At 39.2% G+C, this 72,089-nt stretch overlaps 2 protein-coding genes across 4 annotated transcripts; one reads left to right on the top strand and one right to left on the bottom strand.

Annotated features, from left to right (window-relative positions):
- Positions 1-18,681: 18,681 nt before the first annotated feature.
- Positions 18,682-38,514, bottom strand: KBTBD3 (kelch repeat and BTB domain containing 3). 2 transcript variants are annotated; one of them, XM_087822188.1, is made up of 4 exons: positions 38,428-38,514; positions 23,764-24,010; positions 20,429-21,980; positions 18,682-19,442 (listed from the first exon to the last, which is right to left on the bottom strand). In XM_087822188.1, exons 2-4 carry the CDS (start codon positions 23,982-23,984, stop codon positions 19,431-19,433), a joined length of 1,785 nt encoding a protein of 594 aa, XP_087678314.1. In that variant the 5' UTR covers positions 23,985-24,010; positions 38,428-38,514; the 3' UTR covers positions 18,682-19,430. The 2 variants fall into 2 exon arrangements, with proteins under 2 accessions (XP_087678314.1, XP_087678313.1); XM_087822187.1 differs by having other exon boundaries at positions 18,682-21,980.
- Positions 38,515-38,826: 312 nt separating this feature from the next.
- On the top strand, positions 38,827-62,427 carry AASDHPPT (aminoadipate-semialdehyde dehydrogenase-phosphopantetheinyl transferase). Of its 2 annotated transcripts, XM_016207453.2 has the most exons (6): positions 38,827-39,024; positions 40,859-41,084; positions 52,636-52,757; positions 53,386-53,547; positions 58,434-58,505; positions 60,295-62,427. In XM_016207453.2, the coding sequence occupies exons 1-6, from the start codon at positions 38,842-38,844 to the stop codon at positions 60,457-60,459; spliced, it is 930 nt and encodes a 309-aa protein (XP_016062939.2). In that variant the 5' UTR covers positions 38,827-38,841; the 3' UTR covers positions 60,460-62,427. The 2 variants fall into 2 exon arrangements, with proteins under 2 accessions (XP_016062939.2, XP_087677693.1); XM_087821567.1 differs by lacking the exons at positions 58,434-58,505; positions 60,295-62,427 and adding an exon at positions 55,556-55,639.
- Positions 62,428-72,089: the final 9,662 nt, after the last annotated feature.

Here is a 72,089-nt window from a genome sequence, read left to right as displayed (position 1 = left end):
CAAAAAAAAGCAAAAGTAGAAATTTTATAAGTATATTTAATAAGTTAATAGCAATCAAAAACCACAACACAGATGACTTAATAATAATTTTCCTACTAGAAAATTTTGTGGATTCCAATGACTGCATACACCTGTACACAAAAAGAAAGTTGGTAGTATTGATAAGCATTATGTGAAATCTCAACTCATGAAGTGCTAGTTTTAGTTTATGAGCATCAAATTTTATTAATCCTTAATAACTTACTAGGTAGATTACTCTGAATTAGCCCTTATGTATATGAAAAAGTTAAGCCTTTGAAATGGACCCCTAGGAGCCAAAAAAACAGCCCTTGGTTTTGAAACACCTCTAGGACAAAGTAGGAGACTAAACTTTGAGAAACAGTGCATAATCATTCTTCCTGCAAGTTTTGTATATTGAATTGGAGAGGAAATGCCTACATTGTGTATAAGATGAACTGTGAAGAGGGGTTGAAGGGAGGTGAAAGGACAGAATTTGAAATTTTGATTCCCAAGAGCTGACCCCATTCATTATGTAGGTCATTATAAATTGATTCTTTTTCTTGGAACTCTTTGTTTTGAACTTTTGTTTTTCATTCATCTATAAATATATGAAAATGTATCTCTAGAAGATATAGAATACAATATTATAACAATTTACATGATTAACAATTGGTACAATCTAATCTAGGTATTAGAGTTACCCTGCCAGATAAAAAGTGTGGTTGGGATGTTGCATTTTTTAAAAGCTCCATGGGAACTGATAATAGATGTTCCAAATATTAAGATGGGAGCCATGGAACCACAGGAGTGAAAAGTTATCTACAGGTGATCTAGTTCAAATATTTGAATGTTTTAATCCAATCTCCCCAGCACCACTGGGAATTTTCTACCTAAATTTCCCTATTTCTACCTAAATTTCCTCATTTCCTTTAATTCTCATAACAGTATTTCAAAGCATCATCACACTTTGGTCCTTTAGAATATTTCTAGTGTTCTCCTTTAAAATGTAATACGCAATAACCTGGATACGAAATGGGATCTCCCCATAGCAGAATAATCGAATCATCATTTTTCATATTCTATTAATGAATTCTAAGATTACATCAATACATTGTTTATCTTTTTTGATTGCCACATTTGTTCATTCAACAAAAATTTATTAAGGTTCTACTATGAGGACAAAACAAACAAAAATCCTTGCTGTCACTGGAGTATATATTTCTTGACCTATATCACTGACATATAAATGTGTGGTCCTACATTTATTTTGAAATCTACTCAGCCAGGTTCTTGTCAGCTTTGTCACTTACCATGTGTAAGGATGGCCATTCTTTCAAAATAAACATCTTTAAATGAAAATATTTTATCCACTTTTTACACTTGTCATTTAACTCAAAATTATTAACTGTCTATTTCCTTTCCTTCCTGAAAACAGTAACATCAAATGAAAGTCTGCAGAACTTCAGTGAGCTATTTTAGAAAACAAACCAACAACAAAACAAAAGACACAACCTCAGCACGTTGAGAACAATGAGAAGAAATGAGGCACAAATACAAGCCCTAAGCATTGCTTCGTGCTTAGTTGTCAAAACAACCACAGCAGCCACTACCGAGGACCATTATTAGGAAGCACGTCACCCAGCCCTGTCTGTGTTGGCCATTTGATTACACTTGTTTCCATTCATGCATGTGGACTTCAGACATTATTTTAAATTATGTCATAAAGAGAGCCAAACATGATTTTTGTTTTCTGCAGAAAACAAAATGGTTTTGCGGCATCACTGACTAAAGTAATAACTGTTATTTCAAGGCACTTTTTAAAAGCGTGAGGCCCTACATTTGCTGAGAAAAAAATGACACCTAAGATCATTTGATTCAACATAAACTAATCCACAGGGGGTTTCACAGCTAAGCAAGGAAGGGCCGGCCCTGTTCAACATTCTAATGAGACCGGTGGTTTTTTTCCCCTCTCCTCAAATCTAATCTTTTGATTTTCTTTCTTCAGTTCTTTTTTTCAACTCTTATCCCATCTCCTCTGTGTTCTGGTTCTCAACACCTTTTTCCTATAGAAAGGAATGGTTCCCAAATAATCGCCCTGCGCCAAACCACCCTGTTCACTGCCCCCGAGATTCTCATGAGAAGCATGCTTGTTCCTCTGCCTCTCACCGCGCTTCCTACTGTTTTTTTCCAAAACAGCATCTCATTTACAACTCCTGAGTCTTTACAAGGTAATTTTCATTTTCTTTTCTTACCACTAACTAAGCTCTTTTCCCCTTCCTGTTCCTTTATCTGGGATTTTATACATGTGGGGATTTAGGCTGTACTACGTTCTAATGAACGCGTGGGGCCCTGTCTCTTCGGCAGGAAGGGGGATTATGCTGTCTTGGCAAGCGCTGAAAGCTGGTGAGAGGAGTGGACAACACAGTAGAGTCTGGTTGACAGAAATAAAACAACTCTTGGGCATTATAGGAGGAGAGGTTTAAGTGAGAAAGGATGAAGGGACAGCAGGCAGAGTTGGAAGTCTGGCGAGTAGTGCGCCGGACCTGGTTAGACAAATGGGTGCAGCCATCACAGCAACGCAAGGATTTATAGTAGAGGCTGTGCAAAAACAGGATTGGGGCCATTTCTCTAACCATAATTAAATCAGCTGGGTTAGGAAAAGCAGTACAAGATACTCTACAAACCGTGGTTGGAAGAAATTGAATGGCATATGTGTTAGCCATTAGTATGCAAGTTTTAAATCATATGCATTTATTAATTCACTTTTGTTGTTCCTATAGAGCCATTTGGTGTGGTGGAGATATCACTGGATATATATTAAAAGAGATTTGAGTTTGTGGAAGATATATTTTCCAACAATGGCCACAGCGGTATCTCCCATCCCCCTCGATCTTCTGCAATGTGGCCTTGCCCTTTGCCCATTAAGAGAAGGAGCCTATTTCCCCTCCTCCTTGGATCTGGGCAGGTCCTGTGGCTACCCTGACAAAACACAAATGAAAAAAACAATGACGACAACAAAGCCAGAATCATATTATGCTAGATCCAGACATAGCCCTTAACTGGCTCGATAGCTTCCATTTCTGCCTTTTGCAAAGCAACCACCACCCTGATGCTAGCAAGCATGTGAGAAGTCCACAGGCTGTGGAGAGGTCCCGGAGGTAAAATGTGACGTGGAGATGGACAGACACCAAGAGGCTCTGACATGGCAGACGTGGGGGAAGAAACAAGCCATCTTGGAAGTTGAATACTTACCCTCTACCCCAGCTGATGCTTTATGGATCAGAAACAACCCCAAAATCCAAACCATTCTGGAATTTCTGATCCACAAAAGTGGGGGAGGGGGAGAGATGGTGGTTCTATACCACTAAATTTTGATGCGTATTGTTACATAGCAATAGATAACCAAAATAGGGTTCTTGTTCCATTTCTGTCACTTAGTAATACAGTGACAAAAGTTCTTCATTAGCCTCTGTGAGATGCTGACACTCGTCTTTGGCTATTTACCTCATGTACTTGATGTGATGGTCAAAGAAAGTAAACAGGTGAAAGTGTTGTGGAGGCAAGGTATTATTAATGGACCTTGAAAATGCCTATGTGTCTATAATACTTATTTCTGTGTCTACGTGTTATGTATAGTTTTTCATTACTTCATGCTTGGTCTTTCCAATTATCAGCATAGATACTTGAGATTAGGGCACTCTATTCCTTTTGCAGCCTTTGTGGTAGCTTTCAATTTATGGGGAATGTCTTTTTATTAAACATAGAAATTACCCTATTATGTTATTTTAATAACAATCTTTCAATTACTAGCATTTTTCCTTGAAAATATATTTTACAGTTCAGTCCAATATGATTAGAATGCACCCCTACATTATTTAAGTCATTGAAATGATTTTCCAATCATTTGAACGAATCACAAAGCCTTAAAGGAATTCTATGGCTTATCATTTCATGACTAAGGTAATTTGAAAGAGAAAATAAAAATCAATTGTTCTTCTCTAAATAATAGAAAAGCAAAGGAGAAATCAAGAAAGCAGTAAAATTGTATTGGCTGTTTGTTTTTATTTCCAGAGAGCAAGCATATTTTTAATTTACAGTCAGCTGAGTGGCTCTTAATCTGCAGAGCTGATCGATAATGCAGTTCAATTATTCTCAAACTTTGAGGTATTCTAGTTAATGAAAGAAGGGCTCACTTTTCAATAATAATTCCCATGAATAATAACCTTATAATGTTGAACAAAGGCTACATTTCTTCTAGTAATAAAGTAGAAAAACATTGACCAAATAGTTTCAAAACTGTGCTACTTCCTACTTTGGTTTCCTGGAATTATGCGTTCTTTTCAATTTAATAATCTGGTTAATAAAAAACTTCATAGGCAGTGTGGTTTCAAGAAAATAGTTCTAGGTTCCATCCTGAGCTGATCTCCTTACTAGTTACGTGTCTTCAGGCGACGTATATAACCATCTAGACCTCAGTCTATTCATCTCAACTCATAAAATGGAGATTATTATATCTATGCAATTGGGGTTATGATGGTTAAAAAGAAATGCGTGTAAAGCACCTATTATTGTGCTTTACATCTCAGAGCTTTAATTGGAGCGTGCTGTTTTGATATCTACCTTGGAGGCAGGAGTGGCCATTTTGCTGCCTGTATCACCATTATCAGCCTTGTCACTTCTACAACCACTGTTACCAGCTGGATTCCCACCCCTTGTTATTGTTCCTGGTGAGGCAGAGGCAGAGGCTCCTGAAAGGATAGCCACAAATTTTAACATTATTTATAGTCCCCTTTATCTAGATGAGCTTCCCTTGGGGTTGGTTAGTGGAAACTTGAACCCTGCCCCAATCCATCCCCACGCCTGTACACAGAGTGCCAGGAGAGCTCCCAGGGGCTGGGCAGCCAATACCGCTTCCCTCTACCCCGCCCAACAACACACAACACAGTTCTTTGAGACTCTCATCATTAGTGTCTCTTATTTGACAGTCCCAAGTCTGTAGGTGCATGTGAGCAGGACTCATAGTGACTCACGCCTCACTGTGTTGGACTTCCCAGTAGGTAAAATCTCTCTCCTAAAGCCTTAGGGACATCACAGCTGAAGATTCCCGGTAGCGTGTAGATGATCTTCTATGTGGCAGTTCTTCTTTGGGCACCTGCTAGTCTTTACTATGAAATCACCTACTGTGTCAAGCCAGAGGTCAGATCTTGGGCTCGGTTTGCCTTGGAGTATCATATGACTGTGAAGATAGAGTAGGTAGAAGATGCTTTTTCTTTGATTTGTCTTTCTCATATGGTTAAAAAGAAACCAGGACAGAAAAAGAAAGAAAGAAAACAGTGCTCTGAATTTTATTCCACTTAAGAAAAAACATTTCAGCAAGTAGGCCACACATACCTGCATCTTTAAAAATTCAAATCAATACTATAATCAAGCAAAAATCCATTAAGCTATGAAATAGCTGAGCTACTGATCTGTTGTCTATAATGAATGCATTTAGTCAAGGGATAAAATGTTCAGAGGAAAGGCTGAGTCCTTGGTTTTAAATATATTTAACCTGGCAAATACCACTGGCACATGCAGCCTCTACTACTAAGAAGACATGTTGGCCAAAACTGCAATTTACTTTACCAAAAGATACCAAACAAAACATTAAACACTGTTTTAGAAAATGCCTAAATATTTACAGAGCGTCCACAGAATGGAGTGTACTCATTAGGTACTTTGGGACCACTGTAATTTTAGTTAGAGCAGTTCTTGCCCTCAGAAAATGTAGAATAAAAGAAGGAAAGAAGCAGGTAAACATTTGGTATTATATATTAATTTATTTAATGTTAAGTAAAAAATTATTTCTTAGATCATTGAGCAAAGCTACTACTTAGAAATTAGGTTACTTTATGCTGCTCTCTTTATTTTTAAAATCTGTATCCTAAGTTAAAAAGCCATAGAATTATATTTGAAAAGAAATAGATAAGTAAATATTTCAAAATTAGAGAAGATTAATAATAAAACCTAATCCTTACATGATGCTATTTTGGGCCTGGCACTGTTCAAAGATTCTTATCTGTTAACACACTGAATTCTCACAATGCTCCTATGAGGAGGACACTTCTATTCCCATTTTTTCAGAAAAGAAACTGAGCCACTAAGATGCTAAGTAGCTTAGTGATAGAGCCCTCTTGCTCCCTACACCAAATTCCTAGTGGAGGGAATTAAGAGTGAAAGAGGACTGGCTTGTCCAAATAAAAATAATTTCACATCGCAAAACTGATTTTTCAATTTCTCAAATAGTCACAAATATAGGACAACTGGAAGTATAATACAAAAAACACTGATTTAAGAAAACTGAGTTTTGAAAATAAAACTTTTGCTATAAGCTTTTTCCTGATGAAGTACCTACTTTAAGCTATTATGGATTAATACATTAGCAGGAACTAGCTTATGTAGCAGATTTTTGGGGGTGGGGGACATAGGATATAGAAAAGAAAAATAAGATTTCACTTTGGGTGGTGTGCACACAATGCAATACATAAATAATGTATCACAGAATTGTGCACTTGAAACCTATGTAATTGTATTAACCAATGTCATCCCAATAAATTTAATTGAAAAAAAAAAAAAGCAGATGCCCAGCCGGCATGACTCAGTGGTTGAGCCTATTACTCAGGTGATCACAGTTCAATTCCTGGTCGGGGCACATGCCTGGGTTGTGGGCTCGATCCCCAGTGGGGGGCATGCAGGAGGCAGCCGATCAATGACTCACTCTCATCATTGATGTTTCTATCCTCTCCCCCTCTCTCTCTCTGAAATCAATAAAGATATATTTAAAAAGAAAATAAAGGAAAAAAAAAAAAAGAGAAAAAGCTAGCAGAGAAAAAAGGGTAGTTAAGGTGGGGAGAGATTCAGTCATGCGATAGCTGGTGAAAGAGCATTCTAAGCAAAGAAAGCAGCCAGCGTAAAAGCCCTTAGGAGGAACTACCTGTGCTGGGTGCGTGAAGGGGAGAGAAATAAGAAAGGAGGTCAGAGAGATAAAAGGAAATGGATCCACTGCATGGGCTTTGGTTTTCTTAGAGGGCTTTGGAGCCATTGGAAGGTTTTGAGCAGAAGACTGGAAAAATCTGATCTATGGATATCTTAATGCTATCGCTCTGGCTGTTGTGCTGAGGACAGACTACAGGTAGTAGTGGAAGCAGAGACTAGTCAAGAGCCTGTTACACTAATCATGTAAGAAATGATGTTAGGACAGTTGGGGCCGATGAATTGGTGATTCTAGTTACTTTCTGAGGGGGAGGCCTACAGGAATTCCTGACAGATCGCATGCAGGGGCGAACAAGAAAAGTTGAAGCTTGCTACACAACCTTTGTCATTAGGACATGGAAGAAGAGAAATGCCATGGAAGCTGCCTGCAAACGGATGGTATTTAAGTCCTTGACTTGGATGAGCTCACCCAGGGAGTTAGTGTAGATGGAGAAGATAGAAGTTGTCTCAAGAGCTGATTCCTGGCGCACTCTAACATCAGAAACTCAGGAACAACACAGGGACTGAGATGGAGTGAGGCAGAAGGAAAGAGAGAAGAGGGTGTATATAGTTCTAGAAGCCCCTTGAAGAAAGTGTATCAAGAAGGAGGGAAAATATATGATGAATTAGGTAAAAAACTGCTGACAGGTCAGATAAGAGAAGTTTTAAGAGGCTACTGGTGGTCTTGACAAAAGCAGTTTTGTTGAAATGATTGACAAAAACCTGAGTGAAAACGATGGTGAGTGAAGAGAGACCAGGCTGAAAAGAGGCCAGACTGTGACATGTGAGTTCCCTAGAGAGAACTCACAGATGAATTTGATATGGTGGTAGGTTATTAAAAATGGCACCCAATGAATCCTCCCTCCCTGTTTCTGCATCCTTTACAGTATGTCTTCGCTGTTTGCTATGGAGTCTATTTCCCGCCTCTTGAATCTCTGTTGTTTTGTGAATTGTTTTGACCAACAGAACTTAGAAGTGGTATCTGGGACATCCAAGGCCAGGTCCTGAGGCCCTGTAGCTCTGCTGTCAGAAGCCAGGCACCATGAGAAGCAGCCCAGGTTACCCTGCTGGAGAGGGCCACAGGGAGACAAGAGCCTGAGAGCAGTGCTTCCCAAGAGAAACTTCTGCTATGATGGAAATGCTATACATCACCCAGCGTGTCAGCCACCAGCCACACATAACTATTGAGTACTTGAAATGTGACTTGGAAACCAAATTGTTAATTTTTTAAATTTTCAGATAATATAATTTCTATATAAATAGCCACGTGTGGATAGTGCTAACCATATTGGACAGTACAGCCATAGAGGAAAGAGGCCACATGAAGAGAACTGAGGAGTCCCACTGACGGCCAGCATCATGACACCAGCCGTGTGGGGCCGCCAGCCCTCGGTGAATCTCTCCAGTCGACACCATGTGGTGCAAAGACAAGCTGTCCCTGGTGAGCACTGCCCAAATCCCTGACCTACAGAATCATGAGCAGTAAGACTGTGTTAAGCCATTAAATTTGATGTAGTTTGTTGTGTAGAAATATATAATTAATATTGGCATGGGAGCTACAAGCTCCTGCCATCATATGAGGACCCACCTGGGCTAGCCCTCTGGCCTTTTCTAGGTGACACCTAATGCCAGGTGCCTTTTCATTCAAACTGTGACACTGTTAATCCACAGAAATTTTGACTGCACCTAGGCCCCAGCTTAAGAAAGTAAGGTGCTTCCTTTTACTCCTCTGATGCTGCATTAGAGTTGCAGGATCTAGCAGATAGCGGTTGAGTTCTAGGTCAGGACACATGCCTGGGTTGCGGTCTCGATCCCCAGTCGGGGGCGTGCAGGAGGCAGCCGATCAATGACTCTCATCATTGATGTTTCTCTCTCTCCCTCTCCCTTCCTCTCTCTGAAAAATGGAAGGAAGGAAGGAAGGAGGGAGGGAGGGAGGGAGGGAGGGAGGGAGGGAGGGAGGGAGGGAGGGAGGGAGGGAGGGAGGGAGGGAGGGAGGGAGGGAGGGAGGAGAAAGAAAGAGAGGAGAGAGAGAGAGAGAAAGAGAAGAAAGAAAGAAAGAAAGAAAGAAAGAAAGAAAGAAAGAAAGAAAGAAAGAAAGAAAGAAAGAAAGAAAGAAAGAAAGAAGAAAGAAAAGAAGGAAAGAAAGAAGAAAGGGAAAGGTGCTTGAAGTAGAATGTGCGAGAAGAAACCATCTTCATTTATTAAGCGTCAGGATCTTCATGAGCAGGCTTCTCCCTCCTGCGCGGAGAGATTACTATGATACAATGGAAGTTTATAACAAGGAGGTCGGGGCCCAGCCACTCGGATTGAGTGTCTCTTCTTTGGACTCAACAGAACCCTCCTGTTCTCCATAAGATACCCTACAGTCATTTTCCCCCTCAAACACACAGATTGTCATAATTCCTGGCCATATGTAAGTATAGCCCACTTAAGGCCAGAGAAGTTGGCTGAGCCGAGCAGGGTTGAGAAATGGCAGTTTACAGCAGCTATTGATGTAGCTCCTCACAGAATCACTGGTTTCCACCCCTCAGCCCTCCCCTCCCCACCGTGGCCCTGACTCAGCATCGTATAGATCCCCTCGATAGTCCCGGTCACGTGGAATTTATACTACTTGCCTCTGCTTCCTTTTACTCCCCTGCTGCTGCATTAAGTAGAGCTGCAGGATCCAGGAGGGCTCTTAAATCATTGATGAGAGGGGTCATTATACATAAGTGGAATTTTTCACGACTGACCATCTCCATTTTTATTTCTAAATATAATTAAACTGACATCTGCACATTTTCTTAAGTCTGTTCTCTTTTGGCGAGGATGTATGCTTGGGGAACTGATGAGAAATGGTAACTGCACCCAACTTACCAGGTGAAAAAAATATTAGAGTACTGGTCTGCATGATATCAGAGTTTGCCTACATGGGACATTATATAGAGCTGGACACATATACCAGGGTGGGAGATTATTGAGAAAAAAAATTTTAAGTTTTGTTCAAAGATTTACCCATTTTTCTGTATTGTGGTTTGTGAAATAAAATATTCAATAGATTTGAAGTTCCTTGTAGACTGCTCAGAGTGCTCACCCATTTTATGGCCACTCTAGGGTTCTCCCATCTGGTTATCTGACCCCTCCATTCGTGTGTGCGGATCTGGGCCTTGGTGTCTGTCTGGCATCAGCCACAGGAGGGAGCCACGGTTGAACCTGAGAGCTGTGGGTCAGGGAGCAAAAGGGGATTCTCCTCTGGGCAGGGCAGATGTAGAAGCCATGGAACTTAGCAAGTCTCAAGGCCCTAAGAGAGAGTGGGAAACAAAAATGGGGCCAAACTGAAAGTGGTAGCAACAGAGATCAGGCAAAATCAAATCTGGAGAGACTCGGAAAAGCAGCCAGGTGCTCTGCGAGTTGAAGAACAGGGAACACATCTGATTTTCTCACCCTATATCCTCAATCATAGGAAAGCAATGACACAAAGGGGGAGCTCATGAAATGGCTGTTGAATGAATAAATGAGAAACTCATGGTTGAGCCTACAGTGAATGTTAGGGCCACGTCAAAGCTAAACTGTGTATTAGGCAAAATTTTACTTTGCCCCATCAAGCCCCTCTGTCAAGGTAAAATGGGGTACTTTTCAGATTTAACATTTTATCTCTATCTGTAGACGGTGAGCCTGCGGTAGGATGTTGGAGAGTTAGGAGAAGATGGCTTCTGATGAAACTGAACAGGAGAAAAAAGGCGGCGGAGACTGATATTTACTGAACGTTTTCCAGTGCCAAGTACTGTACCAAGCACATCACATACATTATTTAATTTAATGCTCACAATGAGATTTTGTGGGAAGTACGACTAGGATCCCAATAAAGAAACTGGAGCTGAGAATGGTTGAGTAACTTGCACAAGCTTACGTGGCTTTTAAACCACCCTCTACGGAAGAACAAAGATTCCAGGCCAGGCCTGTGGGACTTCACAGCTGGGGTCTCAGCGATTACCCCAGGATGCTTCCTAACTTTAAATTTTAAACTCATTTTAGAGCATACATTCTGGTCAGAGATGAAAGGTCTTTTCAGTGCTTGCTAAAAATGAGTTCCCAGGGCCTGACTCTAGAACTAACTAAATCAAAATCTCCAAAAGTAAGGTCCTAGATTTTTTTTTTTAAATCCTCACCTGAGGATATTTTCTTCCATTGCTTTTCAGAGACAATGGGGGGGGGGGGGGGGTTGGAGAGAAATGTTGGGGCCAGGGATTGAGCCTGCAACCGAAGTATGTGCCCTTGGTCAGATTTAAACCTGGGACCCTTCAGTCCTGGGAGAGGCCGACACTCTAACCGCTGAGCCAAACCAACTAGGGCTAGATTTGGTATTTTTAACAGGTACCACAGATGACTTGTTTCCTGAAGCAAGTTTGGGGGACGCTGCCTGACACCATATGTGGCTGGCAGACATATCATTATAAAAAGTATTTGTTAGAACATCAACATTTTACTTGTCAGTGAAGAAATTTAGATGCTTTAAACTATTAAATTTTCTTTAGAGAAATTCTTAGAAACAATAGTGCATATTAATTTTGGCTTGTAGGAGAAATGTGACTGTATTTAAAGGGAAGAATATTGTAGCAATATTCACTCCTTCGGGAAGAGATAAAAGGTGAACACTATTTGTGGAAGAAACAAAAATTTACTGATTTGCTAAAAGGCAGTTTAAAAAAGAGCTATAAATAGTTTGAATTCCAATTAATGTTTCATAACATAAAAGAGTGGTTAATCTGTAAAAGAAAAACATTAAGGCTAATTGGATTTCTTAAATCTGAAAAGCCTATAGGGAAAGGCTTTCCTTGATTAAAAAATTTTAAACTCATTTTAGAGCATACATTCTGGTCAGGGTTAGGGAAGGGTAATTAACTTCCCATGGAAGATTCACTAATTACCCCTAGAGCAAAATCAGGTTCAACAAGCCTTGAACTTGGAAGAAATGGAAAAATATTTACCAGGTGCAGTGAAATCAAACACTCTAAATGCTGGGAAGACCTGTTGAACATGCCTGCCTAAACTCCACTTTGCGACTGGTCCCACAGATTGAGGCTTTCATGAATAATTAGCTTGCTCTCTTGAGTTTAGTTTCATTAAGCCTATGGAAGTCTTTAAAATTACAAAAATCAGTAAGTGCAAAGAAACTTTATCCTGGAAACATGGATTTTATAAAAGAGTATTAAAATAGAATCTATAGTTTTAATTAATTATTGCTCATTAGGTCCATTGATTTAGTGCTGCATTGCTGAAAATTTCAGTGTTTTGTAGTTTCAAAAACCTCAAAACACATTATAAACACGATTTCAAAACTCTATATTCATAGTGAAAAGAGTATTACTTTTTAAGGATTTTTTTCTCTGGAAAACACACATATAAATCAATTAAAATCTGTGTATTGGCTAATTGCTACAAAGAGCTTTTGACAAAACATGTTTTGTAACCTATTTTAAATTCATAAGAGTCTGCAGCACAGTAATATGTAAATCTTAGAAAGGATGGGAAAGGCACAAACCGCTGGTTTATATGCTCTTTGCAATTTATTTTCTGTAAGCGTGGAGATTAAATTTTGAAAAGAGGGGCTTTTCCCTTTTTTTCTCTTGTAGTGGGGGAAAGGGGAAAATTCAGGCAGGTTCAGAATTTAGGGAAAGCAGCCAGCTGAGATGATTAACCATCCTGTTTAATGACTCAAGAGGAAAGCTCCACTGAGACCTGGGAGTATGAACGTTCCCTGAGAGAGGAAGGGGATCTCCGATTTGAGGGGAGCATCCCCAACGACCTGGTAACAGGCCAGGTCTTATGTTTTCAGTAAATTTTGTTAAAGGCTTCTGCCTGTGGGGATTAACGGGAAAGGGGTGAGTCAATGTTTGAGGGCAAAGTGCACTGGAGAAGTCTGGAGGCACATGGAGAATTGGAGGTAATAAGCAGCCTGGAGCAGGTAAGTTTGGATCAAGTATTAGCAAGAGAGCATCGGAGACCCTCAGAAATCCAGAGAAGAGCCCAGCCGGGTGTGGCTCAGCGGTTGAGCATCGACTTAGGATCCAGGAGATCGCAGTTCGACTCCCGGTCAGGGCACATGCCCGGGTTGGGGGCTCGATCCCCAGTCGGGGGCGTGCAGGAGGCAGCCGATCAATGACTCTCTCATCATTGATGTTTCAACTCTCTCTCCCCTTCTTCCTTCCTCTCTCTCTGAAATCAATAAAATAAAATTAAAAAAAAAAAAAAAAAGAAATCCAGAGAAGGAAACTGGCCTTATACAGTCATGTGGGATAAAAACAGCTAGGTTTTCAAGGGGTGGGTTTCTAAAGAGGAACTCTGTTTCCACCAGGGCGGTAGTCTCCAGAGAAGAACTTGGGAGCCAAGGTCATTCAGTAAATCGCAACTCATCACATAGGAAAACCAGGAACATGACAGAAAATGGGCCTGTCCAGGAACTGCAACTGACAGCATCTGATCCATGTAAACATTTAAAGTCTTTTCACAGTGCCGAGTCTCTCAGGCTTCGACCCCACTCACCAGCTCTACCCCACGAGCAGCTGGGGAGGTGAGGAAGGGGGGAGGCTTGCCCGCCGGCAGCCGCCTGGTGCAGGGCTGGCCAGCACCCTCAGCCAGCTGCTGCCATCTGCGGCTCACAGGTATCTGGTCTGTCTTTCTGAGCTGTCAGGGCTGGAGGCGTCTCCCTACCTGTGCCTCATCTCAAGTCTAGCTGTATTCCATTCTTTCAGACCAGGGTATCCACCCTGAAGTCAACATTACAGGTCCTGTCACCAGAGCTACAGGAGCCCCCCACCTCGACCACTGCAAACTCCGTAATCCTGAGGCTCCTCAGAGCCACGCGGGGCATTTGGGGAAGGGGGTGTCAAGAAAAGAAGAGCCTTAGCATCCACCTTCACTTACCTCTTTTATTTCTAATAACAATAAATACAAACAGGATGCATTCTTTTCTGAGATACATTTTAATAAATAATTATTTTATAGAATTGAAATGTTTTATTACATGTTAATCTGGTTAACATGTACCTGCAAAAATGCTGATTTTATTTCTCACAGCCGATGACAAAAGCCCACATTCCACTGATAGAGAAAGAAAGCACGTAGCTTATATGTGCAACGTGAGTAGCTTTCAGCACTATCCCCCAAAGGGGAAAAGGTCACTAAAACTCGATGCTCTTATAGGAGAAATGTCGACTAATGAAACTTGCAGTCACTGTCTTATCTATCATTGCCTTCGAAAGGAAACGGAGAATTAAATATTATAAATAAAATTCATTGAGAATAATTTCTTAGACTTTAAATGAGAAAGATATCAAATATTAAAAAAAGAATTAACACATACATTAATAACAAGTACAATGTGATAGCATTCTAAAATGTAAAGCAAAATTAGGTGGATACATGACTTTGAATCTATAATTTCACTTCCAACAACCAACTTGGCAAATACTATACAATTACACCATCACCTATACAGGCTCCCCAAAGGTGAGACGTGCCCTACATACTGCACTCTCAAATAAAAAATGCTTCATTGTTAACTTTTCCATATCCTAGCAACAAATGAAGTCGTATAAATGACCTACCCTAATTTCTTAGACTTTAAATGAGAAAGATATCAAATATTAAAAAAAGAATTAACACATACATTAATAACGAGTACAATGTGATGGCATTCTAAAATGTAAAATCCTAATGTAAATCCAAATAATTTCCTTCGTAGATGAAAAAAAGGTTGCAAAATGTACAATTATATCAAATCCATTCAGTAACAATATAACTGTAATAAATATATTTTGCTTCACATACTGGCTCAGCAGAATACCACTTTATTGAATGCCTTATCATATGCAGGCACTGTGCTAATTGCTAGGTCCAGAAACGATGCATATATGTCCCTGTTCCTAAGCACTTCCAATTAAATGAGGAAGACAGGCATGTAAAGAAATATTTACACAACAGTGTGATGCTCAGAGAGCTGTACTACTCTCGTGATTCCAGCAACCGTGTTACCCATGGAACCAAATTCATCATTTGATGAGCTAGTTAGAGTTATGGTTGCAAATGTGGTCAAAGTTATTGAAATGAATAAAGCTACCTGACCTATAAAGTTTTTATAATAATGGAATTGTTTTATGGAAATATCGTATTCTGTCCAACTGGTTAACAGCACAGGATGAATCTCCAAACTTGGACTGCTATTACCACAAGGGTGGTCTTTATTGATTTGTGAGTAAATTGTCCTCATTAACTTCCAAGGATGTGACTGCTTTGGTTTCTATTTTATGTACACTTTTTAGGGTCTTTTTAAAAAAGTGTTTTAAAAATTCTGAAAACTATATCCGATGACAAATGATGGAGACATTAAAATTTGGCTTTAAAATTCCTCTCCCAGAAAATATGTTTGTGATTATGTTGATAGTAGAAGGACAGAGAGAGTAAGGCTCCAGCCGAAACTGGATTTCTAGGAGCTGGAGAGCTGGTTAAGGGAATGAGATGCCTGAATTATCAAAAGGTTCTGCAATGCTGGCCAGGTGCAACCCACCAAAAAGGTGAGAGAGACAGAAGAGGCAATTACATAGAAGCATGTCACCGGGCCTTTGTGGCGGGTTTTAAAGTGCTAAGCATTTAACAAGGGAAACGAGGCTCTGCCCTGAGAGAAGTGGGACACTGGCAGAGACAGCAACCTAGGACCAAGGGCTGGAAATTATTACAAAGAGGCAGAACTGCTTTTAATGTCAGGAAGAACTTGCTAATAGAACTGCTCAAAAATGGAGGTGGGGAGCTCTTTCTCCCTGAAAGCCCTGAATTAGAAATTTTAAAAAAATCATCGTTCAAGGATGTTTTAGAATTTAGAGGTGCTTTCTATACCAGGTTGAAAGCTGTATTAGATGCTCGGGTTATTTTGGTTATTTTAAGTTTCAGCATGATTTATGTAGTGTTATCTTTTGATGTGTGTAATAGTATCATCCTCTGATTATATCCCCTACTTAGATATTAAATTTAAGCATCACAGTGTCATCAATAATTTATTTATAAATACAGATATAAAGACATTCTTTCAAATCACACAACCTTTAACTAGAATCACTACATTTAGCTATATAGCTACATTTGGAGTGAAATGAGAACAACTCAGAAGAAAATTTTAGGTACTGGACTTTCAGTTTCTACTTACTGGATGACAAATGTGTGCCTATGGTAGACAGAAGGAAAAATCCTCATTAGCAGCTCACCATGAATGTAGCACCATTTACAGACTTTTTCCTGAGTAATTTAAAATAAAAAAGAACAAGTTTCCTTCAATAAGAATGCCCCTCCAAATGATGCAGTTTTAAGACTCAAATCCTATTTAAGTCGTAAGTATGCAGAAGCATTGAAATCAAGTGACGAAAATGCTGAATGAACTGAAGGAGGAAGCGATGAGTCACATATCACAAAACTATTAAGATAAAAATGAACATGTAAATAGAATGCAGAAATCTTTGGTTGTGCATTCCTGGGTAGGAATTTATTGGATTAATTATCTGCCACATGCCACAGCCTTTGATAATTTGTCTTACTCTAAATATGGCTTTATAAAGTGAAGTAAAGTTGTTTCTTATGTTGAACAGAAATCTGCTTTCCTACAAATTCTAGCCTTTGTTGAGAGGCTGCCCTCTAGAGCTGCCTGTTAGAAGACATTTTTGAGTCTCATAAATTTGATTCTAAAGGGAAGAAAAGATCTTCCAAACACTGGATCCAATTAAACTAAGAACAGTGATCTAAAAGTATCATTATATGGTCAACAATACATCGAATCACTACATCGCATTTATTGCGTCCAAATCTCAAAATGCACACAAATGCTTCCCTCTATACTTGATTCCGGATTACAAATCGTGTAACTTGAGCTCGGCACACTGAACACATATTCAGCCGCTCCTCCTGGTATCTGGGAAAAATGGAATTATGTGCCAGGGCCTCCTTCCATTCCCACACCAGAGCTGAATGCTATGGGAACGCAGTTACTTTGGATGACTCAAATACTCGTCCCATGCTCAGTCTCCCGGACAACACATGGACAAGAGGTGCTCCCCTTTTAAATCAAGTTTGAAGACCGCTCAGGGAATGTCCATTTGCTTTGAATTTATTCCATAAAAATGTTAAATGTAATCTTTTTTATATTTAATAATGCCACATGCCTACTTTCTATTTTAGATGATATTACAACACTAGAAATGTTTTGCGTGCATAATCCCAATGTAGTGGAGCGAGACAAATGATAAAGGAGGAGGAACGTGAGACAGCCTTTCCCCTCGAGGTTGAAAGCGACGTGGATAATGGCACAACCACTTTCTTCCACTGCGGCAGTGGCCGAAGGATGGTAATGAGAGGAAATCAGACTTGGGGGGAAAATGCTTCAGGTACAAGCCACTGGTAAAAGAATATTATGCCCTCTTCCCTGACAGGCAGGAAAACAGCTCCTTCTGGGGGTGCTGAGAACAGACGCGAGATCAGTGAACCTGCACGTCAGAGATCCAGAAGGGAGGGCAAGGCCAGAATGGTACACATGGTTCTTGGACAGTGAAGCCATGGGGATTGACAAGATCAGAAAGATGTAACCAGCTGGCCAGTGTGGCTCAGCGGTTGGGCATCGACCGAGGATCCCAGAGATTGGGTTCGATTCCCGGTCAGGGCACATGCCCAGGTTGCGGGCTCCATCCCCAGCAGGAGGCATGCAGGAGGCAGCTGATCAGTGATTCTCTCATCACTGATGTTTCTCTCTCTCTCTCTCCCTCTCGGAAATCAATAAAATATATTATGAAAAAAAAAAAGAAAGATTGTAACCAATTCAATCATTGACCATGTGTCTGCGTGGTTGGGTCCTTGAGGATTTTTGAACACACAGAGCCAGAGCAGACAGATCAAATGAAAGTGCTATCTCCTAAGAAGATGCAAAATTAGAGAGATCAAGATCAACGACTCCCAGAGCCCAGCCCAGCGCAGGTGGCTGTGGTGCCAGGGAAAAAGGCCGGTAACTAAAGGAAGCATCTGGGGACTCGTGGCTGGACAGATATAACTGATGAAGAGCACTCGGGTGCAGATGTGCAGGGATGGCAGGAAGAAAAAGTGATTAACAAGTGCCTGCAGCAACTGTAGAAGCTAAGGCAGAAAGCCTTGTTCCTTAGAAAATATACTAGACCAAATGCAGAGGGAGCAACCCAGGCCTTGACTACAGGATGTTTCATTACTAGAAACATTACCATTAATCGATGGGCAAAGAGAAGGATGGTAGAAATCAAGATGACACAATAATAAAACAAGATCAGGAAAGGATCTTGAGTCAGTGATCAAAACATTTTAAATATAATTTTTTATATATACATATGCTTAAACAGTTCAGTAAGTCCACATATGCATAGGTCACCCACTGTTATGGTCTTAATTTGTTTTCAAAGCCACACACACACACATGCCAGAGATAGAGACAGAGATAGATAGATGATAGATAGATAGATAGATAGATAGATAGATAGATAGATAGATAGATAGATAGATAGATAGATAGATGATAGATAGATAGATGATAGATAGATGATAGATAGATAGATAGATAGATAGATAGATAGATAGATAGATAGATGATAGATAGATAGATAGATAGATAGATAGATAGATGATAGATAGATAAGAAGAGGAAAGGGCAGGACCAAATAAGGTAGGCAGGGAGGAAGGCCACCAATTCTACAGAATACTTTTTATGCAACTGACTAGAGACATTCCCTGATTTTGAAATTACATGATAATATGGTCTAATATCCTATTTTATTTTGAAAAATATATTTGAAACTTATGACTGCATACATTTACATGGTAAAATAAAAGAACCTTCACTTAGGTATATTTCCACTTTGGAACATACTTCTAAAGAATATGTATGTTTACATCAGATTAACATTTACTACAGAGTGTGGGAAGCTACATTTGATTCCAGAGAAATCTGCTCTGCACATTACCTGAGCTATAAATAGGGGGTCTTAAAAGCTAAAGTGCTTATGTCTTTTAAACTGATTAAAGAAACATATCTTTCTGCAAAGCAGAATCATCCTAGCTTAGAACTAGATGATTAATTCTTCCCTTGTTTGAGTTAAAGGTGGCTAAACGTCTAAACAGAGGTTGGTTGTGAATACTACTATCAATACCAAAAGCCCAGTCATTTGTTTTAAACTTAGAAAATAATTCACTATGAATAATTTACTAAAGTAGTAAACCAACACGGTGATTTACAGTTGGTACATACCATCATAGGAAACTGATATGGCGCTAATTTAAATGCTGAAATTCCTAATTGCAACACAAATTTGAACATTTAATAGTTCAAGAAATGAAAAAATAATGATCCACTTGTCTAGAGCTCAGATTTTCTATATCCTCAATTATGTTGGAACCTGGCAATGATAGAGAAAAAGTATTTTAGTATTTCCATTCAAGAATCCAAGAACTTCAAATGGGTTACATGTTAAGATAAACTCAGGTCAGTGTAACTTAGAACTAATGATTAAATCAAGAATGTTAATTTACTGAGCTTGAACCAGAAAATAAGGGAGATATGATATTGCTAGACATCGAAGCCAACTACCGCTGAGTACTAATAGCAACAGCAATTTTAAAAGCATTTCAGTAACTGCTGGTAGCATTATGAAAGTATCACATGGTACATTATGCTCTTAATGAGGAGCTGAATCATAAAAGTAGTTGAATTATTTAAAAAAGTTAAACCATGTTTAGTGTGCAGTTTAGAAGGCTGGGGAAACACATGGCGTTTTAGAAAAATTTCTGACCAAAATAATGGTGAAAGAAAAACAGTATTTAAGAGAAGCTAACCATGATCAGAAAGGAAAGGAATTCAACAACTCTTATACCTGTAGTAACCAGGTAGGATTCTCACCTTCCTAATTTATAATTTCACTTCATATAATATAGAGTGCACACAATTCATTTTTATTTCCTAAAGAGATTTCTCCCATCTACTTAGTACAAATCTGTGGACTTTGATTTGCTTTTACTAGTTTATCATGGATAAAGCACTTTAAAAATTAAAACATTAAAGCCTATGAGTTTTATTTACATATGAAAATACTAAGTATTCTGGATTCCCCAAGATTACATTATATTTAGTATTTTTTGGTAAAATGTATTTTGTATCGTAAGTTTATGGAAACTGCTAATTCTTACATAGTGTACATTCATAGTAATTCTCTAACAGAAGGTACATTTTAATTTACTTAAGGTGTAAAGACCTTTTTCACCAACTGTTACTGTTAACAAATTTACCGTAGGTTTCTAGAACCTACATAGTTTTACAACAACTGAGCACACACTGCTTTTAGAAATTAGAAAACCACGGGTCCCTATATTTATTAAACTGAATCACCTGGCAGTAGAATTCGGTTAAGGCTCTTGGCATCGGTGACACTTCCTCCCACTCTGACCTGCTGCTGTGGTAGACCTGCACCTCGTCTGTGATCTCATCGGGTGCATAATCACCACCCAATATGTAGATTTTATCTTCAATTCCAACCGCACCCGCATTAAAGCCTGCGCATTCAAAAGACCCCTCGCCCTTCCACACACAAGTATCTGGACAAAAACTGTACACCTTATAGGTAGAAAGGTCACATATATACAGCGTACAGTTGACCGGCACAGCTTTAATTAGTGTGGCATGAAAAAATTGCCCAAACTCTGCTACTAACTCAGACCACTGATCAGTTTTGGCGTCGTATTTAAAAAAGCAATCAAGGGATGGGTTGAAGGCATCGGTGATCTCCACCTCCGACCCCAGCACATAAATCACACTTTGGCACGCGCTCGCTTCGGGGTAGTAGATGCCCCTGGGTAGCGGGCTGACGGACACCCATTCTTTGGAGAGAGGGTTGTAAGACTCAACATCTAAGAGACTTTTAATGGCCTGAGATCCTGTGGTCTTTCCTCCGATGACAAACAGCCTGTGGAGGGCCATGACGGACGCGTGCATGGTTCTCGGCGTCTTCATGGCCGCGGCGGGGCAGAAGTCGTTCCGGGCGGGGCAGTAGCACCAGGCCTGGTCGGTGGCGTCGTGGTGGGCCCCGGCGATGTGCAGCCGCACGGTTCTGCAGCACGGCCCCTTGCAGCCGCCCGTCAGGAACAGCTTCTCTCCGTAGCTCACCAGGCTAGAGCCCGGCAGGTCCCGCAGGCGCGACTGCGGCAGGACCTTCCACGAGTCGGCTTTGATGTTGTAGCAAAACGTGTGCTGGTGGTCTCCGTTTTCCTCCGTTTTGTGGACGAAGATGTATTTCTCGGTGGTGGCCGGGCGGGCGTCGGGGAAGAGGCCGCCGGCGCCCCGCACGCGCCCCACCGCGTCGGCCAGGGCGCCCAGGCAGCCGGCGGCCTGCAGCAGGCCCTCCTCGCGCAGCAGGCAGCCGCGCAGCGCCGCCTCGGGCAGCTGGTGCAGCCGCACCTGGCGCAGCAGGCGCGGCAGGTGCTCCCGCCTCGCCTCCAGGTCATGCTTGGTCCAGGCGAGGGCGGCCTGCAGCACGGTTTCTTCTTCGGGAACATCCAGTTCGTCCGACCCCAGGCACTTCTGCAGCACTCCCAAGCTCATCTCCAGGAAGTCGCTGGACTTCAGCAGCAAGGAGAAGTGACGCTGTGCGAAGGACAAGGCGTGATCAAACAGACGGGCGGAGCCGTAGCTATCCGAGAGGGACAGTAGCTGCAAACAATTGGCAACATTAATACTCTTTATTAAAAAGTCGCTGCAAGCTTTGGATAGGAAGGAGACCTGAAGGAAGGACGACAGCTGGAAGAACATTTCCACGTTGTCGTCTGTTATCTTTGTTTTTCCAGTATAGGCGTAATCGAGAAACGCTTTCACTGCTTTGGAAGACAAGTTAGTAATAGTAACACTCCCACCGTCTCTCTCTTTCATGTTGACTTCGAACATGGCCCTGCAAAAAAAAGGAACAGAGGAGTAAACAGGAGCATCCCAGTCCGCGATAATTTTCAACACTGCCTTAAAGAGGTTTCCTTTACCCTGAAGTTGATTTAAAAGATATTTATAAAATGTATTTCAAGGCATTCTAATAAATTATTTAAATATCTAGAATGGTTATATCCGATACTATTTATCTGTAAAACATATGTATTACACAACTCCCATGTTGCAAAATATATCTGTTATACCTGGGGTATAGCAACTAATTCAAAGGAGGCTATAAAAAGACTCAAATTTTGTACACTGATTTGATGTTCTTATATATTATTCATAAAATCAGGGTAAAATCTCTCCACTGGCTGAATTTATTTATTTATGGGTTACTCAGTATCAGCTCTGCGGGTGATAACTTAAACTGCTTAAGATCTATAAGGCTTTTGTGTTTAGTATTTAAAAGTCTCTTTCAAATGAGTTTTCAATTTGGCAGCAGGGAGGCCTGTGAAAGGTGTAATGCAGTGAGATATCAGATGTCCCCAATGCATCTGTCTGTGTGAGGACATCCACCAAGTTAGACGAACATACATCTAAAACGAAACATTTCATACAGCACTTCAGGAAAGAGGGAACATAATTTCATAAAACTAAATAACAGTGTCCCACACCTACGGTCACATATCTAATAAGTGGTGGAGCTGGGATTTAGATTTAGGGCGTGTGTATTAAGAGGCCAAGCCCTTCACCATTATACTACATCGCTTCCTCTGAGAAAGAGGTGACATGAGGAGAAGGGAGCGCAAAGAACCACCTGGAAGGAAACCTGGAAGGAACATGAAACCTGAGAGTGACAGTGTATAAAAGCAGTTAGGGCTCCAGTGAGGTATGAAGAATAACTGAAGTTACCTGAGAGAAAACATGAAAAAAATAGATGAAAACATCCAGTGGAGTCAGCAAACAGCTAATAAAAGCTGTATTTTTATCTTAAATCTTCCTCTGTTTTTTTAAGTTTGTTTATTAGAGATTTAAACCCTGTTTATTGCAAATAAAAATAGCTTCCAAAATTGAACATAATGCAAAAGATTGCAACGAGGACTTTTTACTGCAGTATGACTAGGAGGGCTGAAGACCAGGATGCCACAGAGAGGCCTCACAGGGCGGGTCACGAGTCTGACTCTTAACCTTGCAGGATCAAAAACCCAATGTAAACAGTGGGTTCTTACAGTGTCGTGACTAGGACACTTCGTAAGATGATCTACATGGGGAACCCACTTATATTCAGAGGGTTGCCTAGAATGGAAACGAGCTGGGTGCTCTCCAAAAATGCTCTGGAGGTACTTTTCCCTAGTATAGAAACGTCTCTGCCAGAGAGGAGAAATCTTGAAATCCTCTGGGTTCAGGTCCGTCTCCTCTGAATAATCCACTGATACAACAGACGACTGAAATGTGTTTTCCTGTCAGACTTTTCGTTTTCTTTCAACTTTGCTTCCATTTTGGATCAATCTGTCCTTTCTTCTTTTTCTAAGGGATACAGTGCAAGGATCCCCTAAATAAAATGACCCCCGATGAAAACAATTTTTCCCTTGAACACTTTAAGGGACTAATGTTCCATAAAACTTCACAAAAGACAGTCCTAAATTTTCACACTCAAAAATCATTAGTTAATCTAGGTTCTAATTAGCTCTTTTTAATAATTAAAAATTACTGTTGCATGTTCCTGTGGGTGGAAAATTGAGTAGAGTTAAAAAAAATAACTTAATTATCCATATCATAAAATCTGAGACATAAACAAGGTAAAGTACCTGAAAAAGTCACTGCATGCTGCTAACACACAACGATGACATGGGATCACTTCATCTTTCATGATTATTTTGAAATCATAAAAGACATCTTGTTCTCTAAAATTCTGCAGTACACTTAAGATTTTCTGTCCATGATCTTCTGACACAAGGAAGTTGTTTATCTTCTCCGATGGAATTCCATTACATGCGCTGCGTTCACTGAAATCATATGAGTTATCCATAGCTGATTTCTATCTTGTTCTTAGGACTGAAATGAAAAGAAAATCACTGAAGTCGAGTCCTAATACAATTTTCACATCAAACTTTGCCCTCTTTGTTTATCAATTACAAAAAGTGTTCACTGAGAACAATCATAAGATAGTAAACCTTGTTCTAAATATTTGTTTCCCATGACACTTAAAAATAAATTCCTTTTAAATTTTTATAAAGATTGTGCTCACTGGAATACAAAGTATATTATTATGGAATAAAGTTCAAGACTACATAAATGTGTTAAGTAGCACAATTTATAAATTGTGTAAATAGCTTCTATAGGATCTCACTACACTACTAATCTTGTTATATAGAAGAACTATTATTTATATAGCAGTTATCATTTGGGTATATACCCAATACATCCCTGTTCCTGCCCATTCATTGTCTTTTGGTAACGAAGCAGATGTTAAAATATTGAATTTGAAGCAGAACAATATGCCTTTGGGGGTCATGCTTTTAAAAGACAACTGACTGGGGTGGGGGGGCGGTGGGAGTGTTAAATTGTATTAACTATTTATGGCCTTTAAAAAGGCAAGCATTGGTCCACTTTGGCCTATTTGAAAGCAGAAAGAAACAGCAAACAACTTTATTTTAAAGGCCTTTTAAACGTGAGATCAGAAATCCCAGATAGTTGAAGGCCAGGTGACTGTGCCTTTCCCAAACTGCAAATTCAGTTCTAAGCATGAAAGTTTACACCACCAAAAGCAAGGAAGTGGGAAACAGGAAGGAAAAGAAGAGAGGAACTAGAAGAGCCAGAGAAATAGAGAACCTTGATTTCTTAAGATATTTCTGTGTTGGCTATCTTGCTTTGTAAATCGCCCCAAAATTTAGTGGCTTAAGATAACAATTTATAATCTCTTATGGTTCTGTGGGATTAGCTGAAGCTTCTTGCTAGGGGGTTTTCGTGTGGTTAGCATTAGATGGCAGCTCTGGCTGAAGTCATCTGAAGGCCTGACTGGGTCAGAGGTCCAATATGGTTTCTTTATTCACATTTCCGATGCTTCATACGGATTGCTACAACACATGGGACCTCTCTCTCCCTCAGTGACTCCATGTGGCTTATATTTCCTCACATGCAGCAATCTCATGGTACATGGACTTCTTACATGGTAGCTGGTTCGCCCAGAGGGGGTGTTCCAAGCCTAGGTGGAAACCAGACACTGGAGAAGTAGTCTGAATTGTCCTACAGCATCGATCAAAGCTCTATCCTAGGACGGAGACAATTTACTGCTGCGGACAGTAACCATGAACCCTGTATAGCTATTTAAATTTAATTTACCCAAATAAAATTTAAAAATTAGTTTCTTAGTTGCTCTAGACATATTTCAAGTGATCAGTAGCCATATATAGTGTGAGGGTTACTTTTATGTGTCAACTTCACTGCGCCACAGAGGATCTATATGCTATTTGCCTAACTTTTGTAGGAGTGTCCAAGAGGGTATTTCGGGATGAGATTAACATTTTAATCAGTAGACTGAGTAAAGCAGATTGTCTTCCTTAACATGAAGGGGACTCACCCAATCCACTGAAGGCCTGAAGAAAACAACAGGCTGAATAAGAAAAAGTTCTTTCTCTCTACCTGTTTTTGAGTTGGGATACCAGGCTTCTCCCACCTTTGAACGAAGACTGAGACCAACTTTACTACCAGCTCTCCCGGGGCTCCAGCTTGCTGACTGCAGACCTTGGGACTTCTCCACAAACATGCAAACTCCTTATAGTAAATCAACCTTTCTTTCTTTCTTATAGTAAACCAACCTTCCTTCCTTCCTTCCTTCCTTCCTTCCTTCCTTCCTTCCTTCCTTCCTTCCTTCCTTCCTTCCTTCCTTCCTTCCTTCTTTCCTTCCTTCCTCTCTCTTTATTATCTATCATCTATCTATCATCTATCTATCTATCTATCTATCTATCTATCTATCTATCTACCTACCTACCTACCTACCTACCTATCTATCTATCATCTATCTATCTATCTATCTATCTATCTATCTATCTATCTATCTATCATCTATCTATCTATCTATCATCTATCCATCTATCTATCATCTATCTATCTATCATCTATCTATCATCTGTCATCTTTCTATCTATCCCTCCCTCCCTCCAATTAGTTTGTTTCTCTGGAGAGCCCCCAACTAATACATGTGTCTAGTGCCTACTGTATTTTATAGCATGAATACAGAAAGCCCCACTGGATAGGTGATGTACTATATTAACAACAGTATACCCATATAGGAGTGTCTATATGTGATGTGTGTGTATGTGTGAGTACGTTTGTGTGCATGCATACTAGGATGTAACTGGCAGAATTACTGGAAAAATAAGTTACCTGCAATAATTTTGTAAGCATTATTCTGAGTAGCTGTAAGTAGGGAGACATATTAAATTGTTTGCGGGTAGTTTTTATCGCACGCTCTACTACCAGTCAACGTAAAAGGTATAAATACGTTTCCCGCATACACTGTGTTAAGAATGAGAGTGGCTGTCATGGAAGGAAAAAGATGAGAGGCTTGGGGACAGTACTAAACCTGAAGCCGGACACAATGGGTCCAGGCTGCCAGTCACTACTTGAGCCAATTAAGCAGAGACGAGGCTGAATTGTATATGAACATTTATTCTAATAATGCCAGCAATATGGGAGAACAGTATATTCATCAACATAAAATCCGCTCTACTCCCCCCCCCCCAAAATAAGCCAACTGCTTACATTGGGGACAAAGATTACATGGGGAAGTGGGCAAAGGGAATAAGAATGGGTATTACAGGAAATGGGGGCTGGGGGTTGCAAAAGGGAGGGGCACCTGCGGGACCCTTTGTTTCAGCAACAAGGTTGTTAATCTTTCCATGACAGGCAGTTAAGAAGAATGGCTCACATTCTGAATGTCCTGGGGCGTACAACTCTCAGCCAGGTTATAATGTGCTTTCTCTAACTCAGAACAGAACAATCACAGTTAACAGAGCATGATTAATATTTCCACCCCTAACAACCAGGGTGTTAGACCTGGTCTATTTCTCAAGACTAGCAATGGGCTGGAGCATTAATGTGTTACAGCAATGTAGAGTTTTCTCTCCATGGCCTGCCTCAGAGAACCACAGAACTGGTTGGGAGATTCGGTCTCTACGCCCACCCAAGTCAGCAAAAATGGAATGGAGAGCCTAGAATTCTACCTTGCCAAGGTGTAATGAGGTGCCGCAACTCTCTTCCCATCCTCCCACTACAGTAATATCAGAGAAGGTTGAGTAGACAGCCAGGACATTAATATCTACAGAGTGATAACAGTGTCCATCAATCAACTCCCCCTCACCGTAAGTCAAGATCATGTGGCACATGGGGAGCCTGAACTTCTCCTCCCACCTGGCATTAACATGGCATTCCTCCCTTCCTTGCTGGAGTCGAGTCAAAGGCATAGTGTAGAGTCAAGAATTTCACTATCACTCAGCAGCAGCAAGCCACCTTCCCAGAATGTCAGTGGCGACCACATGAGGAGCAGTAGCAAGGTGCCCCTTCTTCTCCCAGCCACAGTGGTATCAGAGGATGCAGAGAGGGGAGCCTGAACTCCCAACTCTATCCAGTAGTAAAAAGGAGTCTCTCCTATCACAGGAGTCAACAAAGGTGAGGCAGATAATCTGAACTTCTACCTCGACCTGGAAGTAATGAGGTGGGGACCTTAAGTGAAGAGAGCAGTCGCAGAAAAACCTGCTAACATGCAAAGTTTAAATAAAGTCTAGAGTCTTAAAACATAATATTCTATATATTCAAGAACCAGAAATATATCAAATTGAATGAGAAAAAATAATGAACAGATACCAACACTGAAATGATACAGATGTTAGAATTATCTGCCAAGAATTAAAATTTTTTTTTTTAATCCTCACCTGAGGATATTTTTTCCATTGCTTTTCAGAGAGAGTGGAAGGGAGAGAGAGAGAGAAACATCAGTGTGAGAGAGACACACTGACTGGTTGCCTCCCATATGAGCCCTAACAGGGGGCCGGGGATAGAGCCTGCAACTGAGGTATGTGCCCTTGACCGGAATTGAACCCATGACCCTCTGGTGTGCAGGCCGATGCTCTAACTACTTGGCCAGGCTGGCCAGGGCTGCCAAGAATTTTAAAATAGTCATCACAGAAATGCTTCAATGAGCAATTATAAACATGAGGCAAATGAAAAAATATAAAATCTCAGTAAAGAAGAAGAAAATATAAAGAAGCAAATGAAAATTTTAGAGCAAATGCAAGAACAAAATATAATAGGGAGGGGAGGAGAATCAATGAGCTTGAAGAGAAAATAACAGAAACCACACAATCTAAACATTGTGTAACACAATGAAAAAAACAGACTGAAAACTGAAAAATCAGATTGAAAAACAAATGAACAACCTGAAGAACCTACGGGACTATAATAAAAAAAAACACAACTAACACTCATATCATCAAAGTACCGTAAGGAAAGGAAAAAGAGATTGGGACTAAAAAACGACTTAAAGAAATAATGACTGAAAATGTCCAAAATTTAGCAAAAGACATAAACCTACAGATTCAAGAACCTGAGTGAAGCCCAAACAACATAAATCTAAAGAAATCTATGCTACGGAAGATCACAAACTTCTAAAAACTAAAGACAAAAAAAAAATCTTGTACATAGTGAGAGAGAAACACTTCATCTATAAGAGAAAATCAATTTGAATGACTGAATTTATCATGAAAAAATATGGACGCCGGAGGAAGTGGAATAATATTTTCTAGTGCTGAGAGATAAGAATTGTCAATCCAGAATTCTATATCCATCAAAAATATCCTTTGGGAATGTAAGAGAAATCAAGACATTCCGAGATGAGGGGAAAATAAGAGAATTTCTCATGAGCACACCTACTCTAAAAAGGTGGATAAGAAAGTTCTCTAACCAGTAGTTTAACAATAAAAAGAAACTTGTAATAACAAGAAGGAAAGAAAAAAATAGAGTAAGAGCAATAATATGGTTAAATACAACACTTTGTATCTCTTCTTGCTTTTTCTAAATTACGCTTGATGATTGAAGCAAAAATCATAGCACTGCCTAATGTGCATATCAATGTATATAAAGAAATTATTTAAAACAACTATATAATGGGGATATAAGAGAGAGTAAAGGGAAGTAAAAGAGCATAAAATTTCTACACTATACTCAAACTGGTAAAATGTTTACACTAGTATTGTCATAAAATATGTTATATACACACACACATTATATATTTTATGTGGACGATTTAATACCTAGAACTACTAAAAAGTCTATATAAAATGATACATGCATAGTCACTATAGCTGAATCAAAATGGAATTCTAGAAATGGTTCATCGAACCCATCGGAAAACAGAAAAAAATAAAAGGAATTAAAAACAGAGATTAAACAGAAAACAAGCAACCAAATGGCAGACTTAAGTACTAACGCATCAATAATTCCAATACATGTAAATCAGTAAGTGTAAATGCTTTACATACACCAATTAAAAGAGAGAGATTTTTTAAAAAGACCCAACTTTATAGTTCCTGCAAGCAACTCACTTCAAATAGAATTACGTAAGTAGGCTGAAAGTAAAAGGCCAGAAAAAGACAGACTATGCAAGCATTAATTAAAAGAAAACAGGTATGTAGCGCGTACTTACATAAATCTAAGATGGTATAGCCTACTACACACCTAGGCTATATGGTATGCTACTGTCATATATGTGGTCCATTGTTGACTGAGACGTCATACTTTGGTGCACGACCATAAAAGCATTTAAAAGCCTAACAACTATTCATGAGAAAAACTCTCAGCAAACAAGGAACAGAGAACTTCCTTAACTTGATAAAGGACATTTATAAAAAAGCTATAGTTAACATTATACTAAATGGTAAGAGACCAAATGCTTTTGCTCTAAGATGAGGAAAATGGTAAGGACGTCCACTCTTACCACTGCTATTTATTACAGTATTAGAAGTTTAGTCAACACTCCAAGGCAAGAAAATTCTATAAAAAAGTATATACATTAGAAAGGAAGAAACAAAATGTCTCTATTTACTGATCACAACTGTCTACGTAGATAATCCCAAGTACTCTACCAAAAAATTCATAAAACTAACTAGTTCAGCAATACCTAGGATAGAAAATTAACATTAAATAAAAAAAATGGTTTTTCTATAAACTAGCCATGAACATATGGAAACCAAAATTAAAAATGCAATACCACTTAGATAAAAAAGAGAGACATACTTATGTATAAATCTAACAAAATGTATTCCTCTCTTGTACGTTGAAAACTTGTACAATATACTGACCAAAAAAAAAATCAAAGAAACCTAAATAAATGGAGCAATAAGCCATGTTCATAAATTAGAAAAATCACCATAGTAAAGATTCCATTTCTCTCCATAGCAGTATAGAGGTTTAATATAATTCATATCAAAATCCCAGCAAGATTTTTTTGAGATAGATAAGATTATTTTAAAACTTATATAGAATGGCAAGGGAACTAGAATAGCTAACACAATTTTGAAAAATAATAATAATGTGGGAAGAATTAGTCTACCTGATTTCAAGACTAATATAACTATAGCAATCAAGACTGTGTGAGACTGGTGGATCACACTGATCAGTGGAACAGAACATATAACTAAGAAGTAGCCCTATTCAAATAAAGCCAACTGATTTTTAACCAAAGCCCAAAAGCAATTCAATGAAATAAAGATACCCATTTAACAAATAATGTTGAAGCAAATGGATGTTCACAGGTAAAAAAATAATAATTAACTCAAAAATGAATCATAGACTTAAATGTAAAACTATAATGTTTTAGAAGAAAATATAGGAGAAAAATCTGTAATCAGAGATTAGTCAATGAGTTCTTAGATATGACATTAAAAGCACAATCCATAAAATACAGGGGAAAAGTTGATAAATTACATTTTATCAAAGCTTAGAACTCTCCCTCTGTGAAGCACACCGTTAAGAGGATGAAAAGAGAAGCTATGGGCTGGAAGAAACTATCTGTAAACAAAATCTGATAAAGGATTCATACTTAGAATACATAAAAAACTCCTAAAACTCACCAGTAAAACACACACACACACACACACACACACACACACACACACACACACACGACAATCCACTTTAAAAATAGGCAAAAGGGGTGAAGAAATATTTCATCAGCGAGAATATAAAGATGGCAAATATGCACATGAAAAGATGTTCAATATCATTAGTCATTACAGAAATGCAAAATTAAGACCACAACGAAATATCACTACACATCTATTAGAACGGCTAATATAAAAAATAGTGATAACACTAAATGCTTAAGAGGATCTAGAGACACTGGGTCACTCATATATTGCTATTGGAAATTACTCGACAGTTTCTTAAAAATCTGAACACAAGACAGTGATCGCATCTGGCAAGGAAACTTCATGCACAGTTTTGCCTGATTCAAGACCCCAAACAATGAGCCTTGCTGGCTTCAGAGCCAGTTATGCTGCCCATTCAGTCAGGGAAGCTAATTCTTAGCCCTGTCTACTGCTGAGTGTAGCCCCAAATCCCACCCCACCAAGAAACCTGGCCAGAGCACCTAGAAAACTAGTCCAACAGTACTTAAGCAGAGCAGCTGGCTAGTGATACTGCCCATCTGCAAGGCCCAGCTGGTGACCCCATATGGCCAGGGAGCTTGGTGCAGTTTTGTCTTATTCAAGTTCCCAGCCAGCAAGCCATATCAGCTGTGGAGTCTGTTACACAGACCCATCCAGGCGTGGGAAGCAGATTCGAAGCCCTGCCTGCCCAGGGCTGAATACAGCCTCCAGGCCTACCAAACCAGGAAGCCTAACTAGAATACCCCAGAAGCTGCATAGCTCAACCTACAGCTCCAGTTACAATAGCACTAGAGCAGAGAGCCCAGCCAACATGACACCACCAAGCAAAGTGATAAAGCTCCAGTCACTAACTCTAAAGAAATGGAGATTTATGAACTGTCTGCAAAGAATTCAGAATAATTCTCTTACAGAAATTTACTGAATTTAAGAACTAAAAACCATTAAAAAATACTTTGGGCCCTGGCCAGTGTGGCTCTTCAATGGTTAGAGTGTCAGCCCATGCACCAAAGGGTCATGGGTTTGATTCTGGTCAAGAGCACGTACCTCTGTTGCAGGTTCAACCCCAGCCCTGGGAGGCAAGAAATCAATGTGTCTCTCTCACATTGATTTCTTTCTCTCTCTCTCTTTCTCTCTCTCCCCTCCCTCTCTTCTCTCTAAAAATCTACTCTTCTTCTACTCTCTCTAAAAATCAATGGAAAAAATATCTTCTGGTGAGGATTAACAAGAACAACACAAAAAAGCACCCAGAAATTTTAAAGTTGAAATACACAATGACTGGCCTGAAGAATTCATTGGAGAGCTTAAACATCAAACTCAATCAAGCAGAAGAAAGAATCAGTGTACTAGAAGGAGCAGAAAGAAAAATAAAGAATGAAAAAGAGTAAAGAAAGCCTGTGGGACTCATGGGACACCATGGAAAGAGAATGCCAGAAGGAAGAGAATGAGGAAGGGACAGGAAGTATTTTTAAAGTAATAATGGCTGCAGACTTTCCAAACCTGGGGAGAGAAATGGACATCCAGAGTCATGAGGCCCAAAGGATCCCAAAGAATTTTAATCCAAAAAGAGCTACACAGAGACATTATAATGACATTGTCAAAAGTCAAAGACAGAATGATATTGAAAGCAGCAGAACAACAACACATCACATACAACAGGACACGACCCCCTCTCCTCCCTATAAGACTATGGGCAGAAACTTTGCAGGCCAGTAGAGACAGGTGATATATTTAAAATATTGAAAGGAAAAAATTATCAGCTAAGAATACTATACCTGGCAAGGCTGTCTTTCAGAAAAAAATGAGAAATAAAGACTTTCCCTAAAAAAACAAAAGCTGAGGAAGTTCATGACACCTATACCTGCCTTACAAAAAATACTAAAGAAAGTTCTTCAAGCAGAAATAGGATACTAAAATCTTGAAAACATCTGAATGTTAAGTGTAACACTAACTGGTAAGGGTAAATACACAGTCAAAGTCAGATTCTCTAATACTGTAATGGTGGTACACAATTCAATGACAACTCTAGTTTAAAACTTAAAAAACAAACATATTAAAAATAACCATAAATACAATAAAATGTTACTGGATACACAATATAAAATTTATATAAACTGAAACATCACTAACCTAAAATATAAAGGGGGGAGCAAAAATGTCCAGTTTATATATGTTATCAAAATTATCAGCTTAAAGGGTGTTGTAAGATATTTTATGTAAGCCTCTTCATAACTAATACGGAAAAACCTGTAGTAATTACACAAAATATTGTAATATAGGAGTCTAAAAATAGTCATCAAAAAGTCATCAAATCATAAAGACAGACAGATAAAAAAACGGGGAACAAAGGATCTACAAAACTGTCAGAACACAATTAACACCATGGATATAGCAAGATTTTACCTACCATTAATTACTTTAAATGTAAATGGATTAAAATCTCCAATCAAAAGACATAACGGCTGAATGGATAAAAAAAATCCAACGATAAGCTGCCAACACGAGATTCACTTTGGCTATAAAGACACACAGATTGAGAGTAAAGTAGGAAAGATATTTTAAGCAAATGGTAACCAAAAGAAAGCATGGGTAGCTGTACTTAAAAACAGATAAAATAGATTTTAAGCTAAAAATGGTCTAAAGAGACAAAGAAGGTCATTATATAATGATAATGGGGTTAATCCATCAAGAAGATATAAAAGTTGTAAATATTTATGCACCCAATATCAGAGAACCAAAACATATAAGGCAAATACTAACAGAACTAACAGGAGGTGTAAACAGCAATACAGTAATAATTGGGGATTTTAATACCCCACTTTCAACAATGGATAGATCATCCAGACAGAAGTAAAAAGGAAACAGAGGGTTTGAACATTATAGGCCAGAGAGAATTAACAGATGTTTACAGAACATTCTGTCCAACAAGAGAAGAATAATGATTCTTCTGAAGCATAAACAGAACATTTCCTAGGACGGAGACATATGTTAGGGCACAAACCAAGTCTCAGCAAATTTAAGATTAAAACCATACCAACTCTGTTTTCCAGGCACAATCATATGAAACTAGACACCAATAACAGGAGGAAAACTAGAAAATTGGCAAATATATGGAAATTAAACAACACACTCTTGATCAACTAGTATATCAAAGAAGCAATTAAATAAGAAATAAAAAATATCTTGAGACACATGAAAATGAAATTACAACATACCAAAACTTATGGAATGAAGCGAAAGCAGTTCTAAGAGGAAAAGTTATAGCAATAAATGCATAAATCAAGAAAAAGACCTCAAATAAACAATTTTACATCTCAAGGAACTAGAAAAAGTAAGGAAATAATAAAGATTAAAGCAGAAATTAATGAAATAGAAAATAGGAAAACAATAAAAACATTGACAAAACTAAGACATGGTTCTTTGAAAAGATAAAGATGACAAATCTTTACTCAGACTAACCAGAGAGAGAGGGAGGGATGGAAAGATCTCAAATAAATAAAATTATAAATGAAAGAGGAGACATTATAACTGATACTACAGAAATACAAAGGATCATAAGAAACTACTATAAACAATTATACACCATCAAACCAGATTACCTAGATGAACTGGATACATTCCTAGAAACAACCTCCCAACTCTGACTCATGAAGAAATAGAAAAATAGACCAATTACTATGAGATTGAATGAGTAATCAAAAACCTTCCAACAAAGAAAAATCCAGGAGCAGAAGGGTTGATGGGTAAAATTTACCAAACATTTAAAAAAGAACTAAGGCCAATCCTTCTCAAACATTTCCAAAACACTGAAGAGGAAGGAACATCTATAAATCAATTTTACAAGGTCATCATTACCGTGATACCAAAGCTAGATAAGGCCACTACATAAAAATAACACTATACGCCAATGTCCCTAATAAATATAGATGCAAAAATTACAAGCAAAATATAAGCAAGCCAAATCCAACAGCACATTATAAAAGGATTATATGCCATGATTCATCCCTGGGATGCAAGGATGGTTCAACTTACAAAAAAATCAATAAATGTGATTCATCACATTAATTATAAAGATAAAAATCATATGATCACCCAATAGACCCAGTAAAAGCATTTGAAAATTCAGCATCCATTCATAAAAATTCTAAACAAATTGCACATAAAAAGAAAGTATCTCAATAATAATAGAAGCAAACTATGACAAGCCCATAGCTAACACGGTATTCAACTGTGACAAGTTGAAGGCTTTTTCTCTAATATTAGGATCAAGATAAGGTTGTCCACTCTCACCAATATTCAACGTAGTGCTGGACATTCTAACCAGAGTAATCAGGCAAGAAAAACAAAGAAAAGGCATCAGGATTAGAAAGGAAGAAGTGACATTTTCTTTTTTTGCAGATGACATGATTTTATACATAGAAAAGCCTAAAGACTCCACCAAAAAAGTGTTAGAACTAATAAATGAACTCAGTAAAGTGACAGGATACAAAATTAACACACGAAAATTAGTAGTACTAACAACAAATTATCTAAAAATAAAATAATGAAGACAATCCCAATTACAATAGCATCAAAATCAATAAAATACATAGGAATAAATTTAACCAAGTAGGTGAAAGATCTATACACTGAAAACTGTAAGACACTAATTAAAGAAGTTAAAGATGACACAGATAAATGGAAAGATAGCCCATATTCATGGATCAGAAGAATTAATACTGTTAAAATGTCCATATTACCCAAAGCCATCTGTATATTCAATGCAGAATATAAAGATTTCTAAGGCATGCCCTGGTCAGGTGACTCAGTTGGTTGGAGCATCATCCCTTACACCAAAAAGGGTTTCAAGTTCCATTCCTAGTCAGGGCATATACCTAGACTGTAGGTTCAATCCATGGACAGGGCGCATACAGGAAGCAGCCAATCAATGTTTCTCTCTCACTTCCATGTTTCTCTCTCCCTCCCTCCCAGTCTCTCTCCTCCTGCAACCTTCCTCTAATAAAAAATTAAAAAAAATCCCATACATAGCTATTCACTTGTATAAAGTTGTTAAAAGATAAAGCCTTTCATATATATTCTAAATGACAATTCCAAAAAGCTGACATTTTCATTTCTTAAGTTTAGTAAGGGTCCTAAATGGCTTGTCAGTTACTAGTGGCTCCTACTGAGGCTCTCTGAGGGTTTGGCTTGCAATTTACCAAGTGGACACACCAATTACACTGTACTGCTTAATGCTTAAATGATATCATGAATATTAAATATCCTCAAGTAGTATGGAAATATTAATGGTTAAAATCGTTAATAGCATATTCTTAGCCAGTAACATTACTTTAATTCTTGGTAAAAGACCTGTAAGGCATTTTTCCCCTGCCAAATATTCTGCAAATTCAGTATTATATTTCACTAATTTTAAGATACATTTTTTCACATTTAACATATCTAAAATTGATAGGTATCTTAAAATCACTTTTGATTAGCTAGCAGTCATGACATATTTGTCATTATGTGCACATGCATCAAAGTGTGGAGAATGGGTATCAGCATCCTGAAAGAAAACCCTGGAGATAGATAATAATAGACACTCATTTAAGAAATATGTCGTTGCCAGGTCGGTGTGGCCCAGTGGTTGAGCATCGACGTAGGATCCAGGTGATCGGGGTTCGATTCCTGGTCAGGGCGCAAGCGCCCAGGTTTTGGGCTCGATCCCCAGTCAGGGGCGTGCAGGAGGCAGCCAAATTAATGACTCATCATTGATGTTTCTATTTCTCTCTCTCCCTTTCGTTTCCTCTCTCTGAAATCAATAAAGATATATTTTTTAAAAAGTTTACAGAGTAGCTATTATTGTGGCAAGCACTATTCCAGATACTGGGCATACAGCAAAAACAAAACAGACAAGTTCCTGCACTCTGGAATACACTTTAGAGTAGTAAACACACACACACTACTCTTTCTGCTACATCAACAATTTCTTTCACTCTACTGGACATTTTCCATCAGTGTACAAACTTCTGTATCTCCCATCTTTAAACAAACAAAAATACATCCTTTGACCTATTATTATTCCCCTCCAGCTATCATCCCATTTTCTACTCCCTAATGCACAAAAACTTTAAAGAACAGCCTATAGTAACTTCACTTTCACGTATCTCAACCCAGCATAGGCAAGGTCCTCTCTTTCACCCTACTAAAAGGAGTATTAGTACGTAGAATGCCTTATACTTTACATATCTTTACATTTTCTCCTATTGTAGCTTTTTCTGTACATGTTTTATCTGCTTTGCCAGACTGTAAACTCTCTGCAGGTGGTAAGCAAACCCTACATAAAACACTTGATGCAGGCTTTTATAGCATTGGCTACACTGATATATCAAGCCAGTAATTCATTTTACAGCCCTCTGCAGATTTGTGCACGTGTGTGTTCAAAATCCCTTTTACCTGCAAAGGACTGAAGGGGGCTAACGGTATCACGAAAACAAGTATAGATACAGGTAACGGAAACGAGTATAGATGAAAACAGAACAGAACCCACGTTAAAGAGTTTGAAGATAATCCCCTGGTAACTGTGTTAATACTACCGCTGGCCTTTAACTGACATTCCTTGCCAGCCAAAGGAAGAAGAGACCCTGGGTCCACAGTGTGTGTAGCATTTAATCAACCACCAAGTTAGGCGTTTACATTCATCCGCAGAGATCAACTTTTCCCTGGACCCAAACCCGGGCGGGGCTTCGATCACTAGGGCTTTCCTATGAAAGTCACCCGCAGTCTACATGCAACACTGTGGAAACAGAGGCACCCATAAAAATAACTAAGCCAACGCACAGGGTAACTGCGGAGGGCTGGGGAAGCTGCTGAAACCTGGTTCTGCCGCCTTTAGAGCGAGGAGCTGCCTGCGGCGCCCCAACAGCAGAAGCCTCGGCGCGCTCCCCGGGGCTTGGGTCCAGGCTTGGCCATCGCAAAGCAGCACTTCGGGCGCTCGGGGATGAGAACAAAGGGCAGCGTCGCGGGCAGCCCCGGCCCCACTGCGCCGCTGGAGGCTGGGAGCGTCCTAGCCGGGCGAAGGGGTTCGACCGAAGGGCCTGCAGGGTGGGGGGAGGAAGGCGGCTGGGGGCCGCCGCCAAGCACAACTGCAGAGGGCACCGCGCAGTCCCTCCCCAGACTCGGAAACCTCTCCGGGTCGCGAACACGAAGGGGCGGCCGAGGCAGCTGCAGCCAAGGGGATCCTCCCTTCTGTGCGTCTACGGGGCCGACCCCAGCCTCCTGGAGCGAGACGCCTTCACCCCACTCCTGCCTCAGACCCCCGACATCACCCACCTGCAGCCGCAGCATCCGAAGTCTCCACCCAGGTGTCGGTGGCTCGGAGGGCTGGCTGCGATTGGCTCGCGCCGCTGTCCCGTCAGCTCCCTTCCAAGTGTGAGTGGCGCAACTATCGGGCTCTCGGCCTCGGTCCCTCCTTTAGATCGCCCCCGAAGCACCGCCCCTCGTGACGTCACACGTGCCGCAGCGCGCAGAGGCGGGTCTCGGTCCCGCCCCCAGCGGCTTTCTCCAAAGCGAAGAGGAAGGGGCGGGGCGGGGGGGCGGGGAAGTGAGCGGTCCCAAGGGGAACGTGCCAGTGGACGTAGAGCGACGCTCCGCCCCCTCCGCGCAGACGCCGGGAAGAAGGGGGTGGGGCCACGTTAGCGTCCGCGCCATCGGGCCCGGGGTGGCGGCGGGGCTCGTCTTCGGTGCATGGTTCTGCTCGCCAGGCGCTTCTGCTTGGTGCCAGCCATGGAGGGCGTACGCTGGGCCTTTTCCTGCGGCACTTGGCTGCCGAGCCGAGCCGAGTGGCTGCTGGCGGTGCGATCGATCCAGCCTGAGGAGAAGGAGCGCATTGGCCAGTTCGTCTTCGCCCGGGACGCTAAGGCAGCCATGGTACTACAGGTCTTGGGTATTCTGACCCGAGGAAGCAAATGTTGGGGGAGGTGGGCCGGGGTGTGGGGCCCCCCGGCGGTCCTGGCGTCGACGCCCGCGTTTTAGCCCACGCGGGGCGGGTCCGGGGCGAGAGTGGTGGGCGCGGCCGAGTCTCTGAGCCCACGGCCTGGTCTCCACGGCCTTTGTGGTCTCACCCGCGGCCTAGCTCGCGGAGAAAGGAGCCCCTCCCACGTTGTAATTGAACTGGAGGCCCCACGAGACCGTAAAATAGGTGTAGGGGGGACTTACGGGGTAACCGGTGTTTTGTGTTTCCCGTAATGAATGCTTTTATGTTTTTATTTATGTTGTCTTTTTTTTTTTTTTTGGCGTGAGCCTATAGCACATGCTTAGTCTGCCTGTTAAATATCCCACCACCCTCCAAAAGTACCCTGTACGTGAGAGGCCCCCCAAAATGTTGACGGTATGACTCCGTTTATCCTTGCACACCACGGAACTGAAGAGGCCTAGGCCAGCCTCCGTTTACCAGTGGAACTGAGGCCCACGGACGGTGCAGCCCCGGGCACACCTTCCCGACTACAATAGCTTGGGAAACAGGATTTTTAAGTAGAATTTTTTATTTTAGTTATGTATTTTTAAGCAACACACGGAAAATTGGATTTCAAAATTACTTCCGTATAGTGCAGTTTGAAACAGCCTGTAATTGCCATCACTTCGAAAGCAGTCATGCCTTGAAATTGTCCCTACATTGAACCTTGAACCACCTTTTCATTTGAAATTTGGGATTATTTTTTATACTTTTCTATCAGTTGTAAGAAATTGTGAAATTCAAAGTGTTGGAGTTTCTAAAAATCAGTGTTAGAATTGAAGGAAAAAAACTTGAAAGATATTTTACAGAATAGTATATACTTTGTTTATCTTGTTCCCGTGGGTATTTTTGTGTGATTGTAGTAATTTCTTAAGTGTTAGGTAGAGGTGGGAGAGAGTGGGTTGGAGTATATGTGACAAAAGATAGGCCATGTGTAGCTGATTGTTGAAACTGAGTGATGGGTGTATAGCAGCGATTTTCAACCTTTTTCATTGTGGTACAAAAAATGTATATATTTTTTGCCGATTTGACAAGAAAATTAGGTGTAATTTTGATTCATTTACACTGACGGCTATTGTTGTGTTGGCTGTCGTCATTTTTTTATTTGACATTCTAAGGGAAAAGAGATTAGTGCCCCTGAATAAATAGCCAGGTATTGCATGTTTTAAAACTTCTTGCAGCACACTAGTTGAAAATCGCTGGTATATAGTATCTAGAAATTCTTGCATATATGCACAAAAATGTACATACAACAGGGTTGCTCACGGGGACTTTTTTGTAATTGCAAAACTAGAGTCAGCCTAAAATGTCCAATAATGGAGCAATCAATCTATTTATACTTTCTTGATGCTGTGAAATACTATGCTACAGTTACAAGTACAAAGACCAGATGGTTATGTACAGATATGAAGTAATCCCCAACACAGGGATTAAAAAGGCTATACATGGTAGAATACTACATATAATAGGATCGTATATATGTAGATAAACAGCAAAGTCCTATCCACATGAATTTATATTTCGGTACTTAGAGAAAAGACTGGAAGGATGCCTACTTGTTAACATTGGTTATCTTTTGAGGAGAGAATTATTGAGAGACTAATTTTCTTCTATCTTCTTAAGCATTGCTTAAATATTAATGCAATGTACTTTTTAAAAACTTAAATATTTTAGGAATCACAAAAAATATACTTTGTTTGTTACAAGCATGGTCTCTATACATACCAAATGTTTATGTTTTATTAACAGGCTGGTCGTCTGATGATAAGGAAATTAATTGCAGAGAAATTGAATATCCCCTGGAATAATATTCGTTTGCAAAGAACTGCAAAAGGAAAACCAGTTCTTGCAAAAGACTCATCGAATCCTTACCCCAATTTCAACTTTAACATATCTCATCAAGGGGACTATGCTGTACTTGCTGCTGAACCTGAGCTACAAGTTGGAATTGATATAATGAAAACTAGTTTTCCAGGTAATGTTGCATTTTTGTAGTACAAGAGTTAAGTATTTCTTTGTCTCCATACCTGTTGAGTAATCTCAGGCCAGGAGTTATATTGTAGATACTTAGGTTTAGGAAAAATATGCTTAACACTCAAAGGTAGTATATCTGAGAGAGCATATATCTAAAAAGGGTATATTTCTTTGAATATTAATGGACTTTAAATAAAGGATAGATTCTCCATTACTGGGGAGTCATTTAATGCTTTGCCAGAGGCAAAGTGAAATGTAAAGTTTAATTTTCTGTTTTGAATTATACCTCAGCCTGTTAAGACTAAATTTAAAACTCTCTTAGAAAACAAATTTGTAAAGAACAGTTTTTCAGTGGCTCTGTTTGTCTTATTTAAATAATAGATGTTCAATTGAACTGGACTCGTTAATTTGGAGTGGCATTCTGTTCAAAAACATAGTAATTGTATTTCTCAAAATTCATCAATAAATGGTTTGATTTGTTTAAAAAATAATGTCAATGATAAAGTATATTGTAGTTCTTAGGAACAGATAACATGTATTTATGCTATACCTACAGCTCTTTTTAGCACATTTATATAAGTAAGAATGAATAGCAAGCAATTATTAAAATATTTAAGTTGCTTATGTTTTGCCTTAGAAGTTTGTAATTGGTGGCTATAGGAACTGCTAACATTTATTGTTGGGTTGAGTATGCCCAGGGTTTTTGCTAGAACTCAGGTTCCCTTACTACATTTTTTTTTTTAATGTCTTTATTGATTTCAGAGAGAGGAAGGGAGAGGGAGAGAGAGAAACATCAATGATTAGTCATTGATCAGCTGCCTCCTGCACGCCCCGGACTGAGGATCAAGCCCGCAAACCCGGCATGTGCCGTGACCGGGAATTGAACCACGATCTCCTGGGTCATAGATCAGTGCTCAACCACTGAGCCATGGTGGCTGGACTTAACTACAATTTTTGTCATCACTAACATTTAGTGAGCAATTACTGTGTGCCAAGGCATTTTACTGAGTGCTTTGCTTATATTCTCCGATTTAATTGTCTCAGCCACCCTAAAATGAGTATACTATTATTTTTATCAAAAGATAAGTAACAGGCAAAGAAGAAAGCTGTTAATAAGAAAAACATCATCATCTTCATTTCATAGTGCAACTTATTAATCTGCACACTACCTCAACCTCAGGATCTTTGCTTATGATTTCCTGGGTTTGGAAGATTTGTATTAATTTTATCTCCCACCCCAATTATTGCATAGATAACTTAAACCTATTTACTGATTACCTTTCACCTCAGCCTTACTTTAGGGAAACCTTTGTGAACCTTTAAGCAAGGTTCTTTTATTGTAGGCTCTCATAAAATATATATATTTCCTGCATTCTGGTAACATATCTGTTTATAATTCTTTATCAAGATGATTGTCATTCCCCTAGACCCTATAAGCCACTTGAGAGCAGGAACTTTATTAGCTACATCTGAGTTTGGTGACTATCACATCTCTTAAGACCTACCTATGTCATAATGCCCAATCAATATTTGTCAAATGAATGAATAAATACTCTGTGCTGCTCTAGTAAGGCTTCAGAGTATAGTTGTGAATCTCATCTCTCACTTTTGCTGTCAGTGTCTTTACCTTGAATTTCCCACCTGCTACTCTTTTCTGACTTGCTCATAAAACCTTTCTATTACAACTCTATTCTTAACTTTGCTCAGAAGGAGGCTCTGCTAGTGATAACAGGGATTCCTGACCTGAGTCCCTGGATAAGCACCAAGTCGTTTTATTTTAACCTACTAAAATTATTTGCTATATTTTGTGTGCATTTTTCTCAGGAGAGAATCTGGTTTTCAGCAGTGTCTAGAAGGCTTATTCTGAAAGAACCACTGCTATAGAGGATTCAGACTGAGCACTGGAATGAGCCCATAAGCATTCATAATTTTCTACTGTCCTTATATGAACTTCTGCTAAAACCAGAAATTATCAGAGAGGCCATTGTTCCTTAGAATGCAGTCAGCATAATTAGACAGTAAAGGTTAGCTCATCGGATTGATATCTGCCTAGAAATTGTGCCTTACGATAAGACACAGGTTTTATTACCAATTGCCTTGATGTACTTACTAAGTGAAACTTAATAAATGATAGGAAGATAATTGAACATTAATTGAAGATTTAATTTCCTGTTTATTAAGACTTTTTTTACCCCCAACTTTTATTATCTTATTTGACTAATCATAGCCTTTTCCTATTCTTTGGCTGATTCATTGCCAAAAAGCTATATATTCAGTAAAACATGGCAAGAGATACTTTCCAGTCATCACTAGTATTGTTACCGCGTCAATCATTTCTGTCCAAGTGTGAATGGACATCATTTCTCTGTGAGGGTGGGAAGTGGACACTGGTTTATTTCACTGGAGATTCATTTCAATTGCTCTGCTTATCAGAATAAGTGAGGAAATTGAGCAGTGGACATCCCCAGAAGTTACTAGATGATGGAGGATAAAACTTAGGACAGCAGCAAGTGTTATTGTACTTTGTACTGGACATTGTTATTAGATTGTTAACTCTGAAGATGGCGTAAGTCTTTGCAGGGATCATTTGTATATTGAAAGGTTCAGTTTCATTACTCCCATTTTGTAAACATTCTGTAGGAACTTGTGGAGTCTTTCCTTGTCACACTAGCCATTTCTACTAGGTGCAGATTATTTCCCTTCTTCCCCCAGTTCTTCCTTGCTGCTATGGCAGGGCAGGAGAAAATACTTCAGTGGATCTAGGAAGCTTTGAGTTTCTTCCTTCTAGGCCAGATTCCCACAATTAAGGAGACTGTTGCAACCACCATTTTATTCTTTGCTTACTGGAGAAAGGAACCTTATAAAAAAGTAACTGGTGCATAGTTGGTACTCAGTAATACTATTTGTTTAATGAATGTCTAGAGAAGATACCGGGGACCCTGGTATAAATAAACTGGCAGTGCAGTACATTCACATGTTGGGGGAAAGGTGTTTTGTAGCTCATTATAATTTGCTACACTCAATTGGGAGATTGCTTTTTCTTGGTTTTTAATTTTTACCTACCATTATTTATGTAACATAAGTATAAAAAGAAGCGTAGTTTGTGAATTGTTCAGTTTTGTTTGCCTATTTACAAAATAAGGCATAAGGCAAGATAAGATAGATACAATATAAAAATTATGATTTAAATTTGGGAAAAGACCAAGATTTTTTCCTTCCATCGTTTTTACATTTTCAGCTTTACAATTTTATTAGAAACTTTGCTGGATATTAATTGGCAGCACAAAATGACTCTATTTTGAGATTTAGTACTAACTTAATAGCTTTGAAGTGACTATTGTAGAACCGTTTTTCCAGAACAACCATTATGTAAATTAAGTACAGTAAGTATAAAGTAAGTAGTGGTATTATATAGTAGCTAGGAACAGACCATAGTAGGGCCTTTTTCTTGTCTCCTTCCACTGAGGCATCTTCTGTACTATTTTAATGGCTTCCTAATTGTTTCCACCTTTTTACTTTTATACTCACCCAGTTAAGACAGAATTGGAGTGGTCTTTAAACAAGCCTGCATCAGTTTTCTTAAAACTCTTAGGTTGGTTCTTAATAAAGTCCAACCCGTTTAACATGACCCTCTCACCTTATTCTCATTTACCCCTCCATTCACATTTCTAGCTGCTCTCTCTGCTCACTATTTTCTGTCTATATTCTTTTATTACCTTGAGTGTAGCATTCTTTTTCTTGTTCAAGGTTTCAAAAAGAAAAACAACTGGCCCCTCTGCTCTTCTGCCCACACTTTCCTTGAACACCTGAGACCAGAAGGATGAGAGGTAGCCATGCCACTTCAGCAGGGCTTTTCCTGACCATCTGATCTTTTTCTTCATGCCTTATTTGATTGTTATGTTTTCTCTCATAAGATAAGTTCAGGAACCATGCTCGTTTTGTATTTGCGGCAGAATACCTGGTACCTGAAAGTGTCGAGAGCATAGCAGGTCCTCAGTATGTAATGAATGTACAAATGATAGTTTTCAACTTTGCTGAAAATACTGAATTTGTTGAGAAATGAAAAAATTGGGTATACAGCCATAATGAAAATTGGTATTCATATCAGATGCTAGAGTATAAACTTTCTCATGAGTGAGTTATGATTAAAAAGACTTCTTCCTTTGAGCCTTCTCCCTCACTCTTCATTTATCTCACTAGCTTTTCTCACCTCCATTTCCATCCCACTGAAATTCAGTTTTCAGCTTTGTTCCTGCTGCAATCTGTTCCACTATCATCTCTAGGCTGATCTATTTTCTAGATCTGCATTTTGCAGGATGTGCTTAGTTAAAGCATTTTTTTAAAGCTTGGAAATTTAGAGCCTGTAAGTAGCTTAAATAAGTCACACTTCCCTTTGTACTCTTCTTAGTGAAAAACCAAGTCTTCACTGGCAGGGAGTGTTCCTCCTTCCCAGTTACTGACTGGGTCTTTTCCACTGTACAGAAGATTTGAGTAGGGTCATAACATAGAACTAGTATTTATTGAGTAACTCCTATGTGTGTGACACTATTAAATGCCTTTTATGCATTATCTTGTTTCATCCACCTAAGCCTGGGATATAAGTTCAGTTGACTCTTGAACAACACAGGGCTCAGGAGCACCGACCTCCCATGCAGTTGAAAATCTGTATATAACTTTTGACTCCCCCCAAACTTAACTACAGTCATCCCTTGGTATCTGCAGTTCACTGGTACCAGGATTTCTTTTGGATACCAGAATCTGCAGATGCTCACGTCCCTTATGTAAAATGGCATGGAACATTGCGTACAGTCAGCCCTCTGCATCCGTGGGCTTCCAGCCTTGCATCAGAAATACTGTGCGGCTGGTTGAATCCACAGGTGTGAAACCCTGAGATATGGAAGACTGACTATATTTATTGGAAGAAATCCACATGTAAGTGGACCTTTGCAATTCAAACCCCTGTTGTTCAAGGGCCAGCAATACTATTATTTTATAGAATAGATTAAAACACTTGTTTAAGGCCAGTTAAACAAGAGAAAATTGTGGATTTGAACCCATACTACAAAACCCATATATTTAGGCACTGTACTCTGCAATATATGGCCTCTCAGTACCAGGCTTTTTTAAATTTGCTTTTTAATATATTTTTATTGATTTCAGAGAGAGGAAGGGAGAGGGAGTGATAGAAACATCAATGATGAGAAAGTCATTGATCAACTGTCTCCTGCACGCCCCCTACTGGGGATTGAGCCCACAACCCGGGCATGTACCCTGACCAGGACTCGAACTGTGATCTCCTGGATCATAAGTCGATGCTCAACCGCTGCGCCATGCCAGGCGGGCAATACCAGGCTTTATTGATAATGTTTAAGGATTTACAATTCTGTGGAACTAGGTGAAATTTATTTAAAGTTTTTATGAAGGAACTCATGTCTAAGAAGACTTGCCTTACCATTTTTTAAAACATTAGGCATTGTAAACAAGACTGTGGTGTTAGCAAAAGAATAGACAGGAGAGTTAAGAGTTAGAGCCCAGTATTTATATATTATCTTTTGAATTGGGTTTTATTTTTTGATGTATGAATTTTACTTGATTAAGTATACTTACCTTTTCCTGATAAATTATGAATTCTGTCTTGTTTGGAAAAAAATTAATTGGTAAAAGATTTACTACCAGTTGTAGGTTACAGTCTCCTAGATTTTAGTCTGAAACTGTATTTTTTTATATTTAAGTGTAATCCTGTAGAACTTGTGTGTATATGGGTATAGATGTTTTACATCCTGATGGTTAAATAATTCTTACCACCATCAGAGTTGGGTAGATAAGAAAAAAACATGTCAAGTGCATGGAATTCTTAAGTACTTGATAAATGTTAGCTCTGAGGTTTTTGTGGTTGTCACTGTTATATATGTAAAATACTGTTTCTAGAATGGTGGTCAGAATATTAAAATCAGCAAGAATGTTTATTAAAAAATTCAGATTTTTTGAAGCCTCCTAGATTTAATGAACTAGAATTTCTGAGATGCAACTAAGGATTCTATATATAAACAATTTCCCAGGTGTTTGTTAGACATATTAATGTTTGGGCAACATTATATTAGATGTAATGTACAGAGCCAACAAAGAAAATGATTGTAATCCATTAACATTTTTTTATGAGTGAAATAATCATAAAGCCATTAGATCCTTGTCTCACACTGTACAACAGTATGGTTAGAGCTAGGTTTTGATAACAATTACTAGAACACAGAATTTTATATTTGGTCAGACTTATTTAAAAAGGATGCTTTTTAAGTTTAGAAGAGCAAGAAACCACAAAGTCAGCAGATGTGATTGATTTCATATTATATCTTTTCTCTTACAAACCAGAGAATGTATTTGTGGCAAATATGACAGACACAAGTTAACATTTTTAATATATAAAATGCCTGTGAGTATTGATAGGAATATCACTTAAGACTTACTTGATGAATGGACAAAGGACTTAATAAAACAATTCATAAAAGAGGAAATATATATAACAGTAACAACTACCCCAACAACCTTAGAACTAACATTTATTAAGTACTTAATAGTTCTGGGCACTTTACATGTTTATTCCTTAATATACCCAACTCTTTGTCCCTAATTTATAGCTTTAAGAAATAGTCACACAGATGTTAAATAAATAACAGTAAAAAAGTGATGGAACTGGGATTTGACTCCAGGGTATAACACTAAAGTTCTTAAGAATGTTTAACTGTGTCTGTATATTTAAGTTAAATTGTATTCGTGTGTGCTAATTTCCTAGAACTCCTAACTTGGTATGTTAAAACAAATTTATTCTCTGACAGCTCTGAAGGCTGGAAGTCAATGACAGGGCCATGTTCCCTCTGAAGGTTCTGGGGAAGACTCCTTTGCTGCTTCCTAGTTTCCTGGCATTCCTTCGCTTGTACCTGTATCACTTCAGTTTCCACTTTCTTCTTCAAGACACCTTCCCCCCATGGTCTCTCTGTGTGTCTAAACGATTTTCCTTATCAGCACACCAGTCATTGGATAGTAAGGCCCACCCTAATCTAATGTGACTATTACACCTGCAAAAACTCTTATTTCTGAATAAGATTACATTCTGAGGTTCTGGGTAGGTGTGAATTTTGGGCGACACTATTCAGCCCAGTGCAGTTCATCCTCTGGCCCTGCCAGATTTATATCCATCCCACAACAAAATCACCTCCTCCCAACATCCTTAAGTCTTAAACTATGCCAGTATTAACTTTAAAACCTAAGTCTCATCTAAATATCAACTCAGAAAGTTCCAAATCTCATTATCTGAATCATCTAAGTCAGGTATGGGTATGGGTGAGACTCTGGGTATGATGCATTGTGGGGCAACATTCCTCTCCCATCAGTGAACCTTTAAAACTAGAGAACAAATCATCTGCTTCTAAAATACATTGGTGGGGCAGGCATAGGATAGATATTCCCATTTTTAAAGGGAGATGTTAGAAGAAGAAAAAAGGGGTCATGGGTCCCAACCAAGTTCAAAACCCAGCAGAGCAAATTACATTAGGTGTCAAGGCCTGAGGTTAATCCTTTGTGGCCCCCCTACTCTGTCCTCTGGTGTCGCAGTGTGGCCCCACCCGTACCCTCTACCTGCCTTTCGGAGTCTAGTCCTTTACTTGAAGGGTAACACATTTGTAGCCAAGTAGCCCTAACTGCAGGGCTTTTCTTGCCTCTATAGATACATGTAGGTGTTGATAAAGCAATTGCAGTTTAGGACTGCCTAAGTGGTAGAGAGTTTCAAGCCTCAGGTCATTATACTTCAATCTGGTGTTTTCCTGTTATAAGCCACCTCTATAGAGGGCTGTAAGAGCTCCTTTGTCAGTCGCATACTATGGGCTTTGTGGTAGTTTGTGAAACCTATATTAGCAACTCAGACATTTTTGTTTTATTCTGGGTTTGTGTCTGGATAAATTCCCAGACAAGTGAGCTGGTAAGTCACGCATTATTGTGTGCATATTGACTCAAATTTTGGAAGACACCTCCCATTGAAGCAAGATGAAATGTAATTCAATGAAACTACTAGAATTTCTAATACAATTAATTACCCAAAGCTATATTTCATTACTTTGAACCACACAGATGGTATTGCTCAATTCTAAAATAACTGGCCCATTTAAGAAGAGTGGCAAACTTTAACTGAGATGCTGATATATTGTTGTGGAGAGAGACTGATGTTGGTTGGCCTTGAGGTTCTGGTATAATGGGATTTTTTTTTTCCCCCCATAGGCTTTCAGTAGTAGCCAAGGACATTTACTATAAATTATCTTGTTGTAGGTTACTACTGCATGTTTAATAAACTTTCCAGTTGCTGTATGACCTTGATTACTTGATTATTTGAACATTTAGTTAATATCTAATGCTTTCCCTAAAGATTAAGCTATCAGATTGGGGGATCTGGTTTTTTAAAATTTGGATGATGGGTCTATATAAATTTTCAGTCATTTTATCTTTTTTATGTGTATACTTGAGTTTTTACATGTGCAGTAATAGAATGATTAGAGTGAAGATTGTAATAGACATGAATATGTGATGGTATTATTAGGCAGCTTTTCCAACTTACATGTCCAACAGTTGTGCTCTGTTCAGATAGTTTGAAGGAAAAATGTACTATCCTGGTATTTCTCACTGATTTTTTTTTTTTTAAATCCCAATTTCCTAGATAAATTAAGTCCTTGAGTACTCAACCACTGTGTATTTCCAACATAATGCCACAGGGTGGCACTGTTGTGCTTTGGCTGAATGTTTACAAAATCATCTTTTTCTGTTGCTGTCAAATCTCTTATTTTGTGGAATAAATAAGATGCTCTCAGAAGTATATGAAAATGCACTCATATCAGATACTTTTAGCTGAACATAATCAGTTATGTAATTGCTCTTCAGTGATTGTGCTAGATTGCTTTTTGTGTTAATCAGCTTTTTATTGGCATGCATATTTAAATTTTTTCCCTTGATTGCCCCATCGTGTGTGTGTGTGTGTGTGTGTGTGTGTGTGTACACACACACACACACACACACAGACAGGTAAAAATCAGAGGGCTTCTTTAAGGTTATGAAATTGTAACTTGAAGACACCAACAAGTAAAATGATTCTATAGATGACAACAAGCATATCTTTTTAAGTTTAGGCCTTTTATATAGTATTCTGTTAAACTGTAGTTCCACTCAAATTATATAATGATGTCTTCCAAATCTAAGGTAGCTGTTCTTCCCATTGTTGTTATTTACATTATTTGTGCCAGAATCTATCAAGAGGAAACAGTTATGATTTGTATAGCTGTAGTGCTCCCATTATTTAAAATCTTCAGATTTACTTTCATCACTTTTGCAGGCTTGCTTGCTTTACTTTCTTTAGTGTGTAATTTGTCAAGCCAGTATGTACTAGGGATGCTTGCATTTTAACAAGGTAGTTTGTATTAAGGGCCTTAAGGAGTAAGCACCAGACTATCAAAGGGATTCATAGCTCTGGGACTCCTAAGATCACAGTTTAATATTTCAGTGCTGTTACATGAAATGACTTCATAGCTTTCCTGGGTTGCATTTAGGAAATAATAGTTTTAACAATAACAAGTCTTAGACATTAACTGAATTCATAAAATGGATTCTTGAGAGGAGGGAGAGGGCTAAGGAATAGAGAAATTAATTAAATGAGCCTAATGAAGTTGAAAGTAAATGAGGATCTTTGTCTTGGACTAAAGGACGACGTGTTACTGTAGGGTTGTTGGAAATATTTCCTGGCTAACCAAGAGGAGACTTCTGACTGTTTTCAAATGGAGAGGGAGGGGAAATCTTCATTTTGGGGAGAACTGGTCTTAATATTTTCTGCCCTTGAGGTTAATTATGGGAAAAGTACTTCTTTATTGTAGGACAGTGATTTTCAACCAGTGGGCTGCAAGAATTTTTAAATCATGCAATACTGACTAGTTTGTTAGGGGCACTGACTTCTTTTTCCTTAGGTTGTCAAATAGGAAAATGGCAACAGCCAACACAGCAATATCCATCTTGTGTGAATGAATCAAAATTATACCTGTTTTGTGTGTGTCAGATCAGCTAAAATATATTTCTTGGTGTGCCGCAGAATTTTAGTAAATGGTTTATGTGTGCCTTGAGATGAAAACGGTTGAAAATCATTGCTGTTGGAGAAACAGTAAACTCCCTATGAAGATAAGGATCATGTCTGTTTTTCTCATCATGATAGTCACAGCATCCAACACTTGGGCATTATTAAGTAGGGGGATTTCACATCTTTTTCCCAGACATGCTATGTTGGCAGATGTCGCCTTTTAGAGTTGTCAGTCAGGTAAGAACATCAGATTTTGGAGTTGGTTGTTTTAGAAATGGGAGTTGGAGCTAGAGTAGACAAGCTATGTTAACAGAATCTGCAGAGGGACTACCTACAGGAGGTTTTCTGGAAAATAATGGGGCAGTAGAACATTTAGGAAATAACTTACCGAATAATAGTTAACATATGTTTATTCATATAGTAAAACATTTGTGTTCACCTACCTTGCTCCCGGTTTTCTAATGGGCCAATTAAGCTATAAGTTTGTGAGGGCAAGAACCATGACTGATTTGTTTATAAATGTTAGTTCAAAACATATTTGTGTAATATTTGTACATATTCTGCATACCTGTAGAATAAATGGGTTTTGATAGAAAGTTCCTGCCTAACAATAGTAAAAAGAAAATAATTATTATATTTTGGGAAAATGTAATATGAAAGGCATACTATTTGTGTCCTAGTCCTTAACTCTGGGAATCAGATCCTTTGAGTTCCATCCTTTTTGTCATTTATTTTTAGAATGCTTTGTAAAAATTTGTTGTCTGTGGAACAGTGGAGTTAGGTATCTACTTCAGATTTTTAAAAAGAGAGTCTGTCTCATAGTATTACCAAAAGAATGGAAATTAAAAATCTGTTTTATTTGGAGAAGTCATATTAGAAAACGTTAAAACAATTATTTTTAGGGAAATAAGTATATTTTCCAGTCATGATGATAACTTACAATAAAAGAATAATTTTCAGCTTTGTACCCCTTCCCAAGAAATTATAATAAGGAAATTGTTCCCCCTTTTTCCTGTTAAATAGCAAAGTAAACTTTTAAATCCCAGGATAGAATTGCTCTATTTTAAGAGTTCTTACGGATTTATGATATTTTGTCATACATAAGAATTTCCTCTTAACTAAAATTTATAAGAGGTTTGGCTGCTAAATTTTATCAATTTTGGGGTGACATCTATTGATATAACCATATGGTTTTTCTCCTTAAATATTTAATAATTCATGGAACTTCACTATTTTTATTAACCTATCTTTTTTTCTGGGCTAACCCCAGCTTGTCATTATGTGTTATTCTTTTAATTCCCAACTTAATTTGATTTGCTGGTATTTTGTTTAGTATTATTGTGTGACTAATCAAAAGTAAGGTCGGTCTGTAGTTTTCTTTTATGTGCTGCCTTTAGCAGATTTGGTACTAGAACATCTGTTTTTAATTCTCTGTTTCCTCAATTGACAGGTCGAGGTTCAATTTCAGAATTCTTTCATATTATGAAAAGAAAGTTTACCAACAAAGAATGGGAAACAATCAGAAGCTTTAACGATGAATGGACTCAGCTGGATATGTTTTATAGGAATTGGGTATAATTTCTTACTAATTTTGCGAGTAAAGTCCTGGGATGATTTCATTGTCTTTGCAAAAAGTAGGAGCAAAAAAATTTTTGGTTACCTGGTAGTTCATTCACTGTTTGAAGTAAATAGGCCATTTCTTGGGAACTTCAGGATTTTTATGCATACATTCTTATAGTATTATGACATTTTAAAAAATTTAACATATATTTAATGCTCAATTAGGAAGTTTACTTTTGAAGCTAAAACAAGGCATTTTATCACTTTTTATAAATGTTTTTTGTCTTAAAGGAACTCATACACATGAGGCTTTATTTAACAAACATAAAATTTAATATATGCCAGAAGACTTACTGTAAGCCTTTTATAAGTTAGTTAATTTAATTATTATAAAAGACCTATGAGGAAAGCATTATTATTGTTGCATGTTACACATGAGAAAGGTGTAGGTCCAGGGAGCTTAAGTGATTTGCCTTAAGATTATACAGCTGGTTTGTCCCCAGGCCTACTATAAGAGTGAAAAAAATAGCTTATAGCCACAGTGTAATATAGAGTTAAAGATCCAGATGTTTGGGGCCTGTAGAGTTTATGAAAAATTTTATCTACTAAAACTCTAAGAGAAAATGTTTTTCTGTCTTAGGCACTGAAAGAAAGCTTCATAAAAGCCATAGGTGTTGGACTAGGATTTGAATTGCAACGGCTTGAATTTGATATATCCCCATTAAACCTGGATATAGGCCAGGTTTATAAAGAAACACGATTGTTTTTGGATGGAAAAGAAGAAAAAGAATGGGCATTTGAGGTAAGAAATTTGTCAGACTTGCTGCAACTGTGAGGATTTTCTTATGTTGTGCCTGTGTGTAAGACTAATTTGGGGAAGCTAGTCATTGGAACAAAACACAACTGGAATCCTATCCTGGTGCTCTGAAGGTGAAGTCGAGGGTACTGTGGGAACCTACAGCATTTAGCTGATACTGGGAAGATTAGTCATAGTGAGTTAAGTAAAATGGGAAGGGAAAGAGGCCCTGGAATAGAAAGAGCTTTGTGTATATAACAGCCAAGGGAAGCTGTAGGGACTGTGCAGTGATGAGGGCTTCCAGGTTAGAGTGGTAACATGATGCAGGGCATTATGGATCAGGATAAAGGTTTTGTTCTCTTTCTGGGTTTGATTTCTGCCACTAGCAGTTCTCAGTTGCTAGTGAGAGAAACCCAACATAAATTCATTTCAGCCAAAAAGATACTCTATAGGCTACTGGAGTGTTTCATGTAACTGGGCCTCAGAATTGACTAGAGTTAGGGACTGGAAAGCTCAGAACTATTTCATATTTTGTTTTTGCCTTTCTATATATACTGGCTTCAGTTTCCTGTTTCTTACTCTACACATCACCTTTCTTAACTTCTCTGGTTTGTGTAGCAGGAATGGCTGCTTACCACTCTTAACATGTATCAGTTTACAGGCTAAAACCCAACAGAGATTGGTGAACTCTCTTTCTGTTCCAAGTCCTAAAAGTCCTGGAGAAGGGACTCCCTGGCCTAACTTGGGTCTGGCGCTTATCTTCTGACTAGTCATTGTAGCCAAGGAAGTGGTCTACTGTGATTGGTCCAGCTCGTGTCAGGTGTCCAGAGACCAGCAATTGGGTGTACATTAACATGGTTTTTCCTGCAATAATCACCTGAATTGTGTTCAGAGAAGGTAGATGTCCAGAAGAAAGAACTAGTGATGAGCAGATAATATGGGAGGTGTTCACTAATTTCTTGAAAGAATTAACAGGTGTTAGTAAAGAGTGATAAGATCGGATTTGAATTTTAAGACTAAGTTCTGTCTGTGTGGAGGTTAAGTAAGTGAGCTGTCAAAGATGTTATGCTCAATTCTGTGACTTACATACGACCCTGTATTGAAAAACTGAGTACTAGAGAACAAGTCAAATACAAGTTTGAGATGCCCAAGAGACCCCCCAAGTGAAGGTTTCTGAATAGAATGAACGGCTAGACTAGAGGGAGGCAATCGTAATGAACATGCGCGTGGTAATAGAAGCCATGGGGTTTAAGTTGCAGCTGTGACGTTGTCTAAATTTGAAGAGAGAAAGGCCCTAGCACAGCATCTTGGGAATACTAATAATTCAAGGTGGAGGGAGGAGACAGAATGACCAAAATAGTTAGAGATAAAATAAGAGAGTAGTGTTACGGGATCCAGGGGGCAGAAAGTATTTTGAGAATGAGAGCTGTGTCAAAACTGCTAACATACCAAGTAAGAGCTTTTGTCAGTTTAAGAATAAATTATATTTAGGATATTTTAAGAGTACAATTTTAAAAATTATAACCAAAATTATGTGAAAATGCTTTAATACTTGAAGGGTTAAACTTCAGTCATTTCACTCATAGGGAGTCCTTTATTCTCAGTGGTGCCCAATGGAGTAGGACTAGTAGGAGGGTGAGGAGGGAAGAGGCAGTGACGGGCCAGCTGTGCTTCACTTTTGTGTGTGGTAAAAATGTCTGAGTTCCTGTGGACCAGACAGGTGCTGTGGAAAATGGTAGCCCCTGGGCTTGACGTGTCTGGAAAGGACCCCACTCAAAAGGAAGAGGGGAGCCTACTATTTTTAATTGCCAAGGGCAGGAATTGCAAAAAGTCTGAATGTACTGCTAGCTGTAGGCAGTGGTATAAGAAGGGCTAAAGAACTGGAAGTGGTTCTTTGAAAATACCACAGGTGCCCACCCTGTGTGATAAGCTAGCATCTGGATGCTTCATGTGACTCAGGGCTCTAAAAACTGCATTAAACGGCCTCAGTCATTACTCTGCCCCTTTCCTCCAGCCCCCTTCCATTGTGCCACCTACCTTAAGGAAGCCAGAGTGGAAGAGGAAGATTGGAAGAGCAAGGTGAGGCCAAGGGGGAAGACTGTGCATTGTCCAGGAGTGAGATGGGATTTTTTAAGCAGAAAGTGAAGAGCTGTGGGGTTTGCCTCAAGGCTTGGCCAGGAGCTGGGAAGGGAGGTGCACTAGGGCGCATTTGGAGGCAGCCTTGGAAGGATAATGAAGTTCTTTGCCACATGTCCCTGAGTGTTTTGTCAGTTCAGTGTACCAGTTAAAAAGTAAGGGAACCATGTGTGTTAGATGCATATATTTAAGTGTGGACTGTTCATTACACTATAAGCAGGCCCAGGAGTGGGGAGAGAACTGAAGAGAATGAGTCTGGTGGCATGGATGCCAGGACCAGCGGTGAGGAGAGAGGGATGAGTACAGAGCGAGGAAGGCATGCCTGCAGTCAGGGTTCTTTATGAGTGAGAATAAAACTGAATTTGGATCAAACAAGGCAAAGGACTTGGACTGAGAGAAAGTTTGATATGTGAGAGTAACTAAAAATGTCATTTATGAGATCTCAAGATTTCATCCAGGGAAAGAAAAATGACTTGTCAGAAATTGTTTAAAGGGAAAGGTGGCAGGATAAGTTGCCTTCTATTCCTGCTCTATACTGACTACCTCCTTTAGTAAACAGAACAGGGTGTGAAGGAGGTTCAGCCTTCTCCACTGTTTACATCTGCACAGGACAACTTGGCCGCAGTCTGCTTCCCTCTTTCCGTGCTGTGTCGATACTACTTCCTGAAACAGCCAGTCATGACCAAACACCATTAGCCCCATGGTTGCGTTTTTTCCCATATGTACTTGGTAACTAAATGTAAGTACACAGGCCATTTGAGAAAGTACTGTGCCTGGGTTGGACACAGGACAAATCCCTAGTAAGCACTACGTGTCAGAGACCATGGTTTTCATTATTGCATGTAGCTAGTGAATAACGGAACTACCATAGACTCATACATTCGCTGCTTTACAGTGTGAGAACTAATATAGCTAAGCTGGGAAAGAGTCCTATTTGTGCAAGCAGCGTTAAAAGAATGCCTGAGGGGTCGGAGATGCACGTAAGTAACAACCTTCACTCTGGTGTGCATCTGGAAGGTACTGGCACCCAAGTAATGATGCAAAAGGCTAAGGAAACTGCCCTCATCCGAGCAAAGCTAAAGGACAGTGCCATCGTAGGACGATGGTAAAATTCTGCATGCTAGGAGAGAAGGGCATCTATTTCCCTGAACACTGTAAGTGAAAATTACATGAAGAGAAAGATTTTTTAAAATGTCCACTTAGTGTTTTTAATAACATTCAAGAAAAGAGCATATCTGAAATGGAAGCTGGGAGCCTTGAGAGAATAGGCTTGGCATTTTAGTGGACAGACTGAATGAGAAAACTGGTCATTGCCCACAATTACTCTGATGTTCGCCAAAGATACAGACATTGCAGAACTGCTGATCTGAGTGGTTTTCCAAAAGCATTTATAGCCACGACATCTCTGTATGTTATAGTGTTTGTATTATTAATATATTCAGTGTAAATAATGGGAGGAGAACCATGTTCAAAAAGAATAGTTTGTTATAAATACTGTGAGTTTGTTTTTAGCTAAAGGGAAAATAACTTTAACCTGTTACATCTTTTTTGATTTGATTTTATTTTTTTTCCCTCCTTAAATGTATTTTTCTAAATTTATTCTCACTGAATCTTAGTTTTTGTTAATTTGGATATCTTAAGGTATGAAGATAAGAAAAACTGGGTAAAGGATATGAAGTCCCTAAGTGGTTCAGTTCCAGATTGTAGTTTGCCTTAGTAAAGCGGCTTTTCAGTGAAAATTTTGTTTAGATTTTTTATAGTTGTTTATACTTTCCTCTGCTCGTGGCTTCAGTGTCTATTACATTTTAAGCCCCCCTCCCCACTTTGTCTTATACATAGGGGAAAATAGTAGAAAGTTGCATATTTTTGGTCTTACCTAAAAAATTGCACCATGATTTATAGTATGTAGTTAACTAAATGTTTATAAACCAGTGTTGCAATCTGATTTTTTAATATTATTTTTAAAAAATATATGTTTTTATTGATTTTAGAGAGAGGGGAAGGAGAACGGGGGAGAGAGAGAAACATCGATGAGAGAGAATCATCGATTGGCTGCCTCCTGCACACTTCCTACTGGGGATCAAGCCTGAAACCTGGGCATGTGCCCTGACTGGGAATCAAACCAGAGAACTCTTGTTTCATGGGTCAGTGTTCAACCACTGAGCAACCCCAGCTGGACCTTAATGTTAATTTTAATTATATACAAAATTAACATTACCAGTGAGGGCAGATGGCTATCTAGATAGAACAGTTCATCTATGTAGTACTCTGGTTTAAGTGTGTTATATAAATCATTAAGAAACAGCAGACAAAAGCCAAATGAGCAGTTTTCTCTTAGTAATGGGGTAAATGGGGCTTGTATTTTAAAATATTAGTGTCAAAAGAAAGGTTAGCAAGAGATAACAGGATGCAACACTTAACCTAGACTTCTTCCTGTAATAGAGTGGGAAAATGCTCTAAAAGACATTATTGGATTCCTTCACAAATTTGGAATGCAGATGGTAGATTTAAGTACTATTTTCATGTTATATTAACCAAAATTATTAACTACTATGGTTATTTGAGAGGATATTCCTATTAGGAAATAGATACTGAAATATTTCAGACTGCAGGGTCAAAATGGTTTTGACTTCTCTGTAAATGGTTGGGGGAAGTGAGGTTTAGTGTGTGTGTGGAGAGAGGTTGAGATTTTAAAGATGTAAACAAAAGTATATCTAAGTTTACATATTTAGTAATCTGTACTTTTTATTTTTTAGGAAAGCAAAATAGATGAGCACCATTTTGTAGCAGTAGCTCTTAGGAAGCCCGATGGATCAAGACATCAGGATGTAAGATTTCAAGATTTCTCTTACTTGTATTTGAAAAGCATGAGTCAATATCGAGTTTGTTTTTTATTGGTAGAAATAATCATTTGGTTTACATCAGCTTTAGAGGGGTTTTTTTGTTTGTGTGTAGATTGTAGATTTAGAAGTGTTTTTTGTTATCAAATCTTTATCATCTGAGATTTTACAGAAAATTTTAAGAAGCGTGTTGCCTGCTTCACATTCAAATACTTAAATGTTGCAAAGAAAAAACTTTGGTAATATGGTCCAAGTACTCACAGTTTCAGTTGAAATTCAGAAAAATCATACCTTAGTCGTCTTAACAGTGGTTTACTTCCCAGTGAATATCTTGAATATAAGGGTCCCAAGGTAACAGGCTGTGAGTAATGAAATTATCTGGCAGATTGAACCCCTTCCGCCTCTTGTAGTACTATCCTAAATTATTTCCAAAGTTACACTATCAAACCTGTGAGATCCCTTGTATCATATTGTGGCATAACATAAGTCTCAGCTCTTCCCCTTAGAACCTGTTTTTACCTCTGCTGTTAAGTGGTAATTGGAGAAGTTAAAAAATAAACCTTAAGGTCAAGAACTCTTAGCCTACATATAGTTGTGATTCTGCAGTAGTTATGGACTACTGATATTAGAATAATCAAAATATATGCATGTCATTTTTAAGGAATCCATGTGAGAGAATGTGGTGTGCACTATACACACATACACATAACATCACTATCTCTAGAAAAGTAGTTCAGTCCACAGACCATGCCTTAGATAGATGAACAGAGGGTTAAACTTCCTCATAGATTATCTTTAAAAAGGGATGGCATGTTATAATTGACCCCTATTATCTGAAGATTCTGACCAAGGTTACCTTTCCTTGTCACTTACCCTATTTTACCTCAGCTGTGCCCTTTCTGTGAATACCTTCTATTTCCATAGAGCTTTATATTTTTTGTAACATTTACACACATGGTACTTCCTTTTTATTTCACTGGAGAAAGCCTGTTTAGGCAGCAGCATTGACATAGTGGGAAAGGATGAGAGTACTATTCAAAAGACCTGGGTTCTAGACCCAGGTCGACTGTTTACACCTGTTTCGTGACCTTTTGCAAAGTAGTTGATCAATTTCTCCATCTATAAAATTGAGATACAACCATATCAGCATATCTGTGAGATATAATCACATTAAACATGTACTGATCTTGTTAAAACACTATATAAGATCCAAGTAGTATCTTTATTAGAAAATACAGAATGTTAAAGGAGGTCTACATGGGTTTCATTTGTGAACCAGGGCTCTTATCTCACAGAATAAGATACAGTTTAAGTTTACTGTTGAGTGACTCATTTCCTAAGGAAGTTTTGCATCTCTGTGTGATTATAGGAATTTTATCAGAGCCACTCTCTAGAGTGTTTCTCCAAAGCTTGCCTGGTGGCCCCCCTCTATCAGAATAACTCATGTTCTTATTATATATTTTGGGGTCCCTTTCAACTCATTTCCTGAATTAGGATTTTTGGATATGTGACTCAGTAAGTCTACATTTTAGACAAACACCACAGGTTACTGTCATGTACAAAAAGTGTGAGAATCGGTATTTCATACTTTTCTGAATTTGATATATTAGCAACATTAATATAAGGAGTAAAAACAATTGGAAGTCCTACTATGTTGTACTTTAATATTACTGAAATGTAATTTGGTCTTATTTCTTATTTTCCTAATTATAAAATTGATCATAAGATTAACAACATGCAGTGTAACAGTGAGGTAATCTATTTTTTTCCCTTTTAGGCTTCATCTCAAGATGATTCTAAGCCATCCCAGAGGCAGTTTACTATTCTTACCTATAATGATTTAATATCATCTGCTGTTCCTATGACCCCTGAAGATCCTTCATTTTGGGACTGTTTTTGCTTCACAGAAGAAATTCTGATACGAAATGGTACAAAGTCATGATATGATAAGTAACAAAGGGAAGTGAGAACTGTAATATTCTGTATTCACTAAAAAATAAATGCCTGATACTATCAAATCTTATTTCACAAAACAGCTTGAAAAAGAAAAACAACTTTTCCTATTTTAAAAGCTTATGCCCAGTTCAAAATAGCTTAGAATACATGTTTACCTTTCCTCCCCAGAATCACGTTGAGTTGACAAATAGAAAGGGGTAGCAGAATCTTAGGTGATGTATCCCTCGTTTCATGGCACTTTGCTTTATTGGGCTCCACTTTATTGTGCTTCACAGGTGTTGCATTTTTTACAAATGGAAGGCAAGACCCTCCACCAGCAAAAAGGTTATGACTCACTTTATTATGGTAGTGTGGGGTTGAACCCGCAGCACCTCAGGCATGCCTGTACATGCTTATTGTAGAAAAAACAAAACATGCAAGTTTGCAATAAGGGAACATGTAAATTCCTGTCTTTTGGACATAACTGTATCAGAAATAACTATTTCTAAAACATTTTCTTGGCAAATGAATCCATATTAATATACTTGTTTTTAAGTAAAAAATGGGAACATGCTATTTTATAATTTTTTTCTCTTAGCTGCACATCTACTGTTCATAAATACTTCCATGACAAAACTTTTACTGGCTCTAAAGTATTCTGTTGGATGGCTAACATCAGTTAGGATGCCTTGACCAGAGGTAACAGTGTCCAAATATAATTGACTTAAGTAACTAAGGACATTTATTATCTCATGCAACACCCAGTTGAAAGGTGTCATTAGATGTTTTTGCCTCAGCCTCAGTTTGTTTTGCCTTAGACTTGTCTCATGGTCATGAGAGCTGCTGCTATAACTTCCAGCTTCACATCTTCATGAAATTGCAGCTAAAAGTAGGGAAAGGCTGTTCTCCTCGCACATCTCAAGTTTTGTCCATGAGGAGTACATTTCCCAGATTTCCCCTCAGCTTCCCTGGACTCAGATCAGGTCACTGAGAAAGGCAGTCCTTAGACACTGTGGGAAGTAGATTCTCGTTTAGGAAGAAGCTGAGGCACGGTGGGGAGAAGGGCGTCCCAGGGGATCCCACTGCCTGCCGGAGGGAGGTGGGCCACTTTGACTCATTTCTCCTGTTACACGTTTGATTGTCTGCAGACTTGACTGTAAACAGTTGTGCGGTGAATGGCCTTGTAAACACATTTTGAGTTATGTGCTTAATTATGCCCTTGAGAAAGTTTCTGGAAGTGGAGCAATTGGCTCAAAGGGATTATACTTTTTTAGAGCTTTGATAAAAATAGCCAAATTGCTCTCCAAAAAGGCAGTGCAGCCTACACTTGTGGTTAGTTTTATGTGTGTGACACCCTTTCACCCCCCACCTGCACACTCCCTAGTAAAGTCGAGATACTTTTTTTAAAATTTTAATCTTCGCCAGTAAGTGAAAAGTGGTACCTTATTTCTTAAATTTCTATTTCTTATTACGAACAAGGTTGATATGTCAGTGTTGTTAATGGCTGTTTGTATTCCTCCTTTAATGAACTGCCTGTTCATGGTCTTTGCCTGTTTTTATTTTAGTAAATAGGACTTAATTTAAAGTGGGAACATAATATATAAAATGCCAAGACCATCATATTGATGACAGAATCTATTATCTGGTTGTAGTGCATGCCTTGGGGAGTTAGTCTTGTTATTGTTTAATATCAGGAAGTGAACTAATCTTATTTTTTCCATTACTAAAATTGAAAGTTGTGTGTAAATTGTATAAAATTAGATACTTGGCTTAGTAAAAAACATTTGCAATGTTTTATAATTTTTTATTTTATTAAGCATGCCCAAATATCCCAAGCATAGTAAATAACGTGTTTTAAACGATCAAGTAGCACTTATAATAGAGGAAGCATTGTTAGCCGTAGCATGAATGTAATGATGATATGGAAAACTGTCATCTGTCTTGTCATTATAATAATAAAGTAATTAACATTGAATTTTTATGAGCCAGATATTGTGCTAGATTTTGTTTTTGTTTTTCTGTTCTTTCTGAATCAGAGTTTCACATACACATAGTTTAAAGAGTCAAATAGATCTACAATATTTTTCCTAAATGAAAAACACCACTACCTTGACCTCTTCCCATTTCCTGTCTCTAGAGCAAGATCTTTCAGCTCTGTACCTGATTTTTTGTTGTTAGTTATAACCATATCTCCAAATAACATTCATATATTGCTTTTGCATGGTATTTCAATGTTAGGCAGTTTTTTAATTCCTAATGTAAAGCTTTGCTATTCTGTTTCCCAACCATGACATATTTCCTTCCTTGCTGCTTTTTTCCCTGGCATAATCATTATAACTTAGTGTGTACATTATTGACTGTGATTAAGAATGTTTGTTATTAAGATTATGTAATGCTGTGCACAGCCGAACATATTATTCTTACCCTCCTCGGTACTGCATTTTTTTTCCTGTCCCTTTGAAATGTAGGTAAATCTTTTTATTTTTTAATTTTTATTGGGGTGACATTGGTTAATAAAATTATGTAGGTTTCAGGTGTACAATTCTGTTAATACATCACCTGTGTATTATATTGTGTGTCCACCACCCAAAGTCAAGTCTCCTTTGGTCACCATTTATCCCTCCTTTTTTGGTCACCTTTATCCCTCTTTTACTCCCCCACTTTCCCTCTGGTAATCACAGTACTGTTGTCTGTGTCTGGTTGGTCTTTTGTTTTGCTTCGTTTTTTGCTTAATCCCTTCACCTTTTTCACCCAGCCCCCCTTATAGTGCATTTTTATTTGTTTGAGGTAATAACTGACTTGTTTGCATAGGTTTCCACTACTTATTGCTAATGCAACCCGAAACCCTGGTAGATGTGTGACTGTTTTCTTCATACGTTCAGACACACCAGTTCATCGCTTTTATCCGTCGTCTTGTTCTGTGTTGTCAGGTCTGCACAGCTGTCCTAGGGTTTCCTTGCACCGTCATCCTGGGATGGTCCCCCTCCCCTCGTTGGATTCCCTGATTGCTCACTCCCTGTGTCTCATGTCTCAGATTCCCTCCTTCTCTTTGTGTGGATCATGTCCTTGAGTCTTCCTGAGAACAACGGGAACATGGGAAACTAATTCTGAGACTGTCTGAGGAAGGGGCAGTCCTCTTATGCAGAACAGTATAGGAGGAGATCTAGCTGCTGCTTCCACACGACTCCACTCACCTCCGCCAGCAAAGCCCAGTATTGGTGCTTCTAGCTGTTGAGTTCTGTGCTGGGCTGGACCATAGTACTGCTTCGTGTTTTGCCAAGTCCAAACCATTCCTTGTACCACATTACCCAATGTATAACTTTATTGGTGTGTATTAGTAATTTCCGGCGTGGGAACTCATGAATTGATTTTTAGAATGGGCCCGTGTATGTACATGTGCATGTACACATATGCACATACCCCTTGCAGTGGAAACTCAGGAATCAAATAGATTTGGATAAGTGTTCAGTTACATTTCTCACTATTCTTATTTCTTACTATCTGAAACTCAGAAACTGATTAGATTTGGGTAACACAGTAGCCCCTCACTGGCTGAACTGTTGCCATATACACTTAAAAACTGAGTAGGTTTATAAATACATGTTTATATATGCATCTTTGATAAAATACATACATACCTGAAGACAGATTCCATTTGCTAGAAATCAAAGGGAATGTGAAGAGAGCTAATGATTTCATTTTAGGGGGAAAATAAATATGCCATCATAGTGTTGGTGAATTTGGGATTGGCAAAGGTCTTTGGACATATCTCCAATTAACAGCTTTGTCTGCTTTAGGTTGGACATGTATATATTAGAATAGCTAGTTTCCTTTATATGTGCTTCACATGTATCAGGCTGTTCAGTCCTCAGAAGCTTATAGAGTAGATTCTATTGTCCCCGGTTTATAGATGGCAAAAAAAAAAAATCCTGAGATACTAAGCAGCTTGCTTTATATTCTACCTCATTGAATAGTGGACTCCATACTCAAGTCAGATATCTTCGGTCCAGGGCTTTCACGCCACTGTACTAAATTTAGTGGTGTGCTGGCAAATGTTTTAACAAGGAGCAATCCTGGGGCCAGATGATGGGGTCTGGGAGCCTTTATTTGTGACTTTTGCTAACTGTATGGACTAATACCACACTTGTAACCACACCTAGGTTTCACATATGGCTGTTTTGCCATATTTGTTTCAGATTTTTATTTTTTTCCACACATGCGCTTAAAGACCTCCCACCCCCCAGTTACCTCCTCTCCAGGCATACCTATCACTTGTTGCTTATCTGTGTAACTACTTGTGTATGCATCCATAGTCTTATATTTTCCTACTAGGATTGAAACATCAGAATGGGGATCTCTGTCACTTAAAGGTGGCAACTGTGCCAATAACGAGCTCACTTAAGCCCAGGCTTCTCAAAGGAAAATATACATAACCCTTAGGGATAGGCAGTGGTGTGTTAGAAATTACAACTGGATACCTAGAGGCATTTTATTTCTGTGTTTGGAAAGGTTTTTATAATAAAAGCAATACAGATACTGGTAATAGAATATAAACTTGCCATGTTTTAAGACAAACGGCAGGGGGCTCCAGAGGAATTTTTCCAGCTAGGAATATATAGTAGTCACTTTTTTTAGGGCCATTTTTCAGTGGAAAAATTGACAAGTAACATTTACTGAATACTGAAGCAGACGTAGAACCTAGTGCCTGGTTGGCATGACGCACCCCGTCGCAGGCCACCTAGGGAGGAGTGCCGTGTGCTAGGTGGAAGGCCGCCCTTCTACTGGCCTAGACCTTGAGCAGTAGGCAAGTGGAAGCCCCAACTTTGGTGGTCCTGAGAGTACCCTGTTTTTTCTCTTGATACTTAGTGTCCTTTCTGTGCCTTTTCAAGTCTTGCATGAGCAGGGAGCCTGCTAAACCAGATATTCTTGACTCCCCTAAATCGACTCCACCCCCTCACCCTGCTCAATGTCCCAGGAAGTTGGCTTCTAGCACTGTGTTACCCAGAATCCTTGGTTGGGTTTCGCACATGGCAGAGGCCACCAGGAGAAGACTGCGTGGGAAGGGCAAGAGGTCAGGGTGTTTATTCTCTTACCTCTCTCTGCAGTGGTTTGGAAATAGCTGTGTTCCTGCACATCGTGGCCATTAACATAGCCCTCTCCTCCAAACAGAGACCCCCAGGTTCAGGAACCACGTTTCCTTACCTTTGCTTGTTAGGAGTGGAAACATCTTGCTCTTGCTTAGCCCAGGCTGCTTCCCCCTCTCACAGGTTTCTTTATCCTTGCCCGCACACTTCGCTTACTCCTTTTGGGCGTGCCATCTCTTCATCTCTTTTCTGCTGCAATCCTGAATAATATAGTAATTTGTGCCATGAGTAGCCCCAGAAACAATCAAAGTGGGGTTCTGGGATTGGAGTGTTCACATATTTGTTGGCTATACAAGTAACTTTCTTGCCAGGGGAGATGGATACTTATAATGGGTGGAAAGAGGCACTTTCACATTTACTCCAGTTCCCTCTAACGGTGGGGTGGGGTGATGCAGAACAGCAAGTTGGGGGATCAAGTGGCTGCAGCATTATTTAGCATTTAGTGATGGGGGGGACCTTGGTTGGGATAACAGTTTTGAGGTGGTGGTTTTAGATTTCCGGGTATATACAAAGGAAACATCAGAAAACTTAAGGCAACTTACTTTAGGGGAGGAATATCTTTTGTAGCTGACAAAAGCGACCCCTCCTGTTTGAGGGAAACAGTCTTACCCCACCCCCTACACTCTAAAGAAAAAAAGTGGCATCAATGGCTGCACCTAAGACAGGTCTCATAAGGGAATAGCAGTTCTCAGGATCCATATCCACCATCCATCTTTACTTCCTGGAAAATAATAAATTAGCCCTGGCTGGGTGGCTCAGCTGGTTGGAGCATCGTCTCACACCAAAACGTTGCTGGTTTGATTCCTGGCAGGGCACATACCTAGGTTGCGGGTTTCATCCCAGGTTGAGGTGTGTTTGAGAGGCAACAGATGGATGTTTCTCCCTTCCTCTCTCTAAAATTAATCAATGAAAACATATCCCCAGGTGAGGGTTTTAAAATGACAATGAAATAATAACAACAATAATAATAATAAATTAGAGTCAGTGCATCCCAAACAAGTAAAAGATCAGATCAAAGAGAAGGCACCCATGCAGAAGAGTTGCAGGATGTTACCACTTTGCATTGGTAAAAGTTGGAGAATAAGTGTAGTGATGGATTCTAAGGGTATTAAAAAGGATGATTATGAGATAGGCCAGACATTGATATGGGTATATTCACGCTGGAAATGTGATTTAATGCATTGGCTTGAGAGCCTGGGACTGGAGGTAACAATGACGGAATGGCTGCCTACAGTCAGCCAGATGGAAATGTCAGAGCTTCCCTGGCATGCTCTAAAGGGGAAAAGTCCAAAGTCCTAGGGAGACAGGGATGTGGATCTGCTCTGTGCAAAGCTGCTCATTACCACAAGCTCTGGTTTACAAGAACAGAAATGTATTCATTCTCTCAGAGTTCCGAAGGCCAGAGGACTGAAATTCATCTCACTGGGCCGAGATTAAGGTGTCAGCACCCTGTACTCCCTCTGGAGGCTCTAGCACTCTGGCTTTCTGTTCCCTGCCTCTTCTGGTGGCTGCAGTCATCCCTGGCTTTTGTTCACATCGCTCCAGTCTTTGTCTTTATGGACACATTGCCTCCCCTTTGGTTTGTGTCCAATCTCCCTGTGCATCTCTTACAAGGATGTTTGTGACTGAATTTAGGGCTCACACAGATAACCCAGGATTCAAGATCTTTACCCAAATCACATCTTTGGTCTCTTTTGACATATAAGGTATCATTCACAGATTCCAGGGATTAGGACTTGATACCTTGGGAAGGGGGGACATTAATCAGGCTACTACAATATGTCCAACAGGTAAATGGTTAAACAGACTGATAGCTCCATACCATGGGGCACTAACTCAGCAACCTGAATCTACAACCTGGATGACTCTCCAGAGAGTTACGCAGAGTGAGGAAAGGCCAGTCCCGAAAGGTTACATACTGTATGCCTCTGTTTATGTAACATTCTTTAAATGATAAAATTACAGCGACGGAAAGCAGGTTAGTGATTGCCAGGAGTTCAGGAGGAGATGGGAGCAAAAAGAAGGTGGATATGGTTGCAGAAGGACAGCGTGAGGGATCCCCGTGTTAATGGTATGTATCTTGATCGAAACAATATCAAATCCTGATTGTGACACTCTTCTACAGTTTTACATGCAAAGGGTAGAATAGCTAGACTATCTCTAGTATTTTACAGCTGTGTGTGAATTTACAATTATGTTAAAATGCTTAATTAGAAACTTACTTTCTTCTTGAAATAAGAGTGGTTTCTGTGTTCCTGACTGAACCCAGACTGACATAACCCCCATCTCCAACTCCCTCAAATGAATAACCTCCCACCAGTGCTTGCCCTTGTCAGTCATCACGAGGTCATGATTCTCAGTTCACCCCCGAGGAGGTTGGCCGCTGTCCCCATATGCGATCTCTCACCGCTCAGGAACGCGAGGTCATTAGGTACGTGCTCCATCCTCAACATTTCCTGTGACATTCCCTCCCCTCCCCTGCCCTCCTTGAGGCCTGGCTCCCCTCTGGAGGCACCGTTTCCCCTCCAGACCTCTCAAATGTGGCTGTGTTTACTCCCACCTCCCTGATCCCACTGGGCCTGGAGGTGGTATAGGTGCTCTTGCTCCTTAATGAAACCTTCAGGCTAGTCCCCCCCTTTCTCCTGTTCCTCATGTCATCAGACCATAGCGCCCACCATCTACCTCTTCTTAGTGCAGTTTCCTGCGGACCTGAGGCACTTGCCCCTGTTCTTGGCTCACTCTCCACATTAAACTCTCAGTGACTCTAACGTACATGGGGATGATCAGTTCAATATCCTAGTGTGTCAGCTCCTCCACCTCTTTTCCAATATGCTTCATCCTAGCGACTTTCTTCCATGAGTATTTTCTGGACCTTAGTATTACCAATAACTAACCTCTCCACAATCTCATTGTCACACATCCAGCCATTTCCTATATGTTTGGCTTACGTCCTCTGCTAAATGAACTCCAGCAATCTTAATCTCATTGAGTCTTCAGTGCACTGATTTTGTTACGGTTTCACTCTCTCTTATCCCCTTAGTGTCCTTACTTTCGTGATCACTTTGAATTCTACGACCAAACATGCCTAGCATAGTCCCTTAATTTCCTTGCCCTTCCTTTGTTAAGAGTTGGGTAAGCCACAACCCTGGTTAAACCCACTCTGTGTTTTGTGCCTGCATTCACATAACTGAACCTGGCTGGAGAAAACTAGGTTCCATGGTCTCATGGAACCTAAATTCATGGTAATAGGCCACAAGCAGGCCGTCGATACTACCCAGTGAGTCATCAAACCATAATTCATTCAGTCTTCTGTTCTAAATGTCTGTTTCATATCTCTCCTCTCTCTCCAACCCCTGACACTGCACCAGATTGCTCTCAGTGGATGGCATTACTTATTTCACTGAACAGAAATTGAAGCTATCAGAAGAGAACTTCCATAAGCTCTCAGCAGTATCACATCTGCCCACCCCCTACCGCTGCTCCCACAACTCTGGCTTCTCTCCTGCTACGATGATGAGTCATGCTCCTAGCGGCGGCACCTGCGGGCCACTTCCCGTCCCCTCTCATTAATCAAAACTGTGGCTCTGGCAGCTCTCCCCCTCTCCTCTGTATCACCATTTGTTTCTTCTCAACTGGATCATTTGCTTCAGCATACCAACTTGCAGTTGTTTCTCCCCTCTGAAAGTTAATTACTCCCCATCTGTGCCACCCTAGTTCCCTTTGTGCATTATGACATTGTGTGTACCCAGTGACTGCAAACTCTTTCATTCTCCCTTAAATCTAGTTCTGAATAGGTTTTCACTCCCACTTGTCCAGAGAAATGGTTCTTATCTAAGTTATGAGTGACAGTCACATTACTAAATGGCACCATTCTATAGACTCAGTTAATTACTCTTCTTTCTTTCTTTCTTTCTTTCTTTCTTTCTTTCTTTCTTTCTTTCTTTCTTTCTTTCTTTCTTTCTTTCTTTCTTTCTTTCTTCTTTCTTTCTTTCTTTCTTTCTTTCTTTCTCTCTTTTCTTTCTTTCTCTCTCTCTTTCTTTCTCTCTCTCTCTCTTTCTTTCTCTCTCTCTCTCTTTCTCTCTTTCTTTCTTTCTTTCTTTCTTTCTTTCTTTCTTTCTTTCTTTCTTTCTTTCTTTCTTCTTTCTTTCTTTCTTTCTTTCTTTCTTTCTTTCTTTCTTTCTTTCTTTCTTTCTTTCTTTCTTTCTTTCTTTCTTTCTTTCTTTCTTTCTTTCTTCTTTCTTTTCTTCTTTTAAAATTGATATGTTTTTAGTGATTTCAGAGAGAGAAAGAGAAACATCCATCAACTGCCTCCTGCACGCCCCCTACTGGAGATCAAGCCTGAAAATCGGGCACATGCCCTGACTGGGAATCAAACCCATGACCTCTTGGTTCATAGGTTGATGCTCAACCACTGAGCCACCCTGGCCAGGCTAATTACTCTTTCTTTAAATACTTTTTTTTTGTCCCCAGGGTTCAAGGACATGGTATGTGGCTTGTTGCTCTTCCTACCCCTCTTGTCATTGCCTCCCCAGGGCCTATGTGTGTTCCTCCTCAACTTCTTAAACTGTAGAGCAGTCCAAATCTTGGACCTTGGACCACATCTCTTTTCTACCCATATTTACTCCTTTGGTGACCTCTTCCAGCTTCAGGCTTCAAATCTGCTGACATGCCCGTGCCTCACAAATTCTTCTATTCTGCCCGGACCTATCCAGACCTCTTACCTGGCTTCAGACGCGTAGCTCCAACTGACTACTAAACACCCTGGCTTCATATCTACTGGCGTCTGTCACCTCCCTGATCTCATCTCCAAATAATCTCCCCATGTTTACTCTACTGCAGACACACCGGCCTCCTTCCGTTTCCTTGAATAAGCCAGGCACACTCCTGTGTGCTAATCTAATACAATCCTAATAGATTAGATTAGGGCCCATCCTAAGACCTCACTTAACCTTAATTACATCTTTAGAGACCCAGTGTCCAAATACAGCCACATGAGGAGTTAGGGACTTCAACATATGAATTTGGGATGCACAACTTATTCCATAACGTGTTTCTATCTATATTACCTAATTTATGCATTTTAATGTATTTTTAAAAAAATTTTTATTTTATTTATTAATTTTTTTATTGTTGACACTGTTACACATGTCCCCCATCCACCCCACTCTGCCCACCTCCACCCGGCCCCCACGCCCCTTCCCTCTGGCCCCCGGCACACTGCTCTCTGTGTCCATGGGCCACGCACATGTGTTCTTTACTATTCTCTTCACCTCCTTTCATCCCGTCCGCCCCATATTACCCATGTAATCACTTCCTAAGGGGGGTTATTTCTGTCCCCTCTCCCCCCTCACTATTTACTCACATGGTGCTGATATCTTTCTTTGCTCTTATCCCAATTTGTAGCTATACATCTCTATTTATTTATATAGTGCCTGCGTCTTCCTTCTACCTCTAGACTCTCAGTTCCTGGGCATTGGGTTCAAATTTCAGTTCTATTCTTAACTTGAAATCATAACCTCCCTACAAGGGAAGTATGATTGCTCTCATTTCAAGAGTCTACAAACTGAGGCTCAAAGGAGATTAGGTAATGTTTCTGATGTCACAGTACCAATAAACGGTGTCATTCTGATTTTAATTTAATTCACTCAGACACCCCTTTTCTTTCCTCTACCACACTGTCATCAAGATGAACGGTAAGCCCTAGCCGGTTTGGCTCAGTGGTTAGAGCATGGACCCTCGGACTGAAGGGTCTCAGGTTCAATTCCTGGTCAAGTGCAGGAGTCAGCCAATCGATGTGTCTCTCTCACATTGACGTTTCTGTCTCTCCCACTCCCTTCCTCTCTCTCTAAAAAAATCAATGGAAAAGATATCCTCGGGTGGGGATTAACAACAAAAACAACAACAAAAAAGATGAATGATGAAAGGCCATACTTCTGGGTTATGTGTTGGAAGTGAGACCGCCTTTGAAGCAGGTCTCATGGTTCAGGAAATGGGACTAAGTATAGAATCTGAATAATTACACCACAGGTTGAATTTCAATCTCATATCTATGTGTTTTTTTATTGCTGCAATTTCTGTTGTCCTTGATGATCATCTAATTTATTCTTTCCTTTGAAAGACTTAGCAACCAGGGATATTAAGAGAGTTCGTTTCCTTATTAAAGTGTCAGAATTATACAATGAATGCTTAATATTAAGGCAATAGCCGTTATTTTATTCTGAAATACAGGGGAAAAGGTCATTGCTTTTGTTATAAGAGCTTTAACATATGTTCTTGAAGACAAGCCAGAGCTCTATTAGCAAAAACTATGGTAGGCTTTGAAACTGTTATCATTTGGAGAATATTATTCTCTCTTTGGGTGTAACTGATTGTTTAAAAAAAAGTTTTGATTTTTTCTCCATAGATTTTATATTTTAGAATGAGCTTTGCTATAAAACATATTTCGTGTTTGCATTGAAAATTTTAATTTTGTTGAATATGAGTTGAGCAATCA

The sequence above is a fragment of the Miniopterus natalensis genome, chromosome 11, assembly GCF_054644295.1.
Source record: "Miniopterus natalensis isolate mMinNat1 chromosome 11, mMinNat1.hap1, whole genome shotgun sequence".
Taxonomy (NCBI): Eukaryota; Metazoa; Chordata; class Mammalia; order Chiroptera; family Miniopteridae; genus Miniopterus; species Miniopterus natalensis.
The sequence above is the reverse complement of the archived record's forward strand: the minus strand, read 5'-3'. Positions and strand labels throughout refer to the sequence as shown.

Excerpts from the sequence above, each read along its gene's own strand:
- KBTBD3 (XM_087822187.1), bottom strand. The coding sequence starts at position 23,984 with ATGGATAACTCATATGATTTCAGTGAACGCAGCGCATGTAATGGAATT. Across the intron at positions 21,981-23,763 it reads GCATGCAGTGACTTTTTCAG|GGCCATGTTCGAAGTCAACA; the intron begins GTACTTTACCTT and ends TTTTTTTTGCAG.
- AASDHPPT (XM_016207453.2), top strand. The coding sequence starts at position 38,842 with ATGGTTCTGCTCGCCAGGCGCTTCTGCTTGGTGCCAGCCATGGAGGGC. Across the intron at positions 53,548-58,433 it reads AAAAAGAATGGGCATTTGAG|GAAAGCAAAATAGATGAGCA; the intron begins GTAAGAAATTTG and ends TTTATTTTTTAG. Across the intron at positions 58,506-60,294 it reads ATGGATCAAGACATCAGGAT|GCTTCATCTCAAGATGATTC; the intron begins GTAAGATTTCAA and ends TTTCCCTTTTAG.